General features: G+C 44.0%; 3 protein-coding genes across 10 annotated transcripts in view; 2 read left to right on the top strand and 1 right to left on the bottom strand.

Annotated features, from left to right (window-relative positions):
• The window catches only part of LOC115201668 (caskin-2), a 91,312-nt gene extending 82,638 nt beyond the window's left edge, over positions 1-8,674 (top strand). For 7 of the 8 annotated variants that reach the window (XM_029765487.1, XM_029765483.1, XM_029765484.1 and 4 more), the window contains 6 exons: positions 2,317-2,402; positions 2,485-2,595; positions 3,870-3,971; positions 5,095-5,233; positions 5,451-7,731; positions 7,817-8,674. In XM_029765487.1, coding sequence (XP_029621347.1) covers positions 2,317-2,402; positions 2,485-2,595; positions 3,870-3,971; positions 5,095-5,233; positions 5,451-7,731; positions 7,817-7,913 — 2,816 coding nt within the window. In that variant the 3' untranslated portion in view covers positions 7,914-8,674. The remainder of the gene's footprint in view (positions 1-2,316; positions 2,403-2,484; positions 2,596-3,869; positions 3,972-5,094; positions 5,234-5,450; positions 7,732-7,816) is intronic. The other variant, XM_029765488.1, reaches the window with a different exon arrangement.
• Positions 8,675-12,361: 3,687 nt separating this feature from the next.
• Positions 12,362-48,726, bottom strand: LOC115201667 (Na(+)/H(+) exchange regulatory cofactor NHE-RF1-like). Its single transcript, XM_029765482.1, has 6 exons — positions 47,861-48,726; positions 23,477-23,647; positions 22,201-22,354; positions 17,096-17,142; positions 15,208-15,318; positions 12,362-14,744 (listed from the first exon to the last, which is right to left on the bottom strand). The coding sequence occupies exons 1-6, from the start codon at positions 48,290-48,292 to the stop codon at positions 14,592-14,594; spliced, it is 1,068 nt and encodes a 355-aa protein (XP_029621342.1). The 5' UTR covers positions 48,293-48,726; the 3' UTR covers positions 12,362-14,591.
• Positions 48,727-64,349: 15,623 nt separating this feature from the next.
• The window catches only part of LOC115201666 (uncharacterized), a 12,388-nt gene continuing 4,648 nt past the window's right edge, over positions 64,350-72,089 (top strand). Inside the window, exons 1-3 of the mRNA XM_029765481.1 lie at positions 64,350-64,717; positions 64,986-65,086; positions 70,244-70,339. Of these exons, the coding sequence (XP_029621341.1) occupies positions 64,645-64,717; positions 64,986-65,086; positions 70,244-70,339 (270 nt within the window). The 5' untranslated portion in view covers positions 64,350-64,644. The remainder of the gene's footprint in view (positions 64,718-64,985; positions 65,087-70,243; positions 70,340-72,089) is intronic.

Genomic DNA, 72,089 nt, shown 5'->3' with positions numbered 1-72,089 from the left:
AACTAGAATGTTGAATTACTAGCTCCTCCCTAGTTCCTCAGCTGGGCGGCCTTATCAGAGACTAAACTCGACTGTTGAATTCATCGCTCCTCCCTAGTTCTGCCAGTGGACTTCCTTCATCAGAGCCTAACTAGGATGTTTGCAATCTCGCTCCACTAGTCCTCGATGGCCTGGCCGTACCAGAGACTAACTAGGAATGTTGAATTCCTTGCTCCTCCCTAGTTCTCAGCTGGCTGCCCTTATCAGAGACTAACTAGACTGTTGAATCATGCTCCTCCCTAGTTCAGCTCAGCTGGCCTGCCTTATCAGAGACTAACTGGACTGTTGAATTCACCTCGCTCCTCCTAGTTCCTCAGCTGGCATGCCTTATCAGAGACTACTGGACTGTTGAATTCCTCGATCTCCCTAGTTCCTCAGCTGGCCTTCCTATCAGAGACTAACTAGACTGTTGAATTCCTCGCTCCTGACTAGTTCTTCAGCTGCCTGCCTATCAGAGACTAACTAGACTGTTGAATTCATCTGCTCCTCCACTAGTTCCTCAGCTGGCCTGCCTATCAGAGACTAACTAGACTGTTGAATTCCTCGCTCCTCCCTAGTTCCTCAGCTGGCCTGCCTTATCAGAGACTAACTAGACTGTTGAATTCCTGGCTCCTCCCTAGTTCCTCAGCTGGCCTGCCTTATCAGAGACTAACTAGACTGTTGAATTCCTGGCTCCTCCCTAGTTCCTCAGCTGGCCTGCCTTATCAGAGACTAACTAGACTGTTGAATTCCTGGCTCCTCCCTAGTTCCTCAGCTGGCCTGCCTTATCAGAGACTAACTAGACTGTTGAATTCCTCGCTCCTCTCTAGTTCCTCAGCTGGCCTGCCTTATCAGAGACTAACTAGACTGTTGAATTCCTCGCTCCTCCCTAGTTCCTCAGCTGGCCTGCCTTATCAGAGACTAACTAGACTGTTGAATTCCTCGCTCCTCCCTAGTTCATCAGCTGACCTGCCTTATCAGAGACTAACTAGACTGTTGAATTCCTGGCTCCTCCCTAGTTCCTCAGCTGGCCTGCCTTATCAGAGACTAACTATTGCCTTTCACTTCCCTCTTTAGAAACATGGAACAGAATATGAACTTTCTACACTTGTCTCACTCAGTAACTTTCCATACACCACGTCCCTATCTACCCTATTGACCCCATCATATAGATTCCTTATACATGTAAAGTAATCAATAAGTTCAAAACCATTTGTCATTGTCGTTTCATTTTTTTTAAGCACTTTTCACTTCACATACAAGATGAATTGTAATAATAAAATCCCACATTAAAATAAGCAAGTTTAAAACATATGCTAAACATAAGGACAGACTAACCATGGAACCTTAACATGATGCATTTAGTCTGATGAAATCACAGAACGCTGTTTAGGCAGTAGTCTTGTAAACACAAAGTTCTCATACACTCTGAACTCTGTGTGATCGCTGTGTTCCACTTTACTGCTATACTCAGCTTCTAGATACAGTGTACTGTTTCTCTCTCTTCCCTTTGTCTCGCTCTCTCTGTCTCTCGCTCTGTCTGTCTCTGTGTCTCTGTATGTGTTTCTCTCTCTGTCTCTCTGTCTGTCTCTCTGTCTCTCTGTCTGTCTCTCTCCGTCTCTCTCTCTGTCTCGCTCTCTCTGTCTCTCGCTCTGTCTCTCTCTGTGTCTGTCTCTGTGTCTCTGTCTGTGTTTCTCTCTCTGGCTCTCTGTCTGTCTCTCTGTCTCTCTCTCTCTGTCTCTCTCTGTCTGTCTCTGTGTCTCTGTCTGTCTCTCTCTCTCTGTCTCTCTCTATCTCTCTCTGTGTCTGTCTCTGTGTCTCTGTCTCTCTCTCTCTCTCTCTCTCTCTGTCTGTCTCTGTCTCTCTGTCTGTCTCTCTGTCTGTCTCTCTGTCTCCCTGTCTCTGTCTCTCTCTCTCTGTTTGTCTCTGCCTTGAGAGTAGAAGCATAAGTGTGTTTTGGATGTAGGGTAGATGATTGATGAGCTGTGTACAGAGGGGCCCCTATGTCCTGTTCTAGACCTCTCTGTCAGGTGCTTGCTTCACTCTGAAGAGGGATCGGAGGATGGGGGCTCTGACCTGTTTGGATCGAGGGAGTAGAGGGGGTGGGATCAAAACCATTGTCCCATGTGAAAGAGAGGGGAGAGAGGCATGCTTCAGTAATCTGACATCGATCTGTTGACTGGCCCCTCAGATCTACAAAATAATACACCTTCACCTCAGTCCTTCCTCATGCTTGCTGTTAGCTGTGAACATTTCACTTGGTAAAGGTTGTAATCTCTGTCTCTCTCTCTCTCCCAGGTGGTCCAAGTCGTCAAGTCAGTGGTGGTACTCGGTTGGGGGAGCAGAGTGGCTTCATGTGTCCAGACATGGTCCTGGTGGGCAGGGTAAGTTGAATATGGTGTGTGTATGTGTCCGTCTGTCTGTCCGTTCATGTCTGTGTGATAACCCTCTGTTCTCCGTCTATAGGACTCTGATGCCATCTACCAATGGCTGTGTGAGTTCCAGCTGGAGAGCTACACTGCTAACTTCCTCACAGCAGGATACGATGTACTTACTGTCAGTAGGATGACCCCAGAGGTCAGACGCTGGATTATCATACATTTATTGATTACGCTTAATTGATTGACACATTTGAGAGCAAGTGAGATATTAACTTCTTATGGGCAGGTGGGACGGTAGCCTCCCACCTGGCCAACATCCGGTGAAATCACAAGTGTAATACATCAAAATAAAGCTTAACTTCTTGTTAATCCAGCCGCTGTGTCAGATTTCAAAAAGGCTTCACGGCGAAAGCAAACCATGCGATTATCTGAGGACAGCGCCCCGCATACAAACACATGAAAAACATATTTCAACCATGCAGGTGCGACACGAAAGTCAGAAATAGCGATATAAAAATGCCTTACCTTTGATGATCTTCTTCTGTTGGCACTCCAAAAGGTCCCAGTTACATCACAAATGGTCCTTTTGTTCGATAATGTCCTTCTTTATATCCATAAAAACTCAGTTTAGCTGGCGCACTTCAGTCAATAATCCACCCAGTTTTCCTCCATCAAAATGCATACATAATGAATTCCAAACGTTACTAATAAACTTTTCCAAACAAGTCAAACAACATTTATAATCAGTCAATAATACGTAAATAAACGATAAAATTTAAGACGGAGAATCGTTATTGTCTTTACCGGAGAAAAATACCAAACAACGCGCTCTCTTCCACGCGCTTGGAAACACTACAGCCAAAATGGGAGCCACCTAGAAAAACTACAATTTCTGGCTCATTTTTCCAAAAACCACCCTGAAACTCTTTCTAAAGACTGTTGACATCTAGTGGAAGCCCTAGGAACTGCAATCTGGGAGGACTTGGCCTTATAATAAAAGTGCCAGCCATTGAAAATTGTGGTAGGCTGAATTTTTTTGGGGGGGATGGTTTGTCTTCGGGGTTTTGCCTGCCATATCAGTTCTGTTATACTCACAAACAGTTTTAGAAACTTTAGTGTTTTCTATCCAAATCTACCATTTATATGCATATCCTGGGCCTGAGTAACAGGCAGTTTACTTTGGGCACGCTTTTCATCCGGACGTCAAAATACGTCAAAATTCTGCCCCCTACCCAAGAGAGGTTAACACACGCACATCTCTACAATGTTTCTTTTTGCGGCATTGAGATTTAAAACATCTCTACAATGTTTCTTTTTGCGGCATTGAGATTTAAAACAAACGTATTCCGCATTTACCTCTTTATTTTTAGGTGAACAAAATAAATGAGCATGGATAAATGTGTTCTGTAGTCATTTTTCTGATTGACAGCCGAGTCGTGGGGTTTCCTAACCTGGTGTATGTCTGTCCAGGACCTGACCGCCATCGGTGTGACCAAACCAGGCCACCGGAAGAAGATCTCCATGGAGATAGGCAACCTGAACATCCCAGAGTGGCTGCCTGACTACATCCCTGTAAGAGACTGTCACATGACCTTTGAACTCTGTACACAGTCTCTGGCTGATGACGACAGGCCTGTGCCGCTGAAAGAGAGAGTTGTGCAGTAGTCTATGTAGTCTGTCGGTAATAATAATTAGGTCTTCATGTTTCATGTTGAGCGTTACAATCAGCAGGAACTGTATTTTGTCGTACAACTATTGGTCAACAAGCTCACCGTCAACAAGCTCACTGTCATTCTGTCTTCTCTCTCTGTCCATCTCTTTCTTTCTCTGTCCATCTCTCTCTCTGTCCATCTTTCTTTCTCTCTCTGTCCATCTTTCTTTCTCTCTCTGTCCATTCAATTTAAGGGGCTTTATTGGAATGGGAAACATATGTTAACATTTTGTAAGTCGCTCTGGATAAGAGCGTCTGCTAAATGACTTAAATGTAAATGTAAATGTTAACATTGCAAAAGCAAATGAAATAAACAAAAAATGTATATTAAACATTACACTCACAAAAGTTCCAAAATAATAGACATTTCAAATGTCTTTGTGTCTATATACAGCGTTGTAATGATGTGCGAATAGTTAAAGTACAAAAGGGAAAATAAATAAACATAAATATGGGTTGTATTTACAATGGTGTTTGTTCTTCACTGGTTGACCTTTTCTTGTGGCAACAGGTCACAAATCTTGCTGCTGTGATTGCTGTGCTATCTCTCTGTCCATCTCTATTGCTCTCTGTCCAACTCTCCCTCTCCCTTCCTCTCTTGCTCTCTCCTCCCTCGCTCTCTCTCCTCCCTCTTTCTCTCTCCTCCCCCTCTCTCTCCTCCCGCTCTCTCTCCTCCGGCTCTCTCTCGCTCTCCTCCCGCTCTCTCGCTCTCGTCACTCTCCTCCCTCTCTGTCCATCTCTCTCTCTCCTCCCTCTCTGACCATCTCTCTGTCTCTCCTCCCTCTGTCCATCTCTGCTCCCTCTCTGTCCATCTCTCTCTGTCTATCTCTCTCTCTCTCTCTCTCCAATTGAATTAAATTCAATAAATGCTTTATTTTAGTTTTTCTCTCACCATCTCTCTCTCACCATGTCGCTCTCACTTTCTCGCTCTCTCTCCCCATCTCTCCCTCCCTGCCTCCTCCTCTCCTTCTCTCTCTCTGTCAGTCTGAGCTGTCAGAGTGGTTGAGTGCGATCGGTCTGCCTCAGTACCAGAAGAGACTGTGTGAGAATGGTTATGACACCATCAGCATCATCAAGGATATCACCTGGGAGGACTTATCAGAGATAGGAATCACCAAGCTGGGTAAGAAATCATCACACTCTTCACATTGTTTAGTTTAAGTGCATCTGTGCGTCAGCAGTGTATGTGAGACCTCTTGAACACACCCCCTTTTCAATGACAGCCTTGCTGTTGACAACCAATCAGCAACCTTTTTAACCACTTGTATACAAAAATGACTGTTCTTGAAGTTATTTTGTTTTCTGCAATTTGTGTTCTTGTATCTCTCTCTCTTTCTCAGGTCATCAGAAGAAGCTGATGTTAGCTGTGAAGCGTTTATGTGACCTGCATCGTTCTCGTCACCATGCCAACGGCTCTGACACGCTCCGGCATAAACCTACCACGGCCCTGGTGGCTATCGAGCCCCCCGAGATCCCCGCCGACTGCTGCCCCCCGTCCCCTCACACCCCCAGGACACCCTTCCTCTCCTTCCATGACAGCGAGCTGAGCACAGAGCTACAGAACACCATGATGGGGAGTGCAGCAGGAGGAGGGGTGGGGAGAGGGGGGTTTGGGATGGGTGTGAGGGAGAGCATTAGCCAGGAGAGCATCGGAACACGCTCCCGCGGATCCGGGAATTCTGGAAAATCTGTGAATTTTGGGAATTTTACAGGATATTCCCAAGAGCTTCACCAACAGACTCTGGCTTCGGCTGGAGTGCACAGTCGCTCGGACGAGAGCTTGGGAGGAGGGGGAGGAGGAGGTGGGAGACAGGGGGGAGGAGGTAGTCCAGGGAGAGACCGACAGAGACTCACAGAGGTGTGGTCAGACCAGAAGCGCCACCCCCAGACACCCGCTAAACTACCCATCACCCCCCTCACCCCTCCTCTCACCCCCAGCTCCATGCCCCGCTTCGCCTACCCAGCCGTGCCTAGCAAACCCAAACCTTGCAAGCCCCCTGCCCACCCCCACCCTCACCCCTTCTCCTCTCCCCAGGCTTCCCCCACACAGAGGGCCTTCAACTACCTCCACACCCAGGAAGGAGGCACCTATCTGTGCCAACGTGTTCTACCCAAGCCCCAGGCTGGAGCAATCCCCCTCCCAGGACTAGGCCTCAACACAAAGGCACTTAAGAAACGCACCCAGAGTCTGTCCCGCTACGCCTTGTCAGATGGAGAACCGGAAGACGACGAGTCATCGCCGCAGGAATCCGTTCCTCCGGTGACCATGCCCTCGTACGCAACACTAGGACGCAAACCAGGCTGCGGCCAGTTAAACTCCTCCGCCGTCCAACGCCACATCAGCCGGAGCCACTCATTCGCTGTCCGCTCTCGCCGCAAAGGCCCGCCCCCACCGCCACCTAAGAGGATGAGCTCGGTGAGTGGCAGCCAGGCCAGCGAATCAGGAGGAGCGGCAGTAGTGTCAGGGCAAGTGGAGGTGGGAGGGGTGGAGACAGAGAGTGCAGGCAGTGTGAGAAGCATCGCAGCCAGGCTACAGGGGTCCGGGCCCGGGGGCAGCCCCTCTAAGGGGGTAGCGTTACCCTCCCCTCGCACCCCCACCCTCGCCTCCCACAAACCTGTACCCACTCTGGGGCTGGGAGGCCTGAGGAGGATGGGGGGCGAGCGGAGGGATAGAGATGGAGGGATAGAGAGAAGCCCAGAAGAGGAGGAGAGAGTGTGGAAGGATGGTTCAGTATTGGAAAGCTCTACATCACCTCAGAGTAGCTCCAGTGAGAACCTCCCTTTCGCGGAGGAGGGCAACCTCACCATCAAACAGCGGCCCAGGATGGGAGCAGGCTTCTGGTCAGACCCTGAAATCCAACCCCAGGCTTCTCCAGAAGACCCACAAATGCAGGCCCCAAAGTCCTTGGGGGTCCCTGAGTTCAACCTCAAAGAGTCGGACACGGTCAAACGGCGGCGTCAGCCCAAAGACCGGGATACACACACACTGGACGAGATCTTCACCGCCAGCGAAGATGATGGACACACACAGCCACACACACACGGCCGGTCCAACGGCTTCCACACACACACAAACAGAGACAAGCAAGAGGAGGAAGCAGGTGTGAGGTCAGGGAGCTGTTTACAGAGAGGCCAGAAACCCCCCCTGTCCTCCAAACCAACCAGCCCTCCCCTCAAACCTGCCCTCACCCCTATACCAGCCAGTCAACAGAAGACAGCAACAGGCAGCACACAGAACCATATAACAGCCAGTCAAAATACACACACAACCACCTCTATACCAGGCAATCCACAGAAACCAGTAACAGCAACCAAAGCAGGCAGTCTGCAGAGAACAGTAATATCCAGGCCAGCGAATCAGACACCTGCTATTGTCTCTGCATCTACACTTCCCCAGCTCAGCTCATCCATAACCTCAGCCCCTACAGGCCAGGCGACCCCCGCTCCATCCTACTGCACCTTGGTGCCTCCAGGCCAGGCAGGGAGAGCAGGAAAGGCCCAGACTGGTGAGGCCTGCTCGGAGGTGTTGGTTCAGAGGAGGCTGGATGAGACCAACACGTCACTGGAGGCAGCGCTGAAAGTTGTAGAGAGAAAAATGTCTCAGGATGACTGCACTGACGGGTAAGACACACACGCATACACACACGTGCAGGCAGGCAGACACACACACACACACCGTGTTAACACTCTCCTCTCTGTTTCCCAGTGGCAGCAGCACAGTGAAAGCAGCAGGGAATATCCTGGATGACATCGGCAACATGTTTGATGACCTTGCCGACCAACTGGATGCCATGTTGGATTAAATACCTCTTCACTTCACTCAAGGCAACCTGAATAGGACCAGTAGGATTGGGTTGCAAATTGCATCCTCTTCCCTATAGAGCCCTGGTCTAAATAAGTGCACTATATAGGGAATAGGAAGCCATTTGCGATGCATAGCTAGAATTGATTAGACTGATCTGCATGTTTCATAGGGTGGATGAGAGAAAGTAGGATTGGGGGAGGAGGGGAAGAGAGAGGGAAAGTGAAAGGGTGAAGGGGGGGCCAATGGGGTGAAGAGAGCAGTCACAATGTGGAGAGCCTCTGACTGCACTTGAAAGAGTGTGGATATCCTAAACACACACATCGGGACTTGCCTTAACTGGAGCGCATAACCCTGGATCAATGGTTTTGCTTGGCAAAGACAGCACAATAACACAGAACAATTTACTGTGTTTTATAACTTAGAGCACGGGTTTATGACATAGAGCACGGGTTTATGACATAGGGCACGGGTTTATGACATAGAGCACGGGTTTATGACATAGAGCACGGGTTTATGACATAGAGCACGGGTTTATGACATAGAGCACGGGTTTATGACATAGAGTATGGGTTTATTGCAGAACGAGTGGCTTTGCTACATCTTTGCTCTGAGCCAACCAGATTTTACCACAAAGGGAATAAGGGTCCATTTTTAACATGTATTGTAAATTATATCATATTCTCGTCTTAAACTTTACCCAATCGTATGTTGTGTGTCAATATTCTTAACATGAGACTCTTAAATGTTACTGAAAACTGAGATTTTGTTGTTTTTACGTTGCATTTTTTTGTTTTAGGGAGCACCTATTCTCTTCAAAATATACTATACGGATGTTAGGAGTAACTATGTTAATTAGAAAAGTACTTTGTAAAAATTATTTTTTAGAGTTTTATGATAACGTAAAATATTCTGAACAAAAATATAAACGCAACATTTTCAAATCAATTTTTATTTGTCACATTTGCCGAATGGCAATGCGAGTAGTCTGCGTAGCCATTTGATTCGCTGTTCAGGAGTCTTGTGGCTTGGGGGTAGAAGCTGTTTAGAAGCCTCTTGGACCTAGACTTGGCAATCCGGTACCGCTTGCCGTGCGGTAGCAGAGAGAACAGTCTGTCTAGGGTGGCTGGAGTCTTTGACAATTTTCAGGGCTTCCTCTCACACCGCCTGGTATAGAGGTCCTGGATTGCAGGAAGCTTGGTCCCAGTGATGTACTGGGCCGTTCACACTACCCTCTGTAGTGCCTTGCAGTCGGAGACCGAGCAGTTACCATACCAGGCAGTGATGCAACCCATCAGGATGCTCTCAATGGTGCAGCTGTAGAACCTTTTGAGGATCTGAGGACCCATGCCAAATCTTTTCAGTCTCCTGAGGGGGAATAGGTTTTGTCGTGCCGTCTTCACGACTGTCTTAGTGTGCCTGGACCATGTTAGTTTGTTGGTGATGTGGACGCCAAGGAACTTGAAGCTCTCAACCTGCTCCACTACAGCCCCGTCGATGAGAATGGGGGCGTGCTCGGTCCTCCTTTTCCTGTAGTCCACAATCATCTCCTTTGTCTTGATCATGTTGAGGGAGAGGTTGTTGTCCTTGCACCACACGGTCAGGTGTCTGACCTCCTCCCTGTAGGCTGTCTCATCATTGTCAGTGATCTGGCCTACCACTGTTGTCATCAGCAAACTTAATGAAGTTGTTGGAGTTGTGCCTGGCCGTGCAGTCATTCCTTTTGTCCAGGTGTGAAAGGGCAGTGTGGAGTGCCAATAGAGATTCCATCATCTGTGGATCTGTTTGTGCGGTATGCAAATTGTTGTGGGTCTAGGGTTTCTGGGATAATAGTGTTGATGTGAGCCATGACCAGCCTTTCAAAGCCTTTCATGGCTACAGATGTGAGTGCTACGGGTCTGTAGTCAGTTAGGCAGGTTACCTTACTGTTCTTGGCCACAGGGACTATGTTGGTATTACAGACTTGGACAGGGAGAGGTTGAAAATGTCAGTGAAGACACTTGCCAGTTGGTCAGCGCATGCTCGGAGTACACGTCCTGGTAATCCATCTGGCCCTGCAGCCTTGTGAATATTGACCTGTTGAAAGGTCTTACTTACATCGGCTATGGAGAGCGTGATCACAGCCTTCTGGAACAGCTGATGCTCTCATGCATGCTTCAGTGTTACTTGCCTTGAAGCGAGCATAGAAGTAGTTTAGCTCGTCTGGTAGGCTCGTGTCACTGGGCAGCTCTTGGCTGTGCTTCTGTTTGTAGTCTAATGGTTTGCAAGCCCTGCCACATCTGATGAGCGCCGGAGCCGGTGTAGTATGATTAGATCTTAGTCCTGTATTGACGATTTGCCTGTTTGATGGTTCGTCGGAGGGCAGTTTGGGATTTCTTATAAGCTTCTGGGTTAGAGTCACGCTTCTTAAAAGCAGCAGCTCTCTCTTTAGCTCAGTGCGAATGTTGCCTGTAATCCATGACTTCTGGTTTGTGTATGTACGTACAGTCACTGTGGGGACCATGTCCTCGATGCACTTATTGATTAAAGCCAGTGACTGATGTGGTGTACTCCTCAATGCCATTGGAAGAATCCCGGAACATATTCCAGTCTGTGCTATCAAAACAGTCCTGTAGTTTAGCATCTGCTTCGTGTGACCACCTTTTTATAGGTGGTGCTTCCTGCTTTCATGTTTGCTTGTAAGCAAGAATATGGAGGATTAGAATTATGGTCATATTTGCCAAGTGGAGGGCGAGGGAGAGCTTTGTACGCGTCTCTGTGTGTGGAGTAAAGGTGGTCTAGAATTTTTTACGCTCTGGTTGCACATGCTGACAGAAATGATGTAAAACTGATTTTAAGTTTCTCTGCATTAAAGTCCCCAGCCACTAGGAGCACCGCCTCTGGATGACTGTTTTCCTGTTTGCTTATGGCGGTATACCCCTCATTGAGTACGGTTTTAGTGCCAGCATCGGTCTGTGGTATGTACGAAAAATACAGCTGAAAACTGTCTAAGTAGATAGCGTGGTCTACAGCTTATCATGCAACAATTTCAACGATTTTACTGAAATCAAATTGTATTTGTCACATGTGCCGAATTCAACATATGTGAAATGCTTACAGTTCATATAGGGAAATCAGTCAATTGAAATATATTCATTAGGCCCTAATCTATGGATGCCACATGAATGGGCAGGGGTGCAGCCATGGGTGGGCCTGGGAGGGCATAGGCCCAGCCAATCAGAATGAGTTTTTCTCCACAAAAGGGCTTTATTACAGACAGAAATACTCCTCAGTTTCATCAGCTGTCCAGGTGGCTGGTCACAGAAGATCCCGCAGGTGAAGAAGCCGGATGTGGAGGTCCTGGACTGGCATGGTTACACGTAGGCTGCGGTTATGAGGCCGGTTGGACGTACTGCCATATTCTCTAAAACGACGGAGGCAGCTTATGGTAGAGAAGTAAACAGTAAATTATCTGGCAACAGCTCTGGTGGACATTCCTGCAGTCAACATGCCAATTGCGTGCTTCTTCAAAATTCACACATCTGTGGCATTGTGTTGTGTGACAAAACTGTGCCTTTTATTGTCGCCAGCACAAGGTGCACCTGTGTAATTATCATGCTGTTTAATCAGCTTCTTGATATGCCACACCTGTCAGGTGGAGGGATTGTCTTGACAAATGCTCACTAACAGGGATGTAAACAAATTTGAGATAAATGTTTTTGTGCATATGGAACATTTGAGATCTTTAATTTCAACTCATGAAACATGGGACCATCACTTTACATGTTGCATTTATATTTTTGTTCAGTATACTATATTCTTGATTGTGAGTTGTGAAAACATTTCAATTTATCTAAAATATGTATTACATTTATATTAAATTCCATGTATGTTTGTATTTATGTTTTACCAGTGGAAATCCTGTGTTTGCCCTCCAAAGAGTTCAAAACAAAATTGGTACTTTGTAAAGCACTATTGTCAAATGAAAGTGCAAGTGTTCAGGTCCAGCTGAGCTGTGGGGGGTGTTACTGTATGTGACATGTAGGCTGTGAGGTCAGTGTACACACCAATACATTACAGTAGAACAGGCTTGGATGGTTCTAATCTACTGCATAGCATCAGACTGCTTTGCTTTGAACCGAGCTGTACTACTGTAACCTACAGTAAGCCATGACCTAGTAAAAAGCACAATCTGCAACTTTGTGTTCCCAATGCTGCTCCTGCACTTGTTTGGAAAACTGTGGGGTGGGTCTTGGCAGTTATATTTGCCATTTTAATTCTGTGGTAACCCCGTGCCCCCCCCAAAACCAAACAAGGGGGCGGAGTTGAGCCCATTTCAGTGACGGTTTCTTGAAGAGAAAGCAGCTTCTGTATGTATTTAAATTTCATGAAAATGCACTGTTACAATCACTGCATACATCGACTGACTTTTCGTGTGGAGTTAAAACAAACTTGTATTTCATCCAACAGTTTGTATGTACCTTCTCTGTCATGTCAACAATATTTTATTTATATTATTGTTCATAAAACAAAATTCCATGATTCTAGCGTTGTAGTCGTTATATAGCTGTGATGTGCTTAATATTCTCATGTCGCTTCTTCTGTTTCACACACTTTATTACTTTGGTCAAATAGGGATTAGGGTGCCATTTGGGATGTACACTATTTAGTGCACCTTTTGACCAGAGTAGTGCTCTAACTAGGGATTAGGGTGGGAATTGTGACATCCATAGTTACGCAAGCATTACACAGCCAGTGTAGTCAGATTATGCAGTACAATATCCATCAATACTGTACTTATACCTATAGTTAGTTCACCCAAATGACATATTTCATTACCCTGTAAAGTGTGAGACCACAATGCAAGCTTTGGTTTTGTTCACCTGACCACTGTCTCCAAATGCTAATTTATGTCATTTGTGTGATCTATTACTCCTTAAACTGTTCGTACTGTACAGAACCTTAACCACAGTGTTAGTAAGTGCTGTATTTACAGTAATAGTAAACAGGAAAGTGACATTCATTCTCACATCAGAACATTGTTTTAGATCACTGACTTGCTGATTGTTCTAGAGCAGCGTTTCCAAAACTGGGTCCCGGGGACCCCAAAAGGGTGCACGTTTAGTTTTTTTGCCCTAACACTACACCGCTGATTAAAATAAATCAAAGCTTGATAAAGTTGATTTGAATGAGCTGTGTAAGAAGATCCAAACCGTGTACCCCATGGAGTCCCCAGGACCCAGCTTGGGAAACACTGCTCTAACACACCAGCCCTTGACTTGCTGATTGGTCGATACACACCCACCTGCTTACAACATTATAAAAGGAGAATTTATACAAACACCGTCGTTTTCCTTTGAGATCCCACAGAGTATGCCTTCTCTCCCTCACACCGTTACAAAAGACATGTTTGATACCACATTTATACCAGTCATCAAGACATTTGACAACTCAGCCCTTGTACCGTAAACAGCCAGTAGCTCTCCAGGACCAGAGCTGATTCCTGGTCTATGCAGTTGAGATGACTGATACACTAACGCCCTGGAGCAGAGCTAACTGCCACATATACAGTAGGCTAACACTCCCTTCAACCCAGAGAGCTTCTGGAACAGTCTTCAAACAAATTGAGGATTTCTTTCTTAAAGACATAAATTACATGGAGAAACTGTATTTTGAGTGTTATGTACAAATCTAGAAGAAACAAATCTCGTCATTCTTTTAAAACGATGAGACATAGGCAGGAAAAAAAGTTGAATCACAACGATAAAAATACCGTAGGATTTTACAATAGTGGTGATTGAACACCAGTTTGGACAGGTTAACTTTAACTGTAAAGCAACGGTTTACTTTGGGTTAAAATCTAGAACCACATACCTCAGTCCCTTTAACCATAATGTGACCAACAATGATTGTCACATATAGAACAGAGAATCTCATCTATTCTGAATGAGTTCTACAGTCTAAGAATTGACATGTCAACATCTTCAAAAAGATAGGGTAGTAAAACATCACCAAAGTAAACCATCGGTCAGCATTAGAATGATACAATTCCTGAACAAATTCAGTGATATCTGCTAACCAGACCTCTCATTAAGCAATGAATGGTCTTGTATTGCTACGAATTCAGATTGTTAGTCATTCATTAAGGGCTGGGCTTCATCCATACGGCAGAAGATCCAGGTTAAAATGTAAAGGTCATTTCCGATTGAGTCGAGGTATACAGTGTTTACTGTGAATGCAGTCTCTGCAAACGCAGGAAAATTCCCTTTAACTTTAAATTGAGAAATAACGCCAATCTTCCACCATACAGATTGAATCCAGCGCTCAGTCAGAAGTACTAAACATGAAAGTCTCTGGAAAGAAGTTTTGATTAATCTTAACTCATCTCAAATCACTCCCAGCTTGCTATTAGCTAGCTCGTGATTCTACAAGGAAGTATAGCAACCAATCAGATTGAACATACCTTCATGATACACACACATTCATTTCTTATTTCCATTTATCCCATCATCTTTGATTTCTTCATCCTACTAGATGGAAACTATACATTGTTTTTCCGTCTTTACATTGTTTCTTATGCAGGAGTGGCGTTTAAATTTTAATTGAAAACAATAAGTGGAAAACCCCTCAATTAGCACATGAAAATCACAAAGAGCGAAAGGAGGAGTGAGGGCGAGAGAAAGGAGGAAGGAAACGTGATTTATAGGTTACTGAAGAGTTCGTTCCTCTTGCTCCAGTCCATGGCAGGGGCCTTCTTGGATGAGCGTTTCTGGTGAGCTCTCTCCTTGGCCTGGGCTAGAGACATGCTGAGGGTGAGGTTCGCATTAGGCTCCTTAACCGGAGGCACCCGGACCTACACAGAGAGAGAACATTATGCATTTCTCCATGCGCAAAACTGCCACGGGGGAATCGGGGGACCCCCAATATTCAAAACAGGTTGATTCATTAAACTAAAGGTTGGGGGTCGGGGGTCCCCCCCCCCCCAGATAGAATATGTACATAAGCAATGGCAAAATGTGTAGAATTGCAGGAAATTTGCTTTAAAACAGCAACATTTTCTCTCAGCCTCATTACAACATTTGTAGAATTGCATTATAAAACTACATGACTGATACTGATTTCAAAATACCCTTGAGGCCATAAAGTCATGTTGAATAGCAGGAGCTTTTTGATATGTAAATATTCATGTGAATTATTATAATAAGACTCAGTCATCTTTTGTATCTTCTGAATATTTATCTTGATGATTAGTGACGACTTATCCTTCCACTTATACTGGGTTTTCAAAACACCCTGCTCATCGCTCACACACACACCTCTGGTGGAGGGGTGCCGGCAGCGGATGTTGGTAGAGAGGCAGTGGAGGTGGTGCTGGATGTAGATGCACTGGCGGACACCTTAGGCTTTACTGCTACCTTACCATCCAGCTGTAGAGATGAGACACAAACACACTATTAACACAGCTTACATACACCTTACTGTTCAACTGTACAGACACACACACACATCCACCCCTTGATTACCTGCATCACACACACACACACACACACACACACACACACACACACACACACACACACACACACACACACACACACACACACTACCAGTACGTTGCCATCTCCTGTAGGTGTGATCATCACTGTGGCCACTAGGTGTCAGGATTCACCTTGTGGTACCTTACAGCAACCTGTGTGATTCTATCAACTGGCTGAGACAACACACCAACACTGATCACTGCAGTATTTTATTTGCTGCTGAACATTCTCATCGACGGGGCTGTAGTGGAGCAGGTTGAGAGCTCCAAGTTCCTTGGTTCCACGTCAACAAACTAACATTGTCCAAACACACCAAGACAGTCATGAAGAGGGCACGACAAAACCTATTCCCCCTCAGGAGACAGAAAATATTTGTCATGGGTCCTCAAATCCTCAAAAGGCTTTACAGCTGCACCATCGAGAGCATCCCGACTGGCTGCATCACTGCCTGGTATGGTAACTGCTCGGCCTCCTACCACAAGGCACTACAGAGGGTAGTGCGAACGGCCCAGTACATCACTGGGGCCAAGCTTCCTGCGATCCAGGACCTCTATACCAGGCGGTGTCAGCGGCAGGCCCTAAAAATTGTCAAAGACTCCAGCCACCCTATTCTCTCTGCAACCGCACGGCAAGCGGTACCGGAGCACCAAGTCTAGGTCCAAGAGGCTTCTAAACAGCTTCTACCCCTCTCTGTTATCTATGCATGGTCACTTTAATAACTCTACCTACATATTACCTCAATTACCTTGACTAACCGGTGCCCCCGCACATTGACTCTGTACCGGTACCCCCTGTATATAGTCTAGCTACTGTTATTTTACTGCTGCTCTTTAATTACTTGTCATTTTTATTTCTTACTCTTTTTTTTTTTTAAACTGCATTGTTGGTTAGGGGCTCGTAAGTAAGCATTTCACTGTAAAGTCTACATGTGTTGTATTTGGCCATTGTGACTAATAAAATGTGATTTTAACACCTGCTCGGAGACATTATAATGCATATGTTTTCTACTCTCAGCTCGGTCGCCCTGAGTTAGTGGGATAGTTAGCCATCTCATCTCATTAGCATAATCCCCAGCACGCCTCAGGAATTACAGAGGCTCCCAATCCCAGAGAGAGAGGGAAAGAGAGAGAGAGAGAGAGAGCACACTGGCCCACCGCTCTGATCCGACAGTTACCATGGTGACAGGGTCAGCCACGATATCGTCGCTGCCAATCCCCTAGGCTTGTTCCCAGGGTGTCATGGCTTCTTTGTCAGCCAGGGTCAAATCTTATTGTGCGTCCCAAATGGCACCCCATTATCTATTAAGTGCACTACTTTTGACTAGAGCCCAATGGGTAAAGGGGACAGGGTGCCATTTTGGGACACAACGATAGTGTCTCTGCCTTAGATCGGTCTGCTCTCAATGAGGTATGATTATAGTGAGTGGTACTATCACACCCCCATCTTATCTAGCCAAAGGCTTATTTAGGTTTCTGATTTACCTATTCAAAGCTTTGAGCCAAGCTCTGAATCATGTGAACGTGTAAGGCAGAGCGAGAGAAAGAACATTTGGAATGACTGTTGAGCAAAGTTTTCCAGGAGAACCGTCCTAATCTCTATCCAGAAATGTCCACTTTGGTGACAAGAGCCTGGGAGAAGCAGCATCCCCCCCCCACACACTCCTCACCTCTTCTTCTTCTGCTCCTCCATTGGACACAGGTTCAGGAAGAGGTCCTAGAGGAAACAGACGAAAAGCCAAATCAGCTGACTGGTTCAGTGGAACAATAGTTTAGTCACCATTGTGGATAAGGAATGGTGATATGACACACACACACACACACACACACACACACACACGTTCAAAAGTGTGGGTTCACTCAGTTTTTTTTTGTCCATTAACATCAAACCATCACTCTTGTGTTCCAATGGGACGATGTGTTAGCTAATCCAAGTTTATCATTTTAAAAGGCTAATTGATCATTAGAAAACCCTTTTTCAATTATGTTAGCACAGCTGAAAACTTGTTCTGATTAAAGAAGCAATAAAACTGGCCTTCTTTAGACTAGTTGAGTATCTGGAGCATCAGCATTTGTGGGTTCGATTACAGGCTCAAAAGGGCCAGAAACAAAGACTTTTCTTCCGAAACTCATCAGTCTATTCTTGTTCTGAGAAATGAAGGCTATTCCATGCGAGAAATTGCCAAGAAACTGAAGATCTCGTATAATGCTGTGTACTACTCCCTTCACAGAACAGCGCAACCTGGCTCTAACCAGAATAGAAAGATGAGTGGGAGGCCCCGGTGCACAACTGAGCAAGAGGAGTGTCTAGTTTGAGAAACAGATGCCTCAAGTCCTCAACTGGCAGCTTCATTAAATAGTACCCGCAAAACATGAGTCTCAACGTCAACAGTGAAGAGGCGACTCCGGGTAGGCAGAGTTGCAAAGAAAAAGCCATATCTCAGATTGGCCAATAAAAGATTAAGATGGGCAAAAGAACACAGACACTGGACAGAGGAACTCTGCCAAGAAGGCCAGCATCCTAGAGTCGCCTCTTCACTATTGATGTTGAGACTGGTTTTGTATATGGACACCCCTTCAAATTAGTGGATTCTGCCATTTCAGCCACACCCATTGCTGGCAGGTGTATAAAATCGAGCACACAGCCATGCAATCTCCGTAGACAAACATTGGCAGTAGAATGGCCTTACTGATGAGCTCAGCGACATTCAACGTGACACCATCATAGGATGCCACCTTTCCAACAAGTCAGTTCATCAAATTTCTGCCCTGCTAGAGCTGTCCCGGTGAACTGTAAGTGCCGTTATTGTGAAGTGGAAACGTCTAGGAGCAACAACGGCTCAGCCGCAAAGTGGTAGGCCACACAAGCTCTCAGAACGGGACCACCGAGTGCTGAAGCGCTTCGGGCATAAAAATAGTCTGTCCTCGGTCGCAACCCTCACTTCAAACTGCTTCTGGAAGCAACGTCAGCACAAAAACTGTTCGTCGGGAGCTACAAGAAATGCGTTTCCATGGCCAAGCAGCAGCACACAAGCCTAAGATCACCATGCGCAATGCCAAGCGTCAGCTGGAGTGTTGTAAAGCTCGCCACCATTGGACTCTGGAGCAGTGGAAACACGTTCTCTGGAGGGATGAATCACACTTCACCATCTGGCAGTCCGACGGACGAATCTGGGTGTGGCGGATGCCAGGAGAACGCAACCTGCCGCAATGCATAGTGCCAACTGTAAAGTTTGGTGGAGGAGGAATAATGGTCTGGGGCTGTTTTTCATGGTTTGGGCTAGGCCCCTTAGTTCCAGTGAAGGGAAATCTTAACTTTAGAGCATACAATGACATTCTAGACGATTCTGTGATTCAAACTTTGTGGCAACAGTTTGGGGAAGGCTCTTTCCTGTTTCATCATGATAATTCCCTCGTGCACAAAGCGAGGTCCATAAAGAAATGCTTTGTCGAGATCGGTGTGGAAGAACTTAACTAGCCAGCACAGAGCCCTGACCTCAACCCCATCAAACACCTTTGGAATGATTTGGAACGCCGACTGCAAGCCAGGCCTAATCGCTCAACATCAGTGCCCGACCTCACTAATGCTGTTGTGGCTGAATGGAAGCAAGTCCCTGCAGCAATGTTCCAACATCTAGTGGAAAGCCTTCCCAGAAGAGTGGAGGCTGTTATAGCAGGAAAAGGGGGACCAACTCCATATTACTGCCCATGATTTTGGAATGAGATGTTCGACAAGCAGGTGTCCACATACTTTTGGTCATATAGTGTAGTACTTCATTGGAATCACAGTCCTTTTCTGTCCTATATGATGTCAGTGTTATTGTTGACTAATCAGACTAATAAGTACTGTGGAAATGTAATATATCTGAATAAAGGGTTTGACTTTAGTGCCCGAGTCCTCTGTCCCAGATCTTAAGGGACTTTTGCGTCCTCCACACCCCAGCTGTCACCATGAATACTGTTGCTATGACTTCATCTTCAAAGAGAAAACTATTGGCTTGGTCTAGTTATCTGATAGTCCGAGTCGATATTCACGTAATAATATGCGATTCCTGTTGAGCACAAATTGGGGGAAACAAAACATTCTTTCCCCGTTGACCCCCACTGTAAAAAGAGCCACCTTCGTTGTACAGATAACAAAACATGCCGAAAAGCTGTTGTTCAATGTACATGTAACCAGGTCAGAAATTACAACCTACGGTTCGCAATACTGCTATGTAGGGAAATAGAGCCAGCGAGAAGAGTCTGTGGCTTCAGGTTATTTGATGTAGGAGAGTGGGGACTCAGTGTCCAAGTAGGCTACACGACGTAGCTATTATGTGTATGGAAAACATTTCATCACAGGTAAGACATATAAACTTGTTTAGTATAGTCTTGTAATTCTCCTGTAAATTCCGGACTATAAGCCGCAACTTTTTTCCCCACGTTTGAACCTCGCGGCTTAAACATATGGATATGGATTTTTCCCGCTTTCAATTATTTTTTCTCCAAAAAAACACATTCTGTGACATGCTCAGTTTTTTGGCGGCATGAAGCTTTCATTCGACCAATGAAATTGCCGAATGGGTTAAGGTCAAACAACTTTTTTATTTACTGTTTAGATTAAATCGAGCGCTCTCAAACTTCCCATCATTCTGATTACGGTAGTCATTTTGTCACCCTCATCATGGCAAAGACACGGAGAAATGCATATGATTCAGCTTTCAAGTTGAAGGCGATTGATCTGGCTGTTGGAAAAGGAAATAGAGCTGCTGCACGGGAGCTTGGTCTTAATGAGTCGATGATAAGACGTTGGAAACAGCAGCGTGAGGAATTGACTCAGTGCAAAAAGACAACTAAAGCTTACTGCAAATTTTTTATTTTTTGTTACAAGCCGTGTTTCGTTAAAGCCTGTGTAAAGTTCATTTGTTTCAATGTACCGGTAGGCACCTGCGGCTTATAGACATGTGCGGCTTATTTATGTTCAAAATAATAATTTATTTTTAATTCTTATATTCAGGTGCGCTTAATAGTCCAGAAATTACGGTACTCACTACTCACTTTATTGTCCATTTGTTTGTGTTGTTGGTCTTGGCTACCTTAATGTTCTGGTCAGTAGCTAGCTAGTACTCACTCACGTGGCTGCTAGCGCCATCATGAAACGGGGCGTGAGGGAAGCCATGGTCACCAACCGATTGATCTTCTAGTCGATCAACAAACATTTCTATAGAAAAGCCAACAAAGGCTTTCACTCCTTTTAGACGTGATGTGTTGTGCTGTTGGCGATAGATGCACTTGACTCAGAAGCCCTGTGTTCCCATTTCATCTGTCTGAAAAGACAAACTGCCTACCCAGCGGACTGGGAGATCTGTTGCTAAAATCGAGTGCTGCCTACTGCGCTGGCCAATCGGATAGCTCAAATCACCATGCCTACAGCTTCCACAACTCCAGCAAAAGATACTAGCCTACGTGAGATTTCATAACATAAAACCTTGACCAGAGAGAGATTGTCAAAGAACACAGCAAAGAGCTGCTGTTTATGAGTGAGTTCATGTCTTTATTATTTTATTCAGCACTGTCAACTGTTTTTAGTCAACACTATTATAGGATGTGTTACTCCCTACTTCCCCTCACACTGCAGCTGCATTGAAGGAGTAGCCAAGTCCATCGATAGCCCTGCGTTTTTATTATTATTAGCAGCCGGTCGCGTCTATTTTAATATTGAAGAATATTTCACTTTGAGGACTGGCCACCCCTCATAGCCTGGTTCCTCTCTAGGTTTCTTCCTAGGTTTTGGCCTTTCTAGGGAGTTTTTCCTAGCCACCGTGCTTCTACATCTGCATTGCTTGCTGTTTGGGGTTTTAGGCTGGATTTCTGTACAGCATTTTGTGATATCAGCTGATGTAAGAAGGGCTATATAAATAAATTTGATTTTCTCTGGTCATAGGAACAACATGAATTCGTGCATGAGGCAGATGCGGTGTGACTTCAGTTTCGCCCTGAGGTGGAAGACATGTCCCCTCTCTCTGGTCAGTCTCACCAGAGGAAAGGAAGGAGAGAGCAGGGACCATGAGAGGCGGATCCTCTGCTGCTCTCTCCCTGAGAATAATATTGGCAGGCCAGGCATATAGCCAATATGCTGTGATAATGTATTAGGCCTACTGCACAAACCTAATTCCTACAGAAGTCTTTTTATTAGGTTAATGTTACGTTTAAGTCATGTTTTGAAACAATTCTGAACAGTAGATCTCAGCTTGCTTTTTCTACGAAAGTGACCTTGACTCAGAAAAGATTGGTGACCACTGCCCCACAATATTAAAAATGTTCTAAGTAGTGAGAACGCCCGGGAAAAGGCTATTTTGAAAAGTCATCTTTAGACATGTTTTACTTTTCTTCAAATGTAGTTTTGTAATTGACCAAATCAACCAGACAAAAAGAAAACTGTGTTTGAAAAAGGTGAAGTTTTTCCTGTGAGCCAATGGTGTAACCTAGGTAACCACAGGTTTTTCGCCACAAGCGGGCCGCAATGTTCTATCTAATACCGACTGGGACTATGGCCAGCCAGCTAGTCCTCCACCCCCAACTTCAGTTTAATCATTAACTTCAACAAGGCCACTGTGTGTACGTTTGGAGAGAGATAGTACTACTTGACGACAAGTAGTACTTACATGGAAGTCTATCACTTCCTTAATCCTTCCTAGTAAATTTCTACTGAACTAATCTATGACCAAATGACCGAAGGATTCACAGAAATCTGCCCGACCAGTGTTTTTCCAAGGATATAGTGTGTGTGTACCTGTGAGGTGGGCCCCAGTAGGAATGACATTACATCTGTTGAAGAAAGCCTCTGCTTCGCGATCCACCACCAGTAGACTGGTCTCCTCTCCCCCAGCCTTGATGGCTGCTACCACCTCACTGTGCTGCATCCCTACTACTGACACACCGTTCACCTGGTTAGAGACAGAGACAAAGAGAGAGAGAGACAGAAAGAGAGTAAAAAAAAACAAAAAAACAGTACATCCACTGATGACAGAGAACAGTGAGACAATATAGTTGATATTTACATTTACGTCATTTAGCAGACGCTCTTATCCAGAGCGACTTACAGTAGTGAATGCATACATTTCATACAATTTCATACATTTTCTGTGCTGGCCCCCCGTGGGAATCGAACCCACAACCCTGGTGTTGCAAACACCATGCTCTACCAACTGAGCTACAGGGAAGGCTGTAGCCATGTTATGGATGGTGATCTATCGGAAGTTTAAACTGAATTAAACGGTTAGGGACACTGTAGGAAGCACCCTAAGAGGAACGACGCACTGTTATAAGACCCAGCGCTGCCTGTTGAACTCCAACGGGAGAAAGTCAGAGGTGGGAATAATGTTTGGAATCAAATCTCTCTCACAGACTTCCATAGTGATCACACAACAGAGCAGAGCCCTTATACACTCTATCCCTGATCCCAGTCTGTGTGTGTGTGTGTGTGTGTGTACAGAATACCTAAGAACGGTAGCTCACAAACATTTGCCTGGTTAGTATAAAGCATTAGTTAGACTTACAGCCTTGACCTTTGTTAGACACTGTTTGAAGTCAGTGTAATTGGAGTGTAATTCACATCAGAAACAGACAGTGGTCGTATTACAACATGGGGACCAAGGGCCCGAAAAACAACAACAGTATCAAGGACTGTTTCCCCTTCACGCTAACTGGCCTTGAAAAACCCTCTGTTTTTGTGTCTCTCGCACTCTCCCCCCCCCCCCCCTCCTGCAAACAAACTCACTTCCCAACAGTGCATTACCTAATCCCAGTACTGATTACCATTCCCACTCTGTCACTGATGTAATGAGATTACAACACACATTCATCCTCAAGGCCAGCACAACAGTCTGATTGTCATATCGATGCCTTGCATACTATCTGTACAATAGAGAAGACATGTCTGTACAAGTTGATAAAGGTGAAGACAAACACTACCAGAAGAATATTGCACTGCATTGCTAATATGTTCCAGGGATGTGGTGCTGAGTAGTTGGCTTTCTAAAAACGTCCTGTACAGTAGACATACGTACCTGAACTATCTTGTCCTGCGGTTTGAGGCCAGCCTTGTCAGCAGGAGACTCCTCGTCCACAGCTCTAATGTACTGGCCTGGTTTAGACTTCTCACTGTGCAAGTTGAAGCCATAGCCCGTCACACCCTTCTTCATCGAGCACAGACGAGGACGCAGCTCTGCCTTCGAGTCCTACAGAGAAAACAGATCTAGTTAACCACATATCCATGTTGCTATAAAGAGACAGAAAACATCTAGTTAAGCACATGTCTATGCCTAGAGAGAATGAGACAGAGAGAGAAAGCATGTCTAGTTCGGCACATATCTACGCTGTTACATGGAGAGAGCAGATCTATACCTCTACAAGGAGCGAAACAGCAGATTGCTCATCACAAAGAGAAAAATTAACACTAACCCCACATTTAAAGCAACAGTTGACATGAAATGGATATAAAATGTAGTTATAATACCATTAGTGTGACAGAGATCAAGCCAGACTGGATTCTAGCGTTCAACAACCATCCAAAGACCAAGAGAGAAATAGGCAAGGTTCCTGTTCTCAATGAATTAGAGAACACTCCATGACAGGTTTACACCAGAGACAAGGAGGTGGGACAATTAAAACATCACCCTGCGTTGTTTTATTAGTGCAAATGTGGAACATAGAGACGGCTAGCAAGGGAAAACTGACATGAAGCTATTGGACCTAGTGCACTGCTGTTACTAAATACTCACCAAGCAAGCATACTCCAGTTTGTCTAAGAACACTATAGCTCCTCCAAGTAGGGTTGCCAACAGTTAGTATTAGCCGGGATGTCCCTTATATTGGGCTAAATTGGTTTGTCCCGTATATTCATCAATCACAGTATAGCGTCAACGCGCCAATTCCTGCAAAGTCATTTCTGTTGTTCGGTCGGGTTGGCATATCAAGGAAATATAGATAAACCTGCAGAAAAGAAAAAAAGAGACTGTGCAGCTACAACAAACAGGAAGCAAAAAATATATGGGTTCTGCCCGTCAGTGGTGACTCGACAAAAACTCTCTGTACTTTATGCCGTCGGGAATTGTCAATAGGCCCTGGAGGGGAGAATAACCTAACTCCGCATGCAACCACAGAAATGCACAAGGCCACGCTAGCTGAAAAGGTGCTAGCAATATTGGTGCATTTTTCCTGACGTCTACTGCGGAAAATGCTCGTATGTGTACCACATGGTTAAACACGGACTCTGTACAACAGCACCGACTGTCTTGTTAGGGTCAACGGTGCTTTGTTTCATGACTCAGATGTTGTGAAGATGATTACAATGACTGTTTTGGATGGTCTGTCCCCGAACCAAGGTGAGACCGTTTATTTCTCAGTTGCCATTGATGCCTCAAACAAGGGAAATAGAAAAATGTTTCCAGTGTGCGTGAGATATTTGTCTGTGTCTGATGGAGTGTGAAATTCTGCGACATGTTTGCACACGATGGCTCTCTTCATCCAGCTGTAGACCGTCTCCTACAAAGCTGGCCAGATCTCACGTCATACTTCAGGTCCCTTAGGGAGACTTGTCCTGTGGCACCGAAGAGTATTCTTTAGTATGAAGAAAAAACACAAGCTGCTGAGATTAATCTGGGCTTTTTCCACAACGTGGGGTGTGTCTTTGACCAACTCGTAAAAAAGCTGAAGGAAACAACGCTCTGCATCAGATGTTAACGAGGAAGTCCAAAAGTTGAAAATGATGATGCTTCAGCGGAAACGGAAAGCTTTTTTTGGATACCAGAACAAGCAGCTGATGGACAAACAATTGTCAGCACAAAGGTCCAAGCAGCAACAGGACTTTGTGAAGTTCTATGACACTGTCATTACATACATTGACAAGTGGTTTGATTTCTCACCAGAAAATGTAATGGTGAAACAAACCGGTCTTCTGTCCCTTATTTGGTAGTGAGAAAGTTGACAACCCTACCTCCAAGCTCCATACTTGCTTCTACATACTATAGTTCTATGAATATGAACAGCAGGATTATACTGTATCTAAGAGGAGCAGTTCAGACTCCAGGCTGTCATTGTAAAGAAGAATTTGTTCTTAATTGACCTGCCTGGTAAAATAAATATTAAAAAACAACTGTGTGGCTTGGGTTGTGTGCGAGCGTCCGTTAAACTCTGTCTCACGTCAGTGACAAGGTTTCCTGGAGAGTCTAGCTGGGCTCTGGACTGGCGTTCAGTGTAACGGGCTAATCCAGGAGTGGTCATACGCTAGACTAAGCATTTAATCCCACTAGAGGTGGAGACAGGCTAACAGCTACATAAAAGTGCAGTAGCAGAAAAGGGAATGAGGTAAACAGCACAGCCAGAGAGAGGTTGCAAACCTAACCTCCATGTTGGCACCAACCAAACCCTCTATGCAAAACATTCTCATTCAGAACACAACATTCTCATTCAGAGCACAACATTCTCATTCAGAGCCAGAATACAACATTCTCATTCAGAACACAACATTCTCATTCAGAGCCAGAACACAACATTCTCATTCAGAGCCAGAACACAACATTCTCATTCAGAACCAGAATACAACATTCTCATTCAGAGCCAGAATACAACATTCTCATTCAGAGCCAGAATACAACATTCTCATTCAGAGCCAGAATACAACATTCTCATTCAGAGCCAGAATACAACATTCTCATTCAGAGCCAGAATACAACATTCTCATTCAGAGCCAGAATACAACATTCTCATTCAGAGCCAGAATACAACATTCTCATTCAGAGCCAGAATACAACATTCTCATTCAGAGCCAGAATACAACATTCTCATTCAGAGCCAGAACACAACATTCTCATTCAGAGCCAGAACACAACATTCTCATTCAGAGCCAGAACACAACATTCTCATTCAGAGCCAGAACACAACATTCTCATTCAGAACCAGAACACAACATTCTCATTCAGAACCAGAATATAACATTCTCATTCAGAACACAACATTCTCATTCAGAACCAGAATACAATTGTTCTTGGAACTTTTGATCCCAATATGTCATCCAATAGAATTCCAAGTTAGCAGAATTCTCTAAATGTATATGGCTGTGGTATGGTTCAACACTAATGAGAATAGCAGGGGAAGACAGGAAATGTACATTTATTGAGCCAGGTTGAGGACAAAACGTTTTGGGGAAGAAAAACCCCCGCCCTGATTGGTGATAAATCCCATTTCATAACTAATGGAACAGATAAGATGCTTTAAAAAGGTGGAGAGACTTTATGACTGGTGGATATATAGGGGCCTATATCTATTTTGCATACAACAGTAATGATAGAGAACAAACATCATATAAAAAGTGCTCCTCCTCACTGATAAAAAGGGCTGTTCCAGAGATTGTCGCTCTGTAATCGTTAGTCACCTGTTAATAATTATCTGTTACCAACCTTAAGAGCAACCTTTGCATCCTGAACCATGTGGTGTGTCTCCCTGCTGCAGAAAATAAACCCAGTTTATATGAATCAGATCCTGCATTCCAAATGACACCCTAGTCATCATGGGCCCTGGTCACAAGTAGTGCACTATATTGGAAATATGGGTCAGTTTGAGACTCAACAGCGGAATATGATTGGTTTAATATCCTAAATGGTCAGTTTCTGGCTGGGATGAACATGGAAGGTCATTATTGAGCGTTTCATTGATTCACACATGGCTTCATAACCATTGACTGTTGAGGAAGATCAACATAGGCAGTATGACAGCTTCAGTACTGAATGGTACATTAAACTATTGCAACTCATAGTACAATGGATGGAGGCCAGGACAAATCTCACATTCCTGACTGTCAAGTGTCAACATGAACATGTCAACAGTAATGATGTCAGACAAACATGATTTTGAATGTGGGAGACACAAATAGTATGCACACCACACACAGAGAGAGAAGAAAGCACTGAGGGCCATCTAAGGTCTCCAGTTAATACAAGCACAACAGAGAGAGAACCAGCCTATGAACCAGAAGGAGAACAGAGAACCAGCCTATGAACCAGAAGGAGAACAGAGAACCAGCCTATGAACCAGAAGGAGGAGAGAGAACCAGCCTATGAACCAGAAGGAGAACAGAGAACCAGCCTATGAACCAGAAGGAGAACAGAGAACCAGCCTATGAACCAGAAGGAGAACAGAGAACCAGCCTATGAACCAGAAGGAGAACAGAGAACCAGCCTATGAACCAGAAGGAGAACAGAGAACCAGCCTATGAACCAGAAGGAGAACAGAGAACCAGCCTATGAACCAGAAGGAGAACAGAGAACCAGCCCGACACAGGAGGAGCGCAAACCTCCCACTCTCCCCCTCACATACTGCTGGTGTCCGTCACTACGCCCATCTCCAGCTCCGATCCCAGGTCGTCCTCAGGGGGACTGGGAGGCCAGGCAGGCTGACAATGAGAAGCTTTGTCCTGGGGAGACGGAGAGGCCTGAGCCCCTGATCCCCAGCCAGCCGCTGTCACAGCAAAAATCTGCACTCAAAACACTATGAGGGTGGTTTCCTCAGCCAGCTGCAGCCACAGCAAAGACTCTCAATCTTTGATAGACAAGCAGTTGTAAATGGATTTATGTTTTGGGGGTGATTTGAGCGGTTTGTTTTGAGCTTTGATAACACTAGTAGTGCCGACTTAAATGGCACAGCTCAAAACAAACAGCTCAAAGCATCCAAAACAACCGCTTGTCTATTAAAGTACTCATTCAGCTTCAAGTATTTTGTTGAAGCTTTAAATGCAGCAGAGTTAGAGCAGCGAGCTCTAAGCATTCAACCCACCACCAGCAGTAGTAGTAGTAGTATTTGACTGTCACTCTGTCTCACTACAGTACATCCCAAATGGCACCCTATTCCCTATATAGCGCCATAGGGCTCTGGTCAAAAGTAGTCCACTATATAGGGAATAGGGTGGCATTTGGGACAGATCCCTGTCTCTCCCTCTGTATTTGTCCTGGTTCTGAAAAGGCTGTCGTGCTGTTTGCTGAAGCTCAGACTGGAACAGAGTAAATAGGCATTTTAACATCATAGAATTTAGCCGGTGGTAACTTGTGGAATAGACACCGGCTGGAATGCAGTTTTAATCCCATTTGAAATGTATTTTATTATTTTGGAACTTGTGAGTGTAATGTTTACTGTTTGCATTCAGGATAAGACCCACCCCTTGAATAAGGAGAAAATAACTACAATCTGGCACACGTCAAGTGTGTGTGTGTGTGTGTGTGTGTGTGTGTGTGTGTGTGTGTGTGTGTGTGTGTGTGTGTGTGTTACACTGCTGGAAGGAGAACCATTCTCCCTCCTTCTCCCCCATGGGAAACATATGTTAACATTGCCAAAGCAAGTGAAGTAGATAATAAACATAAGTGAAATAAAACAAAAAATAAACAGTAAACATTACACTCACAAAAGTTCCAAAAGAATAAGACATTTCAAATGTCATTGTATGTGCAAATAGTTGAAGTACAAAAGGGAAAATAAGTCAACAAGTGGCAACACGTCACAAATCCTGCTGCTGTGATTGCACAGTGTGGATCGGCTTTAATATTGCAGATAGATTGTTGCTCCATCAATGTAATTGTCTGCATCATTTCCAATCCCCCATATATTTTTGGGGGGTAAATATATAAACTCAGCAAAAAAAGAAACAGCCCTTTTTCAGGACCCTGGTCTTTCAAACATAATTTGTAAAAATCCAAATAACTTCACAGATCTTCATTGTAAAGGGTTTAAACACTGTTTCCCATGCTTGTTCAATGAAGCATAAACAATTAATGAACATGCACCTGTGGAACGGTTGTTAAGACACTAACAGCTTACAGACGGTAGGCAATTAAGGTTACAGTTATGAAAACTTAGGACACTAAAGAAGCCTTTCTACTGACTCTGAAAAACACCAAAAGAAAGATGCCCAGGGTCCCTGCTCATCTGTGTGAATGTGCCTTAGACATGCTGCAAGGAGGCATGAGGACTGCAGATGTGGCCAGGGCAATAAGTTGCAATATCTGTACTGTGAGACGCCTAAGACAGCGCTACAGGGAGACAGGATGGACAGCTGATCATCCTCGCAGTGGCAGACCACGTGTAACAACACCTGCACAGGATCGGTACATCCGAACATCACACCTGCAGGACAGGTACAGGATGGCAACAACAACTACCCGAGTTACACCAGGAACGCACAATCCCTCCATCAGTGCTCAGACTGTCCTCAATAGGCTGAGAGAGGCTGGACTGAGGGCTTGTAGGCCTGTTGTAAGGCAGGTCCTCACCAGACATCACCGGCAACAACATCGCCTATGGGCACAAACCCACTGTCGCTGGACCAGACAGGACTGGCAAAAAGTGCTCTTCACTGACGAGTCGCGGTTTTGTCTCAACAGGGGTGATGGTCGGATTCGCGTTTATCGTCGAAGGAATGAGCTTTACACCGAGGCCTGTACTCTGGAGCGGGATTGATTTGGAGGTGGAGGGTCCATCATGGTCTGGGGCGATGTGTCACAGCATCATCGGACTGAGCTTGTTGTCATTGCAGGCAATCTCAACACTGTTCGTTACAGGGAAGACATCCTCCTCCCTCATGTGGTACCCTTCCTGCAGGCTCATCCTGACATGACCCTCCAGCATGACAATGCCACCAGCTATACTGCTCGTTCTGTGTGTGATTTCCTGCAAGACAGTAATGTCAGTGTTCTGCCATGGCCAGCGAAGAGCCCGGATCTCAATCCCATTGAGCACGTCTGGGACCTGTTGGATCGGAGGGTGAGGGCTATGGCCATTCCCCCCCAGAAATGTCCAGGAACTTGCAGATGCCTTGGAAGAGTGGGGTAACATCTCACAGCAAGAACTGGCAAATCTGGTGCAGTCCATGAGGAGGAGATGCACTGCAGTACTTAATGCAGCTGGTGGCCACACCAGATACTTATTACTTTTGACCCCCCCTTTGTTCTGGGACACATAATTCCATTTGTTAGTAACATGTCTGTGGAACTTGTTCAGTTTATGTCTCAGTTGTTGAATCTTATGTTCATACAAATATTTACACATGTTAAGTTTGCTGAAAATAAACGCAGTTGCCAGTGAGAGGACGTTTCTTTTTTTGCTCAGTTTATAAACATATACATCTTTTATTAGAATATACCTTTATTATTCCCCGCAAACTCTACCATCCCTCCCCCAATTGGAGTAACCTATTAAAACAATAACACTTAGGCTTCTACCTTCAGTTTATACATATTATACACTTTTACAATAATTATATTTTGTTTGTTTTTAGTCTTTCCTCTATTTCTGATGTCCATCCAGTTTGACTTATATCTGTGCTATTTCACAAGATGTCTGAACCTATATTCATTTTACAGACCCCGTATGTTTTACATTGGTTATCTTGTTATTAGTCCCACCCTTCAGCCCCTCCCATCTATCTCTCAACACCATCCATTTTGGATTTCTATTTGCCATATATTTTTCAACTGTGCTGTGATGCTTCACAAAAGTACTGAACCTTTCTATTCTCATAGCTTCTACAGATTGTAAATTGAAAAATTTTTTTTTGCTAAAATAATTATTATATTATTGATTGACTATGACTTTTCAAATCACCCAGTATTGCTATCTGCAGCGTTAGTTCTAGGTAAATGTTGCAATTCTTCAGCCATTCCTGGACCTGTGACCAAAAAACGAGCTACATATGGACAATACCAAAATACATTTAATGACACTGCCTCCTCACAGCAAAATCTGCAGAGCTGGGAAGATTGTATCCCCCATACACACACACACACACACACACACACACACACACACACACACACACACACACACACACACACACACACACACACACACACACACACACACACACACACACACATAAACATTCTACTGGTTGCAAGAATTTTGTATAATAATTGAAAAAAAATATATATATATGTTTTGAATCCAGCGTTGTTTTGTGTGTCAATTCAATTAATGTTTTCAAATTCTTTGTGGGTCTGTGTAATCTGAGGGGGCTCCTCCCGAGAGGCGCAGCGGTCTAAGGCACTGCATCTTAGTGCTAGAGGCATCACTACAGACCCTGGTTCAATTCCAGGCTGTATCAAAACCGGCCGTGATTGGGAGTCCCATAGGGCGGTGCACAATTGGCCCAGCGTCCTCCAGGTTTGGCCAGGGTAGGCTGTCATTGTAAATAAGAATTTGTTCTTAACTGACTTGCCTAGTTAAAATAATAATATAATTATTATTATTTAATAATTAAATAATACAATCATACATTTGGCAGTAGGTTAGGAAGTGCAGCTCAGTTTCCACCTCATTTTGTGGGCAGCTTGTGGGCAGCCATAGCCTGTCTTCTCTTGAGAGCCTTTCTCAATAGCAAGGCTATGCTCACTGAGTCTATACATAGTCAAAGCTTTCCTTAAGTTTGGGTCAGTCACAGTGGTCAGGTATTCCACCACTGTGTACTCTCTGTTAGGGACAAATAGCATTCTAGTTTGCTAATTTTTTAAAATAATTATTTCCAATGTGTCAACTATTTATCTTTTTGTTTTATCATGATTTGGTTGGGTCTAACTGTGTTGCTGTCCTGGGGCTCTGTGGGGTGTGTTTGTGTTTGTGAACAGAGCCCCAGGACCAGCTTGCTTAGGGGACTCCTCTCCAGGTTCATCTTTCTGTAGGTGATGGCTTTGTTATGGAAGGTTTGGGAATCGCTTCCTTTTAGGCGGTTGTAGAATTTAACGGCTCTTTTCTGGATTTTGATAATTAGCAGGTATCGGCCTAATTCTACTCTGCATGCATTATTTGGTGTTTTACGTTGTACACGGGATATTTTTCAGAATTCTGCATGCAGAGTCTCAATTTGGTGTCTGTCCCATTGTGTGTTTTCTTCCCTTGTCTCAGCTCGTTCGCAGCTTTGTGGAAGTTAGCTGTGGCGCTGATGTTTAGGCCAAGGCATGTATAGTTGTGTGTGCTCTAGGGCAACGGTGTCTAGATGGAATTTGTATCTTGCTCTCGCTCTCTCTCTCTCAACCGCAGAGCAAATATTGGGTAAGGTAGTAGACCTACTGCTAACAGGAAGTCTTGAAGGCTGTCAAAATGACAACCTCAATCCCCTTATTGTGGCACGGAATCTTCATAATACTAATGGGCGTGTGCACACGCAACTACCTTATCCTTACTAATAAAGATTAGCATATCTGCATAGCACCGCCTAGCTTACATGTGGAAACTAAAAGCCTGTAAAAACTGGACTTTCTTTTAGTCATAACATTCCTTGGTCCTGCATCTCAAAGGTTAATGTTTTTACAGCTCACTACAGAAAGATTGTGATATCCAAATTGGTAGTTACAGTCTTGTCCCATCGCTGCAACTCCTGTACAGACTCGGTAGAGGAGAAGGTTGAGAGCCATGCGTCCTCCAAAACACGACCCTGCCAAGCCGCACTGCTTCTTGACACACTGCTCGCTTAAGCCGGAAGCCAGCCGCACCAATGGCGACCCCCACAACTGGTGACCCCCACAATGAGTCGCTAGAGCGCGATGGGACAAGGACATCCCGGCCGGCCAAACCCTCCCCTAATCCGAACAACCATGGGTCCATTAATGTGCGCCGCCTCATGGGTCACTCGGTCGTGGCCGGCTGAGACACAGCCCGGGATCGAACCCGGGTCTGTAGGTGACGCCTCTAGACCACTGCACCACTCGGGAGAACCCCCCCAAAAATGTTGCCACACAAAATGTAAAAATCATCCCAAACATCCTTCCTCTCAATTTAGTTTCTATGTGAGAATTACAAAAACAAAATCGGAGATGCCAAAAAATATTTTCCACTCCTGCTTCCTTAGAATGGTCCTGGTGGCTAAGGCTTGCGGTCCTCGTTGGGGGATTCTACAGTTTTCAATGTGTCTTTATCGCTGTACCATTGTACAAGTCGATTAGAGATGGATATCTAGTGGCATTAGAGAGTAAACCAAAACATTTAGTCCATGCTTGAAGAAAGAGGGTGTTTTATTGGAGTCTGAAATTAAAAATATATATATTTCACCCTTATTTAACCAGGTTAGCATTTCTGTGAAACCCTTGAACTTAGAGCTGCACTATTGTCTTGCACAGCCACCCAGAGATAATCATCAACTAACTGGAGAAACATCTAGCGTTGCAAATTCAATCAGATCTGTCTACACAGGACAGACTGATAGCAGTAGACTAGTTACAGGGTCAAGTTAAGACACAGGTTTCATCCCAAATGGCATCATATTCCCTATATAGTGCACTACTTTTAACTAGGGCCCATATGGCACTGTGTAGGTAACAGGGTGCCATTTGGGGGTCACCCATAGAAAGACCCTAGCTTCACCAACAATATTGCAACACACTGGATGAACACAGTAACTAGACACAGCAGTCAGTCATCCAAAAACATCTTATCTGTCAGCACATGATAACATCTCATTACAGAACAATGATTGTGTTTGAACATGAATAGTGAGTCAGCATCAACACATCTGATGGGCGGACAGACAGATGGGTGTGGCAGGTGTGGGGCATGGGCTAATGGTTGATTGAATGTGAACAGAGCAGTGCTGCTGGTTATAGAAGGGCCTTTCACCTCTGCTCTGGTCAAAAGGGACAACATAACGCGGCAAACAAGAACAGCCCATGGCTGAGCTACATGACCACAACATTACTATGGCTTCACATCAGTCTCCCTCTCTCTCTGAAACCAAGTCTGAAGTTTACCAGAGAAACAGGCTTTCGTGAAAGAACTCCATATAGACATGTTTTACTATATGATAGACACAATAATATGAACTGCCATGAACTTTATCTTCGTTAAAAGGTTTCTGTTTAGAACCATGAACAATCGTCCCTTGTCTTCCTTTGTTGTGACTCATTTCTGATCTGCTTACCCACACAGTCAGAGAGTGGTGTTCTCTGACACAATATAAATGACTTCCATCTCCTCCGTCTACTAACCAGCAGAACAAACACTGGCTGTCTCACATCTTTTCTTTCCTGTTCTGGTTGTTCTAGTCTGGTACGGTCGTCAGCGGTGACAGTGCTGTCTGGCCTGGCGCCATGGCAACACACAGGACGTGGTTTCCTCAGACTGATGATACAGCACCAGTCTAAACCTCAGATACCGGTAGCTACATGGCTCTTCATGAACTATCTGACTTCATACAGGGTTCTGAGTTGGCTTCCAACCTGTAGAGAATATAATGAAGATTGACCACTCAAACGGTAGGTCTGTACAGTCCGATACAAAGGTAAGGCATCCCCTATGGACCAAAGCATCTCTAGCAAGCAGCATGGTAAGACTTACACCATGGCCTAACCTACTGTGCTCTCTATTGGGCTTGGAATCTCTGCACACAGAGATTGCCAGCAAACCACAGGCCTCTTGACACACACACACACAGTGTAGAAGCTTAACTTAGCTGTGATGGTTCTGAATGATTACAGAGGAGGAGCATACAGAGCCTGACGCTCAGAGACAAAGCGTCGCTCATAACAGAGAATCAATTCACTTACTCACACAAGGCCCCACTCTCATAATTACATGTAGTAGCTGAATGCAGTTCTCATCCCTGTCATGTCATCAGAAGTCCTATTTCCAGGTTCATTCACAGGGTTTTTTTCTGGCTGTTTAAGACCTGACAGCCTCCTCACCATTAAACGGATGTATTAAATTGCTGTATTCACTCTCTCTAGTAGAGGGAGAACCAGTCAGACAACCAAAGGTGAGCCTGGGTTAATGGAAGGGTCTTAAATGGAGGGCCTCAAAGTTTAATAACATAACACACATCATTACACAAATCAATGAGTAATACAATCACATGATTTGAGGTTGTTATATGAGTAACAAAACAGCCTGGGGGGAAAGCTTTGAGCTAGGGCTGGGCGATAAATCAATATCAATAATTATCGAGGTAATTACTTCCCTCAATAACGATATAAAAACGTTTAGATTCATTTTCGATAATGTCAATATAGAATAATTAGGTACAGCAGTCCACTTCACCTCTGTGACGCAGCAGGAACGTGCGGAGAAGTGACAATATGCAGGTGGAGAGGTATAGGCCCACTAAAAACCACTCGAGTGATGGAGGAGCCACTATTAACCACTAAATGAGGGATGTAGGAGCCACTATTAACCACTAAATGAGGGAAGTAGGTGAAAACAGTGGCAGTGATAGCCATGGAGAAGGAGCAGCTTCCAACCAAGAAATGATTGATAAAAATGATTAAACTGTTTCAGTAATTTGGAAGTGGTTTGGCTTTTTGAAGTCCGACAAAGAGCAGAGCAATGCTCGGTGCAAATTGTGCCGTAGACAGGTGGCTACGAAGTCTGGTAATAAGACAAACCTTTTTCAACATCTGAAGCAAAATCACTCTTTGGAACATACAGGAAGTTTGAGTTTGCGCCACGGTATTGATAAACGCCCCTCAAGCACCTGCCAATCTAGGGATGTTTGCCCGAAGCAGTCAACACTGACAGCTTTTATGCCCTACGAGCAAACATCGAAAACACAAAGACATCACAAATGCTATTATGCATTGCATTGCTAAGGACATGCTACCAAATAGCAGCCGAAAAGGAAGGTTTCAAGAGGCTTATCAATTTAATTGACCCCAGGTACGTGCTCCCTGGCCGCAAACATGGAACAATTTTCCTTAAAGTATAATTTTATGTGTAGCTCACATAACATTTTTTTTAAGCTTTATTTAACTAGGCAAGTCAGTTAAGAACAAATTCTTATTTTCAATGACAGCCTAGGAACAGTGGGTTAACTGCCTTGTTCAGCGGCAGAACAACAGATTTTTACCTTGTCAGCTCAAGGATTCAATCTAGCAACCTTTCGGTTACTGGCCCAACGCTCTAACCACTAGGCAACAGTTTGTTCAGGCATTGGGCATTCTTGAGTCTGAAGCAGATATGCACCTTTTAAACATTATTTGATTAATATCTTGATAATTATCGTTATCGAATGAAAAAATATATAGATATTGTGATGATTGATTTGCCATATCGCCCAGCCCTACTTTGAGCCATAAGGTATTGATCTTCACAAACTATGTTGGCAGTCAGCCCAGTGTGTGTGTGCGCGTGTGTGTCACTGAGTAAACAACCCAGAGCAGCAAAGAGCTCTGTGAGATGATGTCAAGATCATCCAAGGGCTTGTGAGTACTAGTTGTTATGGTGACCCAAATCAGGATCTCTGTGGTAACAGGTTAGACAGTGTGGCAAATCTGTGTCGCCTTGGCAATAGAAGGCCAGACAGGACTAAGAGGAGGTGGAGAAAGCGGGGGTCTGAATCAAGTTCAAGTTCACTGCTACACATTGAAATCCATGGCTACCACTGTAAGACTCCTTGTGCCATTATGGAAATGCATGTGAAAGAGATTCTCCCGTACCCTTGAATACTTTTTAGCCAGTAGTTCTGAATGTAGCCCTCATGGGCCAAAAATGGTCCCTGAAAACTGCGAACAACGTCACATACTATATGTGCACCACGATGTCGCCTCCGCCTCTTGCTAGCTGTCACTCAAATGGCGAGGGCCTGAAGCTCATTGGTTGAACTCAAATTGCTAGGGAACTGGCCCACGTGGGTGAAAAATGTAGGAAAGAAAAATGGCACAGCTTCCATAAAAACAGTCGCTTTCAAACTAATGATGTCATGGCTAATTGAGGTAAGACAGTAATTCTGCTCATAGATTATGCATGTTTATAAACTGGGTGGTTCGAGCACTGAATGCTGATTGGCTAACTCTATGGCCCTTCCATATACCAATGACGTGGTATGAGACTGTATACCACGGGTATGACAAATCATTTATTTTTACTGCTCTAATTACGTTAGTAACCAGTTTATAATAGCAATAAGGCACCTCGGGGGTTTGTGATATATGGCCAACATACCACGGCTAAGGGCTGTATCCAGACACTCCACGTTGTGTCGTGCTTAAAAACTGCCCTTAGCCGTGGTATATTGGCCATATACCACACCCCCCCCCCCGAGGTGCATTATTGATTAAATGAACAACACATTGATACATCCAGCCCAAAGGGTTTTTAAAATACTGAGTAGTCGCCAAAGCTGTCTTTAACACAATGTTGTAACAATGCTGTAACTGCTATAACTGCAGTTATAAAAGTGTAGTTACATAGGTATAAGGGCAACTCAATAGCACTACACCCAGATCAATGGAGAAGAACAGTCCATTACACTTGACAACACCCACGATTATGTGATGAGAGCCATTTTGAAATATCACACTGAACAAGGCTATACCCATAGAGTACTACTTTTGACCAGAGCTTGATAGGCTCTGGTCAAAAGTAGTGCACTAAATACGTACTGTAATAGGGTACAATTTTGGGACGCTGCCTAAGACTAACACCAAGGATATATAGTTATCTAGCTAGTCAGACAGACTGCGGTGGAGGTTATCTAGCTAGTCAGACAGACTGCGGTGGAGGTTATCTAGCTAGTCAGACAGACTGCGGTGGAGGTTATCTAGCTAGTCAGACAGACTGCGGTGGAGGTTATCTAGCTAGTCAGACAGACTGCGGTGGAGGTTATCTAGCTAGTCAGACAGACTGCGGTGGAGGTTATCTAGCTAGTCAGACAGACTGCGGTGGAGGTTATCTAGCTAGTCAGACAGACTGCGGTGGAGGTTATCTAGCTAGTCAGACAGACTGCGGTGGAGGTTATCTAGCTAGTCAGACAGACTGCGGTGGAGGTTATCTAGCTAGTCAGACAGACTGCGGTGGAGGTTATCTAGCTAGTCAGACAGACTGCGGTGGAGGTTATCTAGCTAGTCAGACAGACTGCGGTGGAGGTTATCTAGCTAGTCAGACAGACTGCGGTGGAGGTTATCTAGCTAGTCAGACAGACTGCGGTGGAGGTTATCTAGCTAGTCAGACAGACTGCGGTGGAGGTTATCTAGCTAGTCAGACAGACTGCGGTGGAGGTTATCTAGCTAGTCAGACAGACTGCGGTGGAGGTTATCTAGCTAGTCAGACAGACTGCGGTGGAGGTTATCTAGCTAGTCAGACAGACTGAGGTGGAGGTTATCTAGCTAGTCAGACAGACTGAGGTGGAGGTTATATAGCTAGTTAGACAGACTGAGGTAGAGACTAAGGTCCTCCAGTACAGACTGGGGTTGTGTCTCAAATGGCATCCGATTTCCTATATAGCCGAGTGCACTACTTTTGAGGGCTCTGGTCAAAAGTAGTGCACTATGTAGGGAATAGGGTGGCATTTGTGACATACACTGGGAGGAGGCAGTATACTCAGGATGAAGGAATGACACCAAGACGTTACAGGGAGAAAAAAAAAATTAGTAAATACCTGTAAAAGAGTAGCCAGAGATTGCCTACTGCTACTGGGTAATGGTTAAAGGTCAGGGTGAAGACATGTAAATCACTTCGTGATTTCAGGACATAAGGCCATGTTATTGGCCAAAGAAAGAGGAAGGTGAGAAAGGCTGTTTCACTGTCATCACTAACGGTCATTCCATCTTAACATCTCTCTGAGTGCAACATTCTGCCTTCCAGGGTCATTCATCTTAACAGCTATCGGAGTAGGGTGTCCAATCAAAAACGTATCTTTTGACCAATGGGTATAACAATAATCCTCTAAATGAATAATCCTGCGAAGATAATCCTTTAAGGAAAACCAATGGCCAAACCTCATGTCTCTATCATAATCCGTTCAAAAGTTATTGGAGTTTTTACCGCTTGTAGGATGGCCAGATTTAGGGTGACTAAATCAACGGAGGCCAGAGGGGGGAAAAAAGTGGACAAAAAAGAAAAAAAGGAAAATTGCATCACATCACCTAGGCTGAATTCTATGCAAGAATTAAGGCTACTGGCTACCTGACAGGCTCATTTTCCTGTTGAACTAGTCATCTTTCTCCTTGAATCCGGAGAACATAAAACATTAGAGGTAAGATGGATAGACTGAAACATGTAGTGTTTTCATATTTTTACACATTTACATTTAAGTCATTTAGCAGACGCTCTTATCCAGAGCGACTTACAAATTGGTGCATTCACCTTAAGATATCCAGTGGAAAAACCACTTTACAATAGTGCATCTAAATCTTTTGGGGGGGGGGGGGTAGAAGGATTACTTTATCCTATCCCAGGTATTCCTTAAAGAGGTGGGGTTTCAGGTGTCTCCGGAAGGTGGTGATTGACTCCGCTGTCCTGGCGTCGTGAGGGAGCTTGTTCCACCATTGGGGTGCCAGAGCAGCGAACAGTTTTGACTGGGCTGAGCGGGAGCTGTGCTTCCTCAGAGGTAGGGAGGCGAGCAGGCCAGAGGTGGATGAACGCAGTGCCCTTGTTTGGGTGTAGGGCCTGATCAGAGCCTGAAGGTACGGAGGTGCCGTTCCCCTCACAGCTCCGTAGGCAAGCACCATGGACTTGTAGCGGATGCGAGCTTCAACTGGAAGCCAGTGGAGAGAGCGGAGGAGCGGGGTGACGTGAGAGAACTTGGGAAGGTTGAACACCAGACGGGCTGCGGCGTTCTGGATGAGTTGTAGGGGTTTAATGGCACAGGCAGGGAGCCCAGCCAACAGCGAGTTGCAGTAATCCAGACGGGAGATGACAAGTGCCTGGACTAGGACCTGCGCCGCTTCCTGTGTGAGGCAGGGTCGTACTCTGCGAATGTTGTAGAGCATGAACCTACAGGATCGGGTCACCGCCTTGATGTTAGTGGAGAATGACAGGGTGTTGTCCAGGGTCACGCCAAGGTTCTTAGCACTCTGGGAGTGCTCTGGGAGGAGTTAATTCAGCTTGTGTCATGCTAATTTAGCCTTTTACGACCAGCGGAAACAACATTGAAGATGATGAGTACCATGTCATCAGAGCTCTGTGCTTATCGGATGTATTAGGTTACTAACATTTTTAGATAATGTTAATATGTTATGAAAAAGACTCCACAACAATCATATTTGTCTTGGTAAAATGTATTTTATTACATAAATGTAATCACCAAAGCATGTTTTCAAACATTCTGGTCAGAGTGGTTAGACACCCTACTTGGAGTGTAACAGTCTGCCTTCCAGGGCCTTACTTCATCTCTCTAGAACTAATGAGTGCCAGTCTTTGAGGGTTTTTCCTTTCAAAAGGCTAAACGCTGTTTAATCTCACACACACACACACACACACACACACACACACACACACACAACTGGTTGAGTACAAGATCATTATGAGTGTTTGTGGTGAGAAAGGGGTAAGGTATTTCAGGCTCAGTCTCCTTTGAGAGGCGTGAGAGTCCTCTTCTCTTTCCTCTCTGGCCCAGTCCCTCTCTTTCTCTCCAGACAAACACACCACAGACAATGCCTCATTCTGCACTGCTGGGGTCTCCAGGGAAACCGAGAGATGGTCCTCCAAGGTGTTTCTGGTCATAATTTCCATGTGGTCAACTTGACACCATTAATAAACACACTCAGTCTCTGTGCGTGTCCAAGCACGACTCCAACACCATCATTAAGTTTGCTGACGACAACAGTGGTAGGCCTGATTACCAACAACGATGAGATGCCTATAGGGAGGAGGTCAGAGACCTGGCAGTGTGGTGCAAGGACAACAACCTCTCCCTCAACGTGAGCAAGACGAAGGAGCTGATCGTGGACTACAGGAAAAGGAGGACCGAACACTCCCCCATTCACATCGACGGGGCTGTAGTGATGCAGGTCGAGAGCTTCCATTTCCTTCATGTCCACATCACCAACAAACTATCATGGTCCAAACACACTAAGACAGTCCTGAAGAGGACACGACAACACCTTCTCCCCATCAAGAGACTGAAAAACATTTGCCGTGGATCCCCAGATCCTCAAAAAGTTCTACAGCTGCACCAGAGAGCATCCTGACCGGTTGCATCACCACCTGGTATGGTAACTGCTCGGCCTCCGACCGTCAGGCACTACAGAGGGTAGTGCGTACGGCCCAGTACATCACTGGGACCAAGCTTCCTGCCATCCAGGACCTCTATACCAGGCGTGTCAGGAGAAGGTCCAAAAATTTGTCAGAGACTCCAGCCACCCTAGTCATAGACTGTTCTCTCTGCTACCGCACAGCAAGAGGTACCGGAGCGCCAAGTCTAGGTCCAAAAGGCTCATTAACAGCTTCTACCCCAAAGCCATAAGACTCCTGAACAATTAATCAAATGCCTACCCAGACTATATGCAGCTCTTTGAGGGCTTGCCAAGTCTTGAGAGTCCAGGAGGAGCTGTCTGTGCCTGGCTCTCAGCCCATATTAGACCAGTATCAGCCAGGTCCTGCCAAGTGCCCCATCAGGGAGGAAGGCAGGAGGCTAGCAGGCAGCACCTTGAGAGAGACGAGACCTTTCTGTGGCCCCCGTCACTAGCAGGCAGCACCTTGAGAGAGACGAGACCTTTCTGTGGCCCCCGTCACTAGCAGGCAGCACCTTGAGAGAGACGAGACCTTTCTGTGGCCCCCGTCACTAGCAGGCAGCACCTTGAGAGAGACGAGACCTTTCTGTGGCCCCCGTCACTAGCAGGCAGCACCTTGAGAGAGACGAGACCTTTCTGTGGCCCCCGTCACTTGAACCCAGAAGATTAGTGAAGGGTAGCAGTGCATTAGTGGTGGGAGACATGAGCTACATCCCAAATGGCACCGTATCCCCTCCATAGTGCACTACTCCCACAGGCCACCGGTTCGCTTTCCACTCAGTCTCTTAAGGTCGGAACAGAATCTGACCAGAGACAGAATACGACCGGCGACAAACAGAAACAGACCAATCATGGTGACCAGAACAGGAAATACTCCTTCCCTAAAGAAGCCAAATGAGTGAATGAGTAATAATAACAATAATAATAATAATAAGATTTTGTATCGTCATATACACCGGATAGGTGCAGGGAGAGAGCGAGAAAGGACGAAGAGAGCTTGTCCTGTTCAGATCATGTGATAAGGAACCACTCAAGGCCCTCGTTGAGACCTATTTAGGAGACCTTTTGTGTTCGTCCCAAATTGCCACACTTTTCCCTACATGACTAGTGTGTCAATTGGTACGTTCCCTATGACTCAGGGGAAACACTAGCTACACATCAAGGCGAGGCCGAGAGAGATCGGAATTTTTTATTTTCCATTTGTGTTGCACAATAGCTAAATATCAGAGGGCAGACCTTGCACTGTCTAACAAAGTTACATGAAGACGTTGCACGTTTTGCCTAACTAACCAACCACTACACACCCACGGATTAAATACCACATGAAAAAAGCATTTCATAACCAGCAGTATGAGGCTGATGAGGTGTGTTACAGAGGGATGGAGGAGTCTGTATGTTAGAGCTCAGCTTTCACTTTCTCAGAGAATTTTTTTTTTCTGATTAAATGAGGAATTCCTGATATTCCTGACTTTGAAAAAAAACAGGAGCTCTCTGGCTTACAAATGGATCGCTTGACATTTTGTGCTGGGCCCATATTCAGAAAGCATCTCAGAGTACTAGTCTGATCTGGGATCATTTAATACACCATTTCTATCATAAGATAACATGGAGGACCTGATCCTAGATGAGCATTCCTACTCTGAGACACTTTATGAATGCGGCCCTTATTTCCCATGTTGTGCTGGTCACATCCCTTATTGAGACAATAAGCAGACAGGCGTCTCTAGCTCTGTTACAGGACATGATGGTTATGTGGTCTGTTCAGTTCTCTCCGTAGCCCTTTACTGTACACTCACTGCCCCTGTCATTCCCTATATGGGTTGAACAATGCCGATTTGGTAACTGATAAGTGCCTAAATTGGGACTCAGTGGCTGTACAGTAACACACGTGTGTGTGTGTGTGTGTACATATATACATACACACACGTGTGTGTGTGTGTGTGTGTGTGTGTGTGTGTGTGTGTGTGTGTGTGTGTGTGTGTATACATATATATACACACACACACACACACGTGTGTTACTGTACAGCCACTGAGTCCCAATTTAGGCACTTATATATATATATATATACACATACACACACACTGCTCAAAAAAATAAAGGGAACACTTAAACAACACATCCTAGATCTGAAAGAAAGAAATAATCTTATTAAATACTTTTTTCTTTACATAGTTGAATGTGCTGACAACAAAATCACACAGAAATAATCAATGGAAATCCAATTTATCAACCCATGGAGGTCTGGATTTGGAGTCACTCAAAATTAAAGTGGAAAACCACACTACAGGCTGATCCAACTTTGATGTAATGTCCTTAAAACAAGTCAAAATGAGGCTCAGTAGTGTGTGTGGCCTCCACGTGCCTGTATGACCACCCTACAACGCCTGGGCATGCTCCTGATGAGGTGGCGGATGGTCTCCTGAGGGATCTCCTCCCAGACCTGGACTAAAGCATCCGCCAACTCCTGGACAGTCTGTGGTGCAACGTGGCGTTGGTGGATGGAGCAAGACATGATGTCCCAGAAGTGCTCAATTGGATTCAGGTCTGGAGAACGGGCGGGCCAGTCCATAGCATCAATGCCTTCCTCTTGCAGGAACTGCTGACACATTCCAGCCACATGAGGTCTAGCATTGTCTTGCATTAGGAGGAACCCAGGGCCAACCGCACCAGCATATGGTCTCACAAGGGGTCTGAGGATCTCATCTCGGTACCTAATGGCAGTCAGGCTACCTCTGGCGAGCACATGGAGGGCTGTGCGGCCCCCCCAAAGAAATGCCACCCCACACCATGACTGACCCACCGCCAAACCGGTCATGCTGGAGGATGTTGCAGGCAGCAAAACGTTTTCCACGGCGTCTCCAGACTCTGTCACATGTGCTCAGTGTGAACCTGCTTCATCTGTGAAGAGCACAGGGCGCCAGTGGCGAATTTGCCAATCTTGGTGTTCTCTGGCAAATGCCAAACGTCCTGCACGGTGTTGGGCTGTAAGCACAACCCCCACCTGTGGCCATCGGGCCCTCATACCACCCTCACGGAGTCTGTTTCTGACCGTTTGAGCAGACACATGCACATTTGTGGCCTGCTCGAGGTCATTTTGCAGGGCTCTGGCAGTGCTCCACCTGCTCCTCCTTACACAAAGGCAGCGGTAGCGCTCCTGCTGCTGGGTTGTTGCCCTCCTCCACGTCTCCTGATGTACTGGCCTGTCTCCTGGTAGTGCCACCATGCTCTGGACACTACACTGACAGACACAGCAAACCTTCTTGCCACAGCTCGCATTGATGTGCCATCCTGGATGAGCTGCACTACCTGAGCCACTTGTGTGGGTTGTAGACTCCGTCTCATGCTACCACTAGAGTGAAAGCACCGCCAGCATTCAAAAGTGACCAAAACATCAGCCAGGAAGCATAGGAACTGAGAAGTGGTCTGTGGTCCCCACCTGAAGAACCACTCCTTTATTGGGGGTGTCTTGCTAATTGCCTATAATTTCCACCTGTTGTCTATTTCATTTGCACAACAGCATGTGAAATGTATTGTCAATCAGTGTTGCTTCCTAAGTGGACAGTTTGATTTCACAGAAGTGTGATTGACTTGGAGTTACGTTGTGTTGTTTAAGTGTTCCCTTTATTTTTTTGAGCATGCTCAAAAAAATAAAGGGAACACACACACACACACACACACACACACACACACACACATATATATATATAAATAAAATAGGACGTCAGAGCTCAGGCTCTTCACTTTACAGTGCTGTATGGGATTCAACTGACAGCTGTTCTAAACGTGTGTACCACGCCTAGCAAAAAGATGCCCCCATTCCTCCCGCTAATTGAGCTACTTTTACAAATGTTGTTGTTGTCTAATGCCTCGTCCACATTACGTTACGCCGGATGTCATTCATTTCAATGGGGATGTCCACAACGGAGCGGAATCGCACTGCCCCCTTGCGGTTGAAGGCTCAGTTGCGAGTCAGACACTGCCCCCTTGCGGTTGAAGGCTCAGTTGCGAGTCAGACACTGCCCCCTTGCGGTTGAAGGCTCAGTTGCGAGTCAGACACTGCCCCCTTGCGGTTGAAGGCTCAGTTGCGAGTCAGACACTGCCCCCTTGCGGTTGAAGGCTCAGTTGCGAGTCAGACACTGCCCCCTTGCGGTTGAAGGCTCAGTTGCATGTCAGACACTGCACACTTGGAATTTTTCCACACTTTACGTAGTCTTCAGTACAGACAAAGTCTGTTGAAGAAAAGGTATTGACCAAAACCAAATATTTTCATCTTCTGTGATGGCTTTATGGGATAGCTAGCAACTTGTAAACAATTACCTATAAGTGAATACTATTTTAATAGTAATGTTAAATAATACACATTGGCAGTTAAACCAATTTTATGACTGTTGCCTCCCGTTTAAATCTATTGTGATGGTAATGACATTTGTTTTTGATGATATTATTATTATGGTGGAGGTTGCTAGTTACAGTGGTATCTTCAACCTAGCCTTTAGCTAGCTACTGTAGCTGTTCTGCAAGCTAGCTTGACTAGCTATAAAGTTAGCGTAACAAGTAGAGTTAAAAGTAGAGTTAAAAGTAACTAAACAAAACATGTTTTATTATCACCCGAAACAATATATATGTCTCCGGTCTTAAATGAAAACGTCATATTTTGCGATCTGCCTAAATAAATGCGATCTCTGACGAGACAGGTTTACCTCCATCTTGCGTTAACAACACTGTCCGCTCAGTAGCGGTGCAAGACTCCATGAAGATGACATACAGCTTAATGAAATATGTCCCGATGTGTACAGGGCAGCATGGGAGAGGGGAATGCTGGAATCTATGTGTTCTGAAAGCCGAGATGTTGAGGATTATAATAAATACCGCCTTGATGTCAAACAACAACAAACCTGCGAGTCTAAAATGTGCACTTCACATTTCCATATTAAAAGCCTAACACTATGATTGGATTTGATAATTTAGCAAGTCATGTTGGCAATATAATAAGCTTTCAAATGATGCCCACCTTACCCAGGTGGGGATTTATAATGGAATGTTTCTGGATTGCCTAAACAACAACAGTACTTGTGTAAAGGTGGGGATGCAGGGCTGTGTTACAAACAAACAACTACAAATGTGTTTGCTTCAGTTCCTCAACGGCAAAGCTAGGAGAGATAAAAAAAGCACTTTCCTTGAGTCATAAAAGTACATTTAAATTCCGTATGAACTGTGCCCAGTCTGGAGAGGTGTGTGTCCACTTGGAGACTCCAGTTAGACCTCACCCTCAAACTCTTGTAATTATTGTTTCTTATTTTGCACCTAAACCAAACTTTCCAAGAATATTCTTATTATGTAACTGAATGTATCCAGAGTATCTTCAGTTTTCGTTAAGGACAAATGTTGTGAAAAGTATAGTCAATGTAAAATGCACATAAAAATCAACAGTGTAATGTTTGACTCAGTCATGTGAACATTTGGTCTGATAATTTCCCCATCTCCAAAGTGTTGTCTTTCAATTGCTACCATGGTCATGCATATGCTTTTTATATTTATTATGTTAAACATTCAAATTTGTCCCTATCCATAGGCTAATTTCCACAAGCATAAAGGGTTAACAGAATAACTGCCCTGTAGGCATGTGTGTCTGTTTAATGCTTCTATACACAATACAGAGGTACAATTTTTTGTTTTAAAAAGAGAAAAACAAGTCTCAGCAAATGTCTAGAACATTACATATGGAGTTTAGGGTAGGATGTAGTCTACATATACAGTACCAGTCAAAAGTTTGGACACACCTACTCATTCAAGGGTTTTTCTTCATTTTTACTATTTTCTACATTGAAATGTAATAGTGAAAACATCAAAACTATGAATTAACACATATGGAATCATGTAGTAAACAAAAAGTGTTACACAAATCAAAATATATTTGAGATTCTTCAAAGTAGCCACCCTTTGCCTTGACAGCTTTGCACAGTCTTGGCATTCTCTCAACCAGCTTCATGAGGTAGTAACCTGGAATGCATTTAAATTAACAGGTTTGCCTTGTTAATTTTATTTGTGGAATCTCTTTCCTTCTTAATGCGTTTGAGCCAATCAGTTATATTGTGACATGGTAGGGGTACTATACACAAGTTAGCCCTATTTGTTAAAAGACCAAGTCCATATTATGGCAAGAATAGTTCAAATAAGCAAAGAGAAAAAACAGTCCATCATTACTTTAAGATATGAAGGTCAGTCAATCCGGAAAATGTCAAGAACTTTGACAATGTAGAAAATAGTAGAAATAAAGAAAAACCCTTGAATGAGTAGGTGTGTCCAAACCTTTGACTGGTACTGTATATTGTTGTTCAAATGTGTTGACAGACAGTGGTTGACCCTGGTCAGCTCTCCAATACATCCTATGACTAGGCGTATGAAAATTGCCTACATAAAATGTAATATTCTGTGAAATGAATCTAGATAGGGATTTCCGAAGTTTCCTTTTACCTTGGCGCTCACACTTAGCCTCTGTAGGGAGACGTTTCCGTTCTCTGCCGATGTAGCCTCGCTCTCCGCTGCATCCCCATGGCCCGACTTGCTACCCGGTAACGGGATGCCCTCCGTGACATACTCTTTACGGCACTCCAAGTTGTGCTTCTTCAGTACCTCCGCGGTCTCAGCGTCTACCACGATCAGCTCGAGGCTGCCCACGGTGGCTCGTATCCGGGCAACGACCTGCTGGTGGCTCTCGCCCTCCACGTTGTCCCCGTTAACGAACGTCAGTCGGTCCCCAGCGAAGAGACCGGCGGTGGCGGCGGGAGAGTCTGGTTCTACCAGCCGGATAAACTGTCCGGTCTTCCCTTTCTCACCGTGCAGATGGAAGCCGTAGCCATTCGAACCCTTTCCTAAAATACAACATCTAGGCCGGAGGTTTGACATAATGTTGCCGCTGATCAAATATTATCACAGATAACGTCCAAAAACCTCAAAAGAAAGAAAGTAAAAGTGGACAATAAACAATCTCAGAAATGAAACTGACCGACTAACTACTTCGAACTTCCGGTCGCTCTCACAAGTTTACTTTCTGTCAAAACAGATATTATTTGACTTGAGTCTCTGGTACCGTCCTCCTCGAAACTATGTTGCGATCTAGTAACTATTTGTGGAGAGCACGTAGTCAGACACACCCACAGAAGTACTCTTCCTTGTGTGCTCAAAATCTCCTGGGCTTTGTTTTTTAACTTGATCTGAAGTTGTTGGTGAAGGGTTGTAGTCTGACAGCTGACAAGACCAATCAGTAATCTCCTTTAGGAAAACGCTGTCGTTGAGTTTATCCGACAGCCAATGGACGGCCTGTAAATTCCCCTACGCCAGAGCCATACATGTATTTATTTCTAAATCCGTGACTCTGACCTAGGCTATTACTTGTCACATATCTAGATGCTAGAGACACTGTCATAGCCTTTTTTTCCATAACGTTATTGAGCGAATTAGGAAGGAATGTCGATGTAAAACGCTAAATTCATTTTTCCGTCAAAATAATAATTCTTGCGAGCAAATGTAACTTAATAAAGGAATGAACGTATGTCGCAAGATAACATGTAATTTGCCTTTATTAAACTCTCCAGGGCCCGGTTTCCCTAAACCATTTTAAGCCTAGATTCCATCGCTATCGGTTTCAGGGCCCTGATCCGTTTCCACCAACGCTATCTATGATTGGAAATAAATCCCGTTTGCGCATGTGCATAACTAGAGATAAATCCGACAGGGTTTGGGTGATGAAAGTTGGACAGAGGATCTCGAAATCTCTGCGCAAGAAACATTTGGACAAACGTAAAAATAAAAAAATAGCCTAATGTTATGTTCTTGCAATTATGCCGTATTATGCGCCAGATGTTAAGACAACAAATCGTTGAATGGATCATGCAAATAGCTAGGCCTATTGACTAAAATCAGGGTTTATGATTGTAATTCAACTTTGCCATGGTTTGCTTTTGCTTAGAACAAGTAGCCTAGCCCTTGATAGGTCCTATATCTTGCTTAGTTCAAATTGACAGACTCATTTATTCATCATGAATAGTGTTGTGAATAGCGATGCGATTTCGAGCTAAGAGTGCTCGTGTTGCCCAATCGCCTGTAGGCCTAGGCTATGCTGGAATTGGCTACTGAGGACGGGGTCGTAATTTCAACCAAATGTTATTAAAATGCCATGGACATGAACTGAATATGTTTGTCAACAACAGCCAGTTTTTTGTTTACATGTAGCCTAATATGACTGACTGTTACCATCAATCTAATGTACTCTGATCGGCAATTGCGATAGAGCTGTGACCATGACCACAATTGCTTCCAATTTAATTTAAACATGGTCATTAATTGCATGATAACACAAAGCTACAATAGCAATAGCCTAAATTGAAGTTATAGGCTATTTAAATATCTGTTTGCGGCAGCTCAAGGTAGGGTACAAGTGGCACAGTTTGATTTGCAATGACTCCAGTGTAGAGCTCTGCTACCTGACACTTGAAAACTTACCCCTTATGATTTATTTTTTTACTGTCTGTTTTGCAATTGATGAATGTGTTATTCAATGCGTTTATTTGGGCTATAGCAGTAAAATCAATATTTTATCAAATAATAAGCACACACACATATATACACAACCTTGTACGTGTCTTGAAGACCAACATCCCGGAGTCGCCTCTTCACTGTTGACGTTGAGACTGGTGTTTTGCGGGTACTATTTAATGAAGCTGCCAGTTGAGGACTTGTGAGGCGTCTGTTTCTCAAACTAGACACTCTAATGTACTTGTCCTCTTGCTCAGTTGTTCACCAGGGCCTCCCACTCCTCTTTCTATTCTGGTTAGAGCCAGTTTACGTTGTTCTGTGAAGGGAGTACTACACATCATTGTACGAGATCTTCAGTTTCTTGGCAATTTCTCGCATGGAATAGCCTTCATTTCTCAGAACAAGAATAGACTGACGAGTTTTGAGCCTGTAATCGAATCCACAAATGCTGATGCTCCAAATACTCAACCAGTCTAAAGAAGGCCCGTTTTATTGCTTCTTTAATCAGAACAAGTTTTCAGCTGTGCTAACATAATTGCAAAAGTGTTTTCTAATGATTAATTAGCCTTTTAAAATGATAAACTTGGATTAGCTAACAAAACGTGCCATTGGAACACAGGAGTGATGGTTGCTGATAATGGGCCTCTGTAGATATATATATACCTTCCATAAAAAATCTGCCATTTCCAGCTACAATAGTCATTTACATTAACAATGTCTACATTGTATTTCTGATCAATTTGATGTAATTTTAATGGACAAAAAATTTGCTTTTCTTTCAAAAACAAGGACATTTCTAAGTGACTCCAAACTTGTGAATGATAGTGTATATATATGAGGGGTCCTCATATTAAAAATCAAATAGCTAAATGATCATTAGAATGACCATCTTAAAACAATTCTTTATGTTAGCTTAATATAAAACCACCTCTACCAAGAAATGTATCTAACACGCTCTAGTGCGCCTAAAGTTGATTTAAATGCTTTTCCAGTGTATGTGTATCAGTTCTAGCATGTCCATTTTTTTTTATTGAAAAGGCGTTTATAGCTAGGCTATTTACATAGAGATCCTATTAAATTACTAGAAAGGCTATGTCACAAACCCTTTAAGATCCAGGTTGGGGAGGAAATTGCAGCCATATTGGTCAGGGAGAAATCCAAACCAGTCTAATTGGAATGAATAGCAGTAGAGGCAATGTCCTGATTTTAATGAATGTGATATATCAGAAACTGTGTAATAGAATGATTGTCAAAATATTGTCATGTAGGCCTAATTAGAAATACAGTTTATGGAGGTTGTATACTGTATAAATAGCCTCTAAAATATGTATATACACTGCTCAAAAAAATAAAGGGAACACTAAAATAACACATCCTAGATCTGAATGAATGAAATAATCTTATTAAATACTTTTTTCTTTACATAGTTGAATGTGCTGACAACAAAATCACACAAAAAGAATCAATGGAAATCCAATTTATCAACCCATGGAGGTCTGGATTTGGAGTCACACTCAAAATTAAAGTGGAAAACCACACTACAGGCTGATCCAACTTTGATGTAATGTCCTTAAAACAAGTCCAAATGAGGCTCAGTAGTGTGTGTGGCCTCCACGTGCCTGTATGACCTCCCTACAATGCCTGGGCATGCTCCTGATGAGGTGGCGGATGGTCTCCTGAGGGATCTCCTCCCAAACCTGGACTAAAGCATCCGCCAACTCCTGGACAGTCTGTGGTGCAACGTGGCATTGGTGGATGGAGCGAGACATGATGTCCCAGATGTGCTCAATTGGATTCAGGTCTGGGGAACGGGCGGGCCAGTCCATAGCATCAATGCCTTCCTCTTGCAGGAACTGCTGACACACTCCAGCCACATGAGGTCTAGCATTGTCTTGCATTAGGAGGAACCCAGGGCCAACCGCACCAGCATATGGTCTCACAAGGGGTCTGAGGATCTCATCTCGGTACCTAATGGCAGTCAGGCTACCTCTGGCGAGCACATGGAGGGCTGTGCTGTCCCCCAAAGAAATGCCACCCCTCACCATGACTGACCCACCGCCAACCCGGTCATGCTGGAGGATGTTGCAGGCAGCAGAACGTTCTCCACGGCGTCTCCAGACTCTGTCACGTCTGTCACATATGCTCAGTGTGAACCTGCTTTCATCTGTGAAGAGCACAGGGCGCCAGTGGCGAATTTGCCAATCTTGGTGTTCTTTGGCAAATGCCAAACGTCCTGCACGGTGTTGGGCTGTAAGCACAACCCCCACCTGTGGACGTCGGGCCCTCATACCACCCTCATGAAGTCTGTTTCTGACCGTTTGAGCAGAGACATACACATTTGTGGCCTGCTGGAGGTCATTTTGCAGGGCTCTGGCAGTGCTCCTGCTGCTGGGTTGTTGCCCTCCTACGGCCTCCTCCACGTCTCCTGATGTACTGGCCTGTCTCCTGGTAGCGCCTCCATGCTCTGGACACTACGCTGACAGACACAGCAAACCTTCTTGCCACAGCTCGCATTGATGTGCCATCCTGGATGAGCTGCACTACCTGAGCCACTTGTGTGGGTTGTAGACTCCGTCTCATGCTACCACTAGAGTGAAAGCACCGCCAGCATTCAAAAGTGACCAAAACATCAGCCAGGAAGCATAGCAACTGAGAAGTGGTCTGTGGTCACCACCTGCAGAACCACTCCTTTATTGGGGGTGTCTTGCTAATTGCCTATAATTTCCACCTGTTGTCTATTCCATTTGCACAACAGCATGTGACATTTATTGTCAATCAGTGTTGCTTCCTAAGTGGACAGTTTGATTTCACAGAAGTGTGATTGACTTGGAGTTACATTGTGTTGTTTAAGTGTTCCCTTTATTTTTTTGAGCAGTGTATATAAATATATATATATTTTTTATTATAATTTTTTTATTATTATTATTTTTATATGACACAATATCAGTTGTTGTTGCATATACAACTTGTTTAAGTTCTATAATAAAACGTCTGGGTCTAATCCTGAATGCTGATTGGTTAAAACCACATTCCAGCCGGTGTCTATTCCACAAGTTACCAATGGTTAAATCAATGGTGTTAAAATGCCTATTTACTCTGTTCCATCTGACTGCGCAATCCACTGTTTCATCAGCCCAGCCAGGCAATTTATAAACTTGATCTCCACTATATAAAGCATTTAGACATTATCTCATATTTCTTTTAGACTAACATTTAGTTTTCAACAGAGGAGATTTGTATAAACCTTGTTGTCTGTCTCTCTGACATTTGAAACATTGTTTCAAAATTCAAATTAGATCTCCAGCTGTCCCATAGTAATGAAGTGTTGGGAGTCGGGACAAGACAGTCATGCAGGCAGCGTTTCTCAGCTAGTCTAAATCATGAATCAGCTGGCATCATTTTTATGGATATATACAAAGAATTGTCAATTGAAAAAAGGTAAAACGAAATGAAGTGCAGCAAGTTTGCAGTCTTTGCAGCTTCAGTTTGAAGTAATTGTGTTAGCTGTGTTCTTGGCTAACTCCTCTGAACAAAATTGTCCTGATGAGTGAGCACATTTTCTATGACAGACAAAATCGCGCCTCATTAGCTAATTGTTATGGATGTATCCAAATAAATGTCATTATAAAACAGCTTAAACAAATGCAAATTCACCTACTTTGTTGTTATTCTGTCTGCACTTTTTGAGGTGACTAAGTTAGCCATAGTTGGCTAGCTAGCAAGCAAGGGATAAGATCGTTGCCTGCCAGTATTGTAATGGGACATTTGGAACGAATGACTTCCACAGATACAGAACAAAAAGACTGAACGACTGGGTTGCGTCTATAGCAACCGAACCGATAGAACAAACAACCAGCCGGTTTGGGTAGCTACCCTAGATTTGTGTCGGAATTATATATTGTGGAAGGATGAAATAGTATGAATAAATTCACCAAAATAACATTTTTAATGAAAATATGTCAATCATTATTTGAATATGTTGGTAATCCATTGTATTATTATTTACTATTATTCTACCTTTATTTCAACAAGGAACACAGACTGAGACCAAGGTCTCTTTTACAGCTGGGCCCTGCGTATACATGTTTACACATACAGTTTAGGTACAATGATTAAAATTAAACAAGACAAACAAAACAATCACAGATAACACAAAAAAAATACAGCAACAGATTACATTTACACATAGGTTATTCTACTAACAGCACAAGAACTTGCATTACCCGAAACAGTTACAAGCAATACAAAAATAAAATGGGCAAGGGGACAAGAGTCTCAAGTTTAAGTTTAGTCTGCAGGCTATTCCATAGGCAAGGAGCGTAACAGGAAAAGGCAGCCATACCCAACTCTGTGGAAATCGCATGGGCCTCAAGTGTAATCCATGCTTGAGACCTGGTTTTAGGAATTCTAATTCTAATATTGATGAGTGATGATAAATAAGGAGGTAGCTTATTCAGAAGTGCTTTATAGACAAACACGAGAGCATGTTGTTCTCGTCTCACGGACAGCGAAGTCCAACCCACGTTTTGATATAAAACACAGTGGTGAGTTCTGTAGCTAGCACCCGTAATAAACCTAAGTGCTCAATGATAAGTAGCATCCAGCGATTTAAGTGTCGTTGCGATAGAAGATGGTATAGAAGTGATAATGCCCTCAAAGGCCTAACAACACCCGTGCCAATATATACTCCAAACTCCGGCTTCTCAGGCATGATCACTTAATCATCAACTGATTTCAGACAGTTTATAGCTGTGGATGTACTACATTGTTTGAATGGAGTGTTTGCATATTGGTAGTTAATTTGAAAAATGAATGTAATCATTCGTCATACAGTGCAGATCAATTCTTCAAAGTCGTTATTTTACACAATGTCTTATCACTGCACTGGCAAACCATGACTGACCAACTCTCTAACCTTTATACCGTCAGAAGAGGTTCTGACTATTTATTTTACCAGGTAAATTGACTGAGAACACATTCTCATTTACAGCAACAACCTGCAGAATAGTTACAGGGGAGAGGAGGATAAATGAGCCAATTGAAAGCTGGGGATGATTAGGTGGCCATGATGGTATGAGGGCCAGATTGGGAATTTAGTCAGGACACCAGGGTTAACACCTCTACTCTTATGATAAGTGCCATGGGGTCTTTAGTGACCACAGAGAGTCAGGACACTTGTTTAACATCCCATCTGAAAGACAGCACCCTACACATGGCAATTTCCCCAATCACTGCCTTTGGGCATTGGGATATTCTTTAGACCAGAGGAAAGAGTGCCTCCTACTGGCCCTCCAACACCCCTTCTAGCAGCATCTGGTCTCCCATCCAGGGACCAACCCTGCTTATCTTCCAAGGCAAGACAGCAGTGGGATGCAGGGTGGGATACAGGGTGGGATGCAGGGTGGGATGCTGACCCATAGAGGTAGTAGGCTACAGCTATGACCGGAAGTTACTTTTTTGTAGGAGGTTAGGAGAATTTACACAGCAGGCTAGGATCATTAACGTGGCATGTTAGGAGATTTAAAGTTAAGGTTAGGAAAAGGGTTAGCTCAAATGATCTCCTAACCTGCTATGAATAGTCACTTCCGGTCGTAGCTGTAAGCTACTCCCTGTAGTCACAAACATCATAACAAGGTTCGTGTTCATTCTAGTATTCTAATTTCTAATTCTATGATGCAAAGCTTCTTCATGAATCCTCATCCATAGACAAATGTAAGAAGACACGTTTGATTTTATCCAAACTGAAATAATAAAAAACATTCTTGGTAAAAAATAGATACACATTAAAATCCTTCTAAATTCAATGTAGCACACAATTCTAAATTTAATAACACATTCATTGATTTACTTTTGACCATGATGAAAGGTGCCTTCAGCCTTCCAGCGAATTACAGAACTTAAATGATAAGACAAGGCCCTCTGGTGGTCTGTACCAACTATGAACTCTCTCTCTCTTGCTCTCTCTCACTCTCTGTTTCTCTCTTTCTCTCACACACACTATTCATAGTGAAGAGACAGAATAGTACAAGACGTATTCGAAAATATACTTTTTATGCAGCATAGGTCACTACAACATTTGGTATTCTCACAAGACACTGACCTGGTAAATAATATATTATAATATTCTGAATAAAATACAGAAGTTCATATTCAAATGGGCAACCGGAAATAACTTCAGCAGCAAAATTATGAAAACTTAAACACCCTTTTTTTGTGTTGCAGACAGCCACCCACAACAAGTGAATGCAGTCTGGGGACATGGTGGATCCCAGGTTGTGCCAGAAGGTGTTATGGCTTTGTTTGGTGAGAACACATGTCTTATCGAGTTCGGTCAAGCTGAAATGGAGATCTTGAGAAAATGGGTGCCTGCCTCAGGGCTGCATCACTTCCTGTGACCCTTTTTTGTTTTGTTTTGTTTGTATGTCTCTGGATTTAACCAGCATGATTTTTAAAGCTTAAAGTAAAATAACAAATTACAACACTGAAGTAAGAATGTGAACTGAGAACATGCTGGAACTTTGATTTGCAACTTTGTGGAGAAAATCAAGCCTAAGAAAATAAGACCTTGAAACTGTCCTTTTCAACACTTGTGAAGGTGGTAAATTACCTTTTAATGGCGTCAGACCAAGGCTCTGCATCTGTCCTCGTGCTCCTAGACCTTAGTGCTGCTTTTGATACCATCGATCACCACATTCTTTTGGAGAGATTGGAAACCCAAATTGGTCTACACGGACAAGTTCTGGCCTGGTTTAGATCTTATCTGTCGGAAAGATATCAGTTTGTCTCTGTGAATGGTTTGTCCTCTGACAAATCAACTGTAAGTTTGTCCAAATTTTTTTTAACTTCTAGGTTAGACTACTGCAATGCTCTACTTTCCGGCTACCCCGATAAAGCACTAAATAAACTTCAGTTAGTGCTAAATACAGCTGCTAGAATCCTGACTAGAACCCCCAAAAAGTATCATATTACTCCAGTGCTAGCCTCCCTACACTGGCTTCCTGTTAAGGCAAGGGCTGATTTCAAGGTTTTACTGCTAACCTACAAAGCATTACATGGGCTTGCGCCTACCTATCTTTCCGATTTGGTCCTGCCGTACATACCTACACGTACGCTACGGTCACAAGACGCAGGCCTCCTAATTGTCCCTAGAATATCTAAGCAAACAGCTGGAGACAGGGCTTTCTCCTATAGAGCTCCATTTTTATGGAATGGTCTGCCTACCCATATGAGAGACGCAGACTCGGTCTCAACCTTTAAGTCTTTATTGAAGACTCATCTCTTCAGTAGGTCCTATGATTGAGTGTAGTCTGGCCCAGGAGTGTGAAGGTGAATGGAAAGGCACTGGAGCAACGAACGGCCCTTGCTGTCTCTGCCTAGCCGGTTCCCCTCTCTCCACTGGGATTCTCTGCCTCTAACCCTATTACAGGGGCTGAGTCACTGGCTTACTGGTGTTCTTCCATGCCGTCCCTAGGAGGGGTGCGTCACTTGAGTGGGTTGAGTCACTGACGTGGTCTTCCTGTCTGGGTTGGCGCCCCCCCTTGAGTTGTGACGTGGCGGAGATCTTTGTGGGCTATACTCGGCCTTGTCTCAAGATGGTAAGTTGGTGGTTGAAGATATCCCTCTAGTGGTGTGGGGGCTGTGCTTTGGCAAAGTGGGTGGGGTTATATCCTGCCTGTTTGGCCCTGTCCGGGGGTATCATCGGATGGTGCCACAGTGTCTCCTGACCCCTCCTGTCTCAGCCTCCAGTATTTATGCTGCAGTAGTTTATGTGTCGGGGTGCTAGGGTCAGTCTGTTATATCTGGAGTATTTCTCCAGTGTCCTGTGTGAATTTAAGTAGGCTCTCTCTAATTCTCTCTCTCTTTCTCTCTTTCTTTCTTTCTCTCTCTCGGGGGACCTGAGCACTAGAACCATGCCTCAGGACTACCTGGCATGATGACTCCTTGCTGTCCCCAGTCCACCTGGCCGTGCTGCTGCTCCAGTTTCAACTGTTCTGCCTGCGGCTATGGAACCCAGACCTGTTCACCAGACGTGCTACCTGTCCCAGACCTGCTGTTTTCAACTCTCTAGAGACAGCAGGAGCGGTAGAGATACTCTCAATGATCAGCTATGAAAAGCCAACTGACATTTACTCCTGAGGTGCTGACCTGTTGCACTCTCGACAACTACTGTGATTATTATTATTTGACCATGCTGGTCATTTATGAACATTTGAACATCTTGGCCATGTTCTGTTATAATCTCCACCCGGCACAGCCAGAAGAGGACTGGCCACCCCTTGTAGCCTGGTTCCTCTCTAGGTTTCTTCCTAGGTTTTGGCCTTTCTAGGGAGTTTTTCCTAACCACTGTGCTTCTACACCTGCATTGCTTGCTGTTTGGGGTTTTAGGCTGGGTTTCTGTACAGCACTTTGAGATATCGGCTGATGTAAGAAGGGCTATATAAATAAATTTGATTTGATTCAACGTTGTGACACATACGTCACACTGCATTGTAGTCATGACACATGTGTATTTCACATGGTGTATTTGGCCTTAGGGGAAATCTATTAATCTTGAGACAGGTCTCCCTTGTGAAAGGGGAAAAACATCTCTATGGAATTTCTGTTCTTGTATAAGAGAAATACAAAAACCTCAAAAAGCCAATTCTCCCACAAGTCTCCAAAGCTGAACTGCTGATCAGGTCCTTGCTGTGTTGGCCTTAGATGGCCAGCCAGGTGACCCCTGATACCAAGCAGTACTTGACATAGGAGATGATGTGGAAACCAGGCACTAGGGGCAACAGCTGTTTTTTATTTTATTTATTTAACTTTTATTTAACTAGGCAAGTCAGTTAAGAACAAATGATTTTTTACAGTGACGGCCTACACCAGCCAAACCCAGACGACACTGGGCCAATTGTGAGCCGCCCTACGGGCCTCTCAATCACGGCCGGTCGTGATACAGCCTGGCATCGAACCAGGGTGCCTGTAGTGATGTCTCTAGCACTAAGATACAGTGCCACTCGGGAGCCCAAAAGCAGGTTTCAGTTACTTTCAAGTAGGTTTCAGTTTTGCTAGAGCATGAAAGGAACAGAATACCCCTTGGAGAGAAACACAGGAGAGGACAACAGAATGATTACCATTTAACTTGGGTAAGGATTGGATAGTCAATTTAGAATGTACTGAATCCTAACTTGAGATGTGTATCTAGATATGTGCGTAACCATAAATGTTCCACATCTGTTCTTCACGTCAAAGCATGGTTTAGTTCAGAATGGACTGTGCTGCTCATCCTGGCCAGCTTGTCTCCTTCGTCTCTCCTGATCACTCACTGTCCATGTCTGCCTGCAGGGGAAAGAGAGATTCACACCATTGGAGAAGAGAATGGCCAAATATCCAAGTAGGCCAAATATCTCAGTGTCAACACAGATCAACACAATGCACTTGTACTATCTGAACGTCTTGTTTTTGTTCACTAACTGGAAAGAATAACCAGCTTCAGAGAGTTGCAACGCTAGGGTTGTGTGTTCGATTCCCACGGGGGACAAGTACAATAATGTATACACTCAGTATTGTAAGTCGCTCTGGATAAGAGTGTCTGATAAATGACTTAAATGTATGTGTCCAAGCATTTGTGTGAGGTAGGGTGAACAAGCATACACGAGTGCTTGGACACATACATTTAAGTCATTTGTGTGAGATAGGGGCAACAAGCATACACACAAGTGCTTGGACACATGCATTTATTAAGTCATTCGTGTGCAGAGGGAGAAACAGACAATCAGAGGACAAGAAGGGAGGTCATGGGACCACAACTAAGGCTGCATTCATAACAATTGGGAAACTCTGACAATGCTACTTGTAAACCAGGAGGAACGAGTTGTGTGCGTTCATGTGCTTTCAAATCAAATCAAATCAAATTTATTTATATAGCCCTTCGTACATCAGCTGAAATCTCAAAGTGCTGTACAGAAACCCAGCCTAAAACCCCAAACAGCAAGCAATGCATGTGAAAGAAGCACGGTGGCTGGGAAAAACTCCCTAGGAAAAACTCCTGAGAAAGGCCAAAAACCTAGGAAGAAACCTAGAGAGGAACCAGGCTATGAGGGGTGGCCAGTCCTCTTCTGGCTGTGCCGGGTGGATATTATAACAGAACATGGTCAAGATGTTAAAATGTTCGTAAATGACCAGCATGGTCAAATAATAATAATCATAGTAATTGTCGAGGGTGCAACAAGCACGTCCGGTGAACAGGTCAGGGTTCCGTAGCCGCAGGCAGAACAGTTGAAACTGGAGCAGCAGCATGGCCAGGTGGACTGGGGACAGCAAGGAGTCATCATGCCAGGTAGTCCTAGGGCTCAGGTCCTCCGAGAGAAAGAAAGAAAGAAAGAAAGAGAGAATTAGAGAGAGCATATTTACATTCACACAGGACACCGGATAAGACAAGAGAATACTCCAGATGTAACAGACTGACCCTAGCCCCCCGACACATAAACTACTGCAGCATAAATACTGGAGGCTGAGACAGGAGGGATCAGAAGACACTGTGGCCCCATCCGATGATACCCCCGGACAGGGCCAAACAGGCAGGATATAACCCCACCCACTTTGCCAAAGCACAGCCCCCACACCACTAGAGGGATATCTACAACCACCAACTTACCGTCCGAAGACAAGGCCGAGTATAGCCCACAAAGATGTCCGCCACGGCACAACCCAAGGGGGGGGCGCCAACCCAGACAGGAAGACCACGTCAGTGGCTCAACCTACTCAAGTGACGCACCCCTCCCATGGACGGCATGGAAGAACACCAGTAAGTCAGTGACTCAGCCCCTGTAAAAGGGTTAGAGGCAGAGAATCCCAGTGGGAAGAGGGGAACCGACAAGGCAGAGACAGCAAGGGCGGTTCGTTGCTCCAGCCTTTCCGTTCACCTTCACACTCCTGGGCCAGACTATACTTAATCATAGGACCTACTGAAGAGATAAGTCTTCAGTAAAGACTTAAAGGTTGAGACTGAGTCTGCGTCTCTCTCATGGGTAGGCAGACCATTCCATAAAAATGGAGCTCTATAGGAGAAAGCCCTACCTCCAGCCGTTTGCTTAGAAATTCTAGGGACAATTAGGAGGCCTGCGTCTTGTGACCGTAGCGTACGTGTAGGTATGTACGGCAGGACCAAATCGGAAAGATAGGTAGGAGCAAGCCCATGTAATGCTTTGTAGGTTAGCAGTAAAACCTTGAAATCAGCCCTTGCCTTAACAGGAAGCCAGTGTAGGGAAGCTAGCACTGGAGTAATATGATCAAATTTTTTGGTTCTAGTCAGGATTCTAGCAGCCGTATTTAGCACTAACTGAAGTTTGTTTAGTGCTTTATCCGGGTAGCCGGAAAGTAGAGCATTGCAGTAGTCGAGCCTAGAAGTAACAAAAGCATGGATTAATTTTTCTGCGTCATTTTTGGACAGAAAGTTTCTGATTTTTGCAATGTTACGTAGATGGAAAAAAGCTGTCCTTGAAGCAGTCTTGATATGTTCTTCAAAAGAGAGATCAGGGTCCAGAGTAACGCCGAGGTCCTTCACAGTTTTATTTGAGACGACTGTACAACCATCCAGATTAATTGTCAGATTCAACAGAAGATCTCTTTGTTTCTTGGGACCTAGGACAAGCATCTCTGTTTTGTCCGAGTTTAAAAGTAGAAAATTTGCAGCCATCCACTTCCTTATGTCTGAAACACAGGCTTCTAGCGAGAGCAATTTTGGGGCTTCACCATGTTTCATTGAAATGTACAGCTGTGTGTCGTCCGCATAGCAGTGAAATTTAACATTATGTTTTCGAATGACATCCCCAAGAGGTAAAATATATAGTGAAAACAATAGTGGTCCTAGAACGGAACCTTGAGGAACACCGAAATTTACAATTGATTTGTCAGAGGACGGACCATTCACAGAGACAAACTGATATCTTTCCGACAGATAAGATCTAAACCAGCCAGAGCTTTGAACTCGTTGAGAACGGCGATTGGCTGATGGCAAACAAGCTGTGTCAACCATAAACTAAAAGTACAGCTATCACTTTCAAAAACGTTATCAATATATTCATGTTTTTAATAAGTAACGTTTTGTTGTCGCATTTAACTGTCGAATATGCTGTATCCCATGTGTCCTCTGTATTCCCTGTGTACCCTGTGTCCCCTGTATACCCTGTATACCCTGTATTCCCTGTGTCGCCTGTATCCCCTGTATGCCCTGTGTCCCCTGTGTCCCCTTTATTCCCTGCGTCCCCTGTATCTCTCTGTGTCCCCTGCGTCCCCTGTATTCCCTGCGTCCCCTGTATCCCCTGTATACCCTGTGTCCTCTGTGTCCCCTGTATCCCTTGTGTCCCCTGTGCTCCCTGTCCCCTGTATCCCTTGTGTCCCCTGTGCTCCCTGTGTCCCCTGTGTCCCCTGTATACCCTGTGTCCTCTGTGTCCCCTGTATCCCTTGTGTCCCCTGTGTCCTCTGTATCCCTTGTGTCCCCTGTGTCCTCTGTATCCCCCTGTATACCTGTGTCCCCTGTGTCCCCTGTGTCCCTTGTGTCCCCTGTGTCCCCTGTGTCCCTTGTATCCTCTGTATCCCCTGTGTCCCTTGTATCCTCTGTATCCCCTGTATACCCTGTGTCCCCTGTGTCCCTTGTATCCTCTGTGTCCCCTGTGTCCCCTGTATCTCTGTATCCCCCTGTATACCCTGTATCCTCTGTTTCCCCTGTATCTCCCTGTGTCCCCTGTATACCCTGTACCTTGAGCCTTCTTGGATGGGCACTCCTAATGTAATGCTATGGCAACATCCAAGAGGCTTGAATTTTCGAGCTCTCCCCATAGACTTTGCGGTGACATAGTGTCTCCATGAGTGACAGAACATTGAGCCAATCACGGCGCAACCAGAGAACATTACCAACCCCTAAGCTCCGTATTTTCCACTGCTGCCCCACCACCACAGAAAGCACTGAGCTAGGCTGAAACACATACATTTTGGAACTTGTAGTGGATATTTGAATCAATAATGAGGAGAGACAAGGTCAATCAACAATCAGGATATTAACTTTATTAAAATAACTTATTGATAAGGTATTTTACCCACACAAAAGTGAACAGAGTGAGAGAGCCCACTGAGTGGAGTGAGCCTCTGGGTTTTATACCATCTCAAGATAGGTACAACCTCAGAGATGACGTACAATGGTTCCAAACACATCCTGTGCCAGCACTTGGCCTCCAGTATAAAGAATGTGTTGTTTTGTTCAGTACTAAGAACACAAAAGGACATATTTCGTTACTTAGTCTCCACCTTGCTAAAAAAAAGGAACCAGGGGAGAGGACAATATACCCCAATGCCCAAGGAGGGGGTGACTGACGCACAGACATTGTGGAGACAAGTGATTGGTTCCCCATTACTCACACCATCCCTTCACATGGTTTATGTTAGATGCACATTCACCTATGGAAACAATGTTCTCTTCTGACCTCCTTTGCCCTATTCTCTTTCTGATATTCTGCATAGCAGCAGGGACATGTTGTTTGTCTATGGAGATTGCATGGCTTAGTGCTCAATTTTATACACCAGTCAGCAACACGTGTGGCTGAAATAGCCGAATCCACACATTTTAAGGGGTGTCCACATACTTCTGTATATAGTGTAATTTCCTACATATCTCATGTGTGTCCAGTAGGCTGCGCCTCATTCACAACCTGGAAAAGTTTTTATCTCCAGTAAAAAAAATAATCTTAAATTACAGACGGGAAAGGTCTGTAGCATAGCCAAACACGTGAATGGACCACGTGATGCTAGGCCTATGTATAACATTTTATTGGGTCTCGGGTTAATATTTTTTTAGCAAAGGTTTGCGAGGTAGTATTTTGTTGTGGAGAGCACAGAGCACACGCTGCCCAGCACACCCCCCTCTCTCCATCTAGCGCGGTCTGGCATTCGGAAAGAACAACTTTGCAGCAGAATCGAACAACCTGGACTGAGTGGTAGACGTAGCATAGTAAACGTAACTCCAGTGGCGTAATGTAACGTTTTGTATTTATTGATTTTATTTTCATTTAACTAGGCAAGTCAGTTAAGAACAAATTCTTATTTACAATGACGGGTTGCTGTCATACCTGGTCCATAGACTGCTTAAAAACAACAACATGTAATTTGGGAATTTGGGTGAACTATCCCTTTAAATAACCTTCTGTCTCATGTGACCATACCCCCCCCAAAAAAAAGAAATGTTGTAAAAAATTATAATATAATAAACACCTATCTTTTCCCACTAGCACTGACTTTGCTGATAAATACTTTGTTGAGGGAAAATGTACTTGATACGATTGCGATGGGTTGTTGTCTCACCTAGCTATCTTAAAATTAATACACTAATTGTAAGTTGCTCTGGATAAGAGTGTCTGCTCAATGACTAAAATGTAAAAAAAATATTTTAAAAAAGTTGATCATACTAATTTGAGTATCCTGATTTAAGTTTACTATGCTACGTCTAGTCTATGAGACCAGGCTGAATCGAAGCAGCAAGATCGGTGGCAGAATGCTGCAGTTTAACTGGATTTAACAACGGTGTGGGGCTCTGTCCTCGAATGAAGAGGAAGCTAATATCGATTTATTTTAATCTTCTTGGTTTGGACAGGTGTAGCCTAATAATCATGCAAATGAAAGCCAACATTTTTATGTGGGCCGTTTACACAGCGGCACCTCGTTTACATGCTGATTGATTTTAGTTCAAGATGTCTTTATCTGCATCGACAAATATCCCACCTGCACTGACAGCGGATCAGCTAACGGTCATCGTGGCCTCCGGTGAGTAATGGCAGTCACAAAAACGAAAAAAGTAGACTGCTGCTAAACCATGAACATATATATTCAGTCTACATAAACCTGTTGCTCTGATACAGGACTGTTGATTGTTTGGTTATAACTGTTGATTGTTTAGGTTATATATGTTTTGCATGTGTTATAAATACACATTTAAAAGGAATCATGTATAATTTATATGTTTACATTAATGCCATTAAAGCTTGTTAGTCACGTCTGTCACGTCTGTGTTCTTGATGCCTCATTTCTGTAGTGTCCTGCCTGGTGTTCTTCGTAGTGATTCTCGTGCTCCTCGTGGTCTTGTACAGGAAAGACCCTTTCTGCTGCAGGGTGTCGAACAACCAGCACTGTACAGTAAGGAGATAAGTCAATTGGTTGGTAGGGCATGGCACTTGTAATGCCAGGATAGTGGGTTCGAATCCCGGGACCACCCATATGCAAAAATGTATGCACGCATGACTGTAAGTCTATAAATTGTTTTGGATGAAAGCTAATTTCTATATTATTGTTATAAACAGGGACAACATGTTATAAACGCCTAATGTATATTTATATCCTCTCTGATGCAGGGTCATCCAACACTATACAGGAAGACTATACATGTTATACATGTGTAATTAACAGGGAAACGTGTTATATTGTACATATAAAGACCCATGCACAGTAAGGACATAAACACCTTACAAATGTGATATAAACATCTACAGGGCTTACCCTAATCTCATCACTAAGGTCATTTACAAATGGCTATAACGGTATTATACATGTGCTATAACCCCTGCAAGGTCAGGCCTTAACAAGGAGCTCATTATCATCCCAAACCCGGGTCTCTGGCGTGAAAGGCAAACACCCTCCGCATCGCAACCAATAGGGTTAACCCACTTGGTAGGAATGTAACGTGGATCATATAGCGAGGATCGCTACAATATCATAAACATGTTCACCAGCTGGGAGCCTGATTACAGTAACAGGAGTCTGGTAAACGAGGCTAGAGAAACATCCATAAACCATTATGTACTCACTGAGACAAAATAATATGAACACAGGTACAACAGAGTACTATAAACTCTGTGGAACTTTGTATACATGTGTAATAATGGATTTCAGTAACCAATAAGAGTACTATAAACTCTGTGGAACTTTGTATACATGTGTAATAATGGATTTCAGTAACCAATAAGAACGAGATACGATAAAGGAGAATGATGTCATAATACATTTGCAGTTTTTTTTTTTGCTCTAGCATGAAACATTCACAAGTTAGTTCAGGTGAAGAGAGATTCCTGTTTGTTTTTCTGCAGCAAGTAGACCAGACCTTATGGGCCCTGGTCAAAAGTAATGCAGTATACGGGCTATTCTACAGACGTGGTGTAAATTGGGGGTTGGTAATCAATTTACATTTGTATCGTATTTCTCCCAAACTTTCAGCACACATCTTCCAACATATGTCAAGTAGACATATATACTATTCACACACTTTGTTTTTTATTGCATATTTGAAATATTTACCTGAATCCATTACCACCCCACTAAGTTTGTTACTACCGAAACAAAGTGGAAAAGTTCAAATTAAGGGAGAACCGTCTACAGTAGTGATCATTTGGATTCATTTTGATTAACCTTCTATTACAGATTAGAAATGTTATTGGCAGACCAAATTAAGAAAATAGTCAAAACATGACTTTTTACCAGATTTTCAAAACCTTTAAATTTAATTTAGAGAAATATCATCTCTATTATTCTCTGCAAAATGTTCCATGTTGATTGTATGAATCTCAAACTTGTAGATTTAATTAAATATGCATCTAGCTAATTATGTTGTTAGATGTGGAAATTATCCCTTTACCTATCTTTCTTTTGGCAAAATAACAGGCGCTTTGGTGACAAGTGTCAATCATAGAGATAAATAGAGGACTCTAGCTGGATATAACCAATGTTCCCTCTAAACTGCACGCTTCCGTGGACACACAGCTCCCCCGGGACTGCAGTACAGAAGAAATATCAGCCTGCGCAGAGAAGCACAATATTGAAATTCACTCAACTTCCTAGAGTTTTCCCCGTTAGTTAACACTACCGACGTTTTCCTTTACTGTGGGAATTTTGATCAAATCAATGCAATATTAGCCACTTTCATTGCAACATACTGAAACAAAACTAACTATGCAAGAGATGTTGTTGTAGGCAGAACGCAGCAGAGTAGGATTTTATTTAATTGACAGGCACAACTCAGGCCTGTACTCTACACAGACTGGTGCGCCATAACCAATCAGAGCTGCAGTAGGCCTATATGCAAATAGACCATTGCCATATGTGGATCTGTGCCATTCACTTTGAACTGGACTGTTTTTACAGCATGAGCGATCGTGAGTAGATGCGTTTGTTTTGAGATCAAAGCGAGAGCTAACGTGTATGAATATGGCCGATGTCAGTAAACATCTGCAAAAAAGCGTAATGAAATTGAACTAATTCTTATTTACAGTGATGGCCTACACCAGCCAAACCCAGACGACACTGGGCGCCACCCTATGGGACTCCCAATCACAGCCGGAGGTGTTACAGCCTGGATTCAAACCAGGGACTGTAGTGACACCTCTTGTACTGAGATGCAGTGCCTTAGAACGCTGCGCCACTCGGGAGCCCTTAAGAGGGTGTGAACAATGCTGAACGGGTGTAGACAAAGAATAGCTCTTCACTATATACCAAAACATTCAAAGGCCTTTTTCGCAAAAGTGAGTTTAGAAGTTGATCAACTTTCAAAGCAGAATTACTTTCCCATTTTTCCTCAAATGCAGTGTATGATATACCATTTTGTAGCTCTGAATCTCTACTTTTATCCAATGTAAAAAACACAATTTCAAATGTTGCTACGTAAGACTGAATCCAGGTGGTGAGTCACATTGTGTTCATATTCTTTGCTAGTTAGTGAGGTATTAGCCCAGTTATAGATCATTTGTAGTCAGCAATGGGGGAGTGATTGCTTCCTACAAGAACATAAAACATGTACATTTCTAGACATCTTTGAAAAGCGATTCAGGTAAAGAGCTTTTTTTGTTGTCTTATAGGGGCAGTGTTGTGTTTTGAGACAGACATTATTTGGTATGGAAATAATTATGCATTTTATTTTGTAAAGTGGTTTCTAGCATCACCTCCTTGTCTGAAGGACAAGTGGATAAACAGGTTAATGTCAAGCCCTGCATGTTTTTTTTCAAAAGACCCATGGAATGTAGGCCTACATTGAACACCACACATCGGCTGCTACTGTAGGCTGAATGACAGAACAGTTATTTCCATGTTAAAATGTTATGGGATGTATTTTCTCCATTGTTTTTGATGGTAAGCCACTGGTAGGTTTACATTATGATCAAATAACCACAGCAGCCTACTTGACCACTGTTAAAACTAACTTAAAGTGGGTACAGCCTCAGTGTTCACAGTAAACGCGTGCCGAAAGTTGCACAGAATTTTCACAACGTTCAAGTTTGCGCTCAGCAGACCTGAAATTTGTTCAATGACGAAAATAATGAGTGGGAACATTGGATATAAGTCGTTTTAGTATAGAGATTGAGCCATTGAGGTCTTCCACTATTTAAAAGTTGTCAACTGGGTGGGGATTCTTATGGGTTGGGAGTGATCAGCCAATGATCAGAGAGCATTGTCTTCTTCTTCAAATTGGGATGCCTATGGTTTGTAAACCAAAAACTAAGGCACTACCCAGGAGCCAAGACCAAGATTTATGCCAGGACATTGGTCCCAAGATTCAGATCCAATGAGTTGGGATATGACAAGTAAAAAAATGTGTTTATGTGGTCTCAAGACCACTAGATCAAGAGTCTATGGGCCCTTTCTTCAATTGTAAGAAACTCAAGAAGAGTAAACTAGAGCACAGTACAGTAGAGCACATTCCTATAGTGTTCAGTACAGTACAGTACAGAACAGTCCTTTAGAGTACAGTAGATTAGGGTACATCACAGTACAGTAGAGTACAGTACAGTCCTATAATGTACAGTACAGTAGAGTACAGTACAGTCCTTTAGAGTACAGTAGATTAGGGTACATCACAGTACAGTAGAGTACAGTACAGTCCTTTAGAGTACAGTAGATTAGGGTACATCACAGTACAGTAGAGTACAGTACAGTCCTTTAGAGTACAGTAGATTAGGGTACATCACAGTACAGTAGAGTACAGTACAGTCCTATAATGTACAGTACAGTAGAGTACAGTACAGTCCTTTAGAGTACAGTAGATTAGGGTACATCACAGTACAGTAGAGTACAGTCCTATAGTGTGCAGTACAGTAGATTAGGGTACATCACAGTACAGTAGAGTACAGTACAGTCCTTTAGAGTACAGTAGATTAGGGTACATCACAGTACAGTAAAGCACAGTCCTATAGTGTACAGTACATTATTTATTTATTTTATTTAAGTAGGCAAGTCAGTTAAGAACAAATTCTTATTTACAGTGACAGCCTACCCCCGGCCAAACCCTAGTGGATGTAGTGGCTGTTTTAAAAGGTTTACGTGAATAATATTTCCCTGAGCAGCTCTGTTTCCTGTATTTGTTCTGATACAGAGCTGAGAGAGCAGGCAGTGCACAGCCCAGTTGATAAGGTTAAGGTCATTACCCCCTGCTTTTTGTATCCATATTTTTCTCCCCTATTGAGAATGCAACCAGAGATAAACTCTCCTTTGACTTTTTGGTTGGTTGTATCAAAAACATTGTTATTCTTCTGTTAATATACAGCAATTTGTTATTCAACCATCTGAGATAACCTTTCATGAGTGTGTTTTTCCTTTGCATCACATGCTAGTCAGTTACAGTGAAGGCCATCCTCCAGCCCCATTTGCCTCCCACTCCTTTCCTTCCACTCATTCAAGCCAAACATTTTCAATATTAACCTTGAAAATATCAACACTGTTGCTTTGTTAAACCAGTATTAGTTGATTATATTACAAATGATGCTGTGATATTATGGAGGCTGCCAGGGGATTGTGTGTGCACAGTGATGTCTCATGTTAAAATCCATATACCGTTATCAGTAGGGAACAGGTATCCATGAGACTGCAACAGAGTGTCAGAGCCGAGACAGAGGGATAAACAAAGAGACGGTTGGATCTAACTGTAGAATTTGGCAAAGGCATTTTCCATTGTGTGGTCGAATGTGCATAACATGCATCAGATCAGCAGAATAGCTCTGGTAGCCCTTATCAAGACTGATTCTAATTTAGTGGAGTATATTATTGGGCTTGAAGAAAATCTAATTATAGCTCTATAGCCAAGTTACTCAATCACCGCCTAGTAACCTAGGTTGAGGTTAATTCATTGGAGATTTGTATTGAACTGTTGTCATGCCTTTGTTGTTGCTGCTGCGTTACTAATTGTAAAGATAGAATAGAACAGAATAGAATAACTTTATTTTACACCGACTGAACTTTGGTAAGATTTAAGACAATTTTCCACTGTAGTGTAGACAGACTTTAACAAGTCTTCCCTCTTCTCTCCCTACCCAGGATGCTCCACCCCAGTACAACAGAAGACAGTCTCTAGTGGTGTCTCCCTACGATGAACGTACTGCTGCCACGGCCCACGGAAACATTGGATCCCAGGTGAAAAAAAGCCTCCGTCTTTACATAGTAGGGGAGAGTGGGGTAAGTTTAGCCATTTTGTTCATTCAGCATCACTCTGTCAAGGGAAATATGGTATTCTTTCTAACAAAGATATCCACATATATTTCAGGATGTTGTGTATACCTGGTAATAATCAGAATACATGTAAACTTTACAGTTTTGAAAGCATAGCTTGTCCAAAAAAAGTGGTCTTTCATCATAACTTACTCAGGGTATGGGGTAAGTAGAGTCGCAGGACAGGGTAAGTAGAGCCGCGGGACAGGGTAAGTAGAGCCGTGGGACAGGGTTGGTAGAGCCGCGGGACAGGGTAAGTATGAATTTCAATAAGCATTTTTCTACGGCTGGCCATGCTTTCCACCTAACTACCCCTACTGCATTCAACAGCACTGCACCCCCCACAGCTACTCGCCCAAGCCTCCCCCATTTCTCCTTCTCCCAAATCCATTCAGCTGATGTTCTGAAAGAGCTGCAAAATCTGGACCCCTACAAATCAGCTGGGCTTGACAATCTGGACCCTTTCTTTCTAAAATTATCTGCCGAAATTATTGCAACCCCTATTACTAGCCTGTTCAACCTCTCTTTCGTGTCGTCTGAGATTCCCATAGATTGGAAAGCAGCTGCTGTCATCCCCCTCTTCAAAGGAGGTGACACTCTTGACCCAAATTGCTACAGACCTATATCCATCCTACCCTGCCTTTCTAAGGTCTTCGAAAGCCAAGTCAACAAACAGATTACCGACTATTTTGAATCCCACCGCACCCTCTCCGCTATGCAATCTGGTTTCAGAGCTGGTCATGGGTGCACCTCAGCCACGCTCAAGGTCCTAAACGACATCGTAACCGCCATCGATAAGAAACATTACTGTGCTGCCGTATTCATTGACCTGGCCAAAGCTTTTGACTCTGTTAATCACCACATCCTCATCGGCAGACTTAGTAGCCTTGGTTTCTCAAACGATTGCGTCGCCTGGTTCACCAACTACTTCTCTGACAGAGTTCAGTGTGTCAAATCGGAGGGCCTACTGTCTGGACCTCTGGCAGTCTCTATGGGGGTACCACAGGGTTCAATTCTTGGGCCAACTCTTTTCTCTGTATACATCAATGATGTCGCTCTTGCTGCTGGTGAATCTCTGATCCACCTCTACGCAGACGGCACCATTCTGTATACTTCTGGCCCTTCTTTGGACACTGTGTTAACAACCCTCCAGACGAGCTTCAATGCCATTCAACTCTCCTTCCGTGGTCTCCAACTGCTCCTAAACACAAGTAAAACTAAATGCATGCTCTTCAACCGATCGCTGCCTGCACCTGCCCGCCCATCCAGCATAACTTCTCTGGACGGTTCTAACTTAGAATTTGTGGACAACTACAAATACCTAGGTGTCTGGTTAGACTGTAAACTCTCCTTCCAGACTCACATCAATCATCTCCAATCCAAAGTGAAATCTAGAATTGGCTTCCTATTTCGCAACAAAGCATCCTTCACTCATGCTGCCAAACATACCCTCGTAAAACTGACCATCCTACCAATCCTCGACTTCGGCGATGTCATTTACAAAATAGCCTCCAATACCCTACTCAACAAGCTGGATGCAGTCTATCACAGTGCCATCCGTTTTGTCACCAAAGCCCCATATACAACCCACCACTGCGACCTGTATGCTCTCGTTGGCTGGCCTTCACTTCATAATCGTCGCCAAACACATTGGCTCCAGGTCATCTACAAGACC

The sequence above is a fragment of the Salmo trutta genome, chromosome 10 (genome assembly GCF_901001165.1).
Source record: "Salmo trutta chromosome 10, fSalTru1.1, whole genome shotgun sequence".
NCBI lineage: Eukaryota > Metazoa > Chordata > Actinopteri > Salmoniformes > Salmonidae > Salmo > Salmo trutta.
The sequence above is the reverse complement of the archived record's forward strand: the minus strand, read 5'-3'. Positions and strand labels throughout refer to the sequence as shown.

What these genes read in the sequence shown, in the direction of transcription:
- LOC115201667 (XM_029765482.1), bottom strand. Translation starts at nt 48,292, where the DNA reads ATGTCAAACCTCCGGCCTAGATGTTGTATTTTAGGAAAGGGTTCGAAT. An exon ending in GGCTAAGTGTGAGCGCCAAG is followed by an intron (nt 23,648 to 47,860) that starts GTAAAAGGAAAC and finishes TTTTCTCTGTAG; the next exon opens with GACTCGAAGGCAGAGCTGCG. An exon ending in GAGGAGCAGAAGAAGAAGAG is followed by an intron (nt 15,319 to 17,095) that starts GTGAGGAGTGTG and finishes TCATCTCTACAG; the next exon opens with CTGGATGGTAAGGTAGCAGT.